This window comes from Gossypium hirsutum, chromosome A01 (genome assembly GCF_007990345.1).
Source record: "Gossypium hirsutum isolate 1008001.06 chromosome A01, Gossypium_hirsutum_v2.1, whole genome shotgun sequence".
Lineage (NCBI taxonomy): Eukaryota > Viridiplantae > Streptophyta > Magnoliopsida > Malvales > Malvaceae > Gossypium > Gossypium hirsutum.
In genome coordinates this window covers 111,142,399-111,203,346 of record NC_053424.1, presented here as the reverse complement: position 1 = coordinate 111,203,346, position 60,948 = coordinate 111,142,399, and the positions used below count along the sequence as shown (strand labels likewise).

The 60,948-nt window shown below is 34.2% G+C and overlaps 2 protein-coding genes across 2 annotated transcripts; one reads left to right on the top strand and one right to left on the bottom strand.

Moving 5' to 3' along the window:
- Nucleotides 1–6,924: 6,924 nt before the first annotated feature.
- Nucleotides 6,925–28,156, bottom strand: LOC107925443 (DExH-box ATP-dependent RNA helicase DExH7, chloroplastic). The gene is made up of 35 exons (XM_016856126.2): nt 27,662–28,156; nt 27,434–27,539; nt 27,137–27,327; nt 26,937–26,990; nt 26,448–26,598; nt 25,943–26,361; nt 25,457–25,675; nt 24,425–24,536; nt 23,977–24,174; nt 23,475–23,554; nt 22,456–22,578; nt 22,181–22,267; nt 21,480–21,580; nt 20,746–20,803; nt 20,086–20,151; nt 19,605–19,687; nt 19,279–19,462; nt 18,972–19,118; nt 18,785–18,886; nt 18,537–18,689; nt 18,338–18,442; nt 17,510–17,650; nt 17,320–17,409; nt 17,180–17,236; nt 15,984–16,067; nt 11,291–11,389; nt 11,054–11,194; nt 10,718–10,788; nt 10,019–10,088; nt 9,848–9,940; nt 8,961–9,167; nt 8,184–8,276; nt 7,840–7,962; nt 7,399–7,489; nt 6,925–7,285 (listed from the first exon to the last, which is right to left on the bottom strand). Exons 1-34 carry the CDS (start codon nt 27,986–27,988, stop codon nt 7,412–7,414), a joined length of 4,413 nt encoding a protein of 1,470 aa, XP_016711615.2. The 5' UTR covers nt 27,989–28,156; the 3' UTR covers nt 6,925–7,285; nt 7,399–7,411.
- Nucleotides 28,157–59,455: 31,299 nt separating this feature from the next.
- On the top strand, nt 59,456–60,479 carry LOC107925339 (WEB family protein At3g51220). The gene has a single exon (XM_016855993.2). The coding sequence runs from the start codon at nt 59,536–59,538 to the stop codon at nt 60,235–60,237; it is 702 nt and encodes a 233-aa protein (XP_016711482.2). The 5' UTR covers nt 59,456–59,535; the 3' UTR covers nt 60,238–60,479.
- Nucleotides 60,480–60,948: the final 469 nt, after the last annotated feature.

The following is a 60,948-nucleotide window of genomic DNA, read 5'->3' as shown; positions in this document are numbered from 1 at the left end:
ACCCTTTTTCGAGAATTTTCAAATACACACAGTTGAGGAGATTATTCTCGATGAGCCAAAAGTTTAAATAACAGGTCGTCGAGCTAACGACGTTAAAAAAACGCTTTTTGGGAGGCAACCCAAATTTATTTTCATTTATTTTTAGTTTAAGTAAATTAGGATGTAAATAAATAAATTCTTATTTAACTTAGTCAATTTGATGTTTTCAGGAATACTGTGGAAGTAATTAATTTTCAAAAAGATGACTAATAAAGGTGGCGTGGGCACGACTTGTTAATGTGATGATAGTAAAAAAAAAACCATCATCCACTAAAATTCCTACCCAAACCCATTTACCCACATACCTAAATACCTAAAACATAAAAACTAAGTTACCCACATAAACCAAAACCCAAAATCAACCCAATACCCAAATCCAAACCTATTTACCCACAAGCTAAAATAACCCAAACCCAAATACAAAACTACCCATTTCCTTTAAACCCACATAAATCTAAACCCAATACTCATACACACTCAACACCCACACAAAACCCAATACCCAAAGTTGGCCCAACCTACACCTAACCCAATTACCCTACCCAATATCCCAAATAAAAATTAAACAAAAAAATAAAAATAAATTCAAATACCCAAAATCCCTAAATTCCCAAATCCTCTCATATTCTTCCTCTTCTCCACAAACAACACATAACCCTAAACCAAGCCAAGTCGCCGACCGTCGCCGTCACTCCCTTCGTCGGTCGTCCACCACCGTCGCCGCACCTCGCCAGCCCACCCCACGCCAACGCCCCATCTCTACTTTTCTTTCTTTTCTTTTCTTTTTTTTTCCTCCCTCTTACCACCACCATCCGACGCCCTTCCCACCGCTGAACCACACCGAGCAGTGACCTCTCACCTGCGACGCACCATCATCGCCGAACGGGGCCTTCCATGCGCCGCCGTTTCGCTTCCCCCAACCCCTATTTTTCCCTTTATTTTTCTTTTCTTTGAAACACCAAAACTCTCACCCCCACATTAAACAACGCCAACATCAACACCCCACCTCCACCCTCCACAAAAACGGTCCAAAATCACCCTACCACATTCGCCGCAACCGTGCGCCGCTGTCGTCTGCCACCGCCAAGTCTGCCATCGTCGAACCACCAGAACTGACTACTCGGGACACTCGCACGGATACCATGGTCCGAACTAGAAACCAAGCGGCAGACAATACCCCAGTTTCACTTAATCAAAATCGACACCGTTTCTCCGCGCCTCCTGTCGTTGAGTTAGCCGACGACGACCCTTCTCCACCTTCTCCGAGACGAACGGCCGCTCAACTAAGAGCCCGCCTACAATGAAGTCTAACCCCGGCCGACACAAGCACTTCGGGCAGTCCAGAGGAAGTCGAAACTTCTTACGTCCATGTCGAGCCTACACCCACCGTTGTTGAACAAGTCTCTCAACGCCAAACTCGAAGTCATCGACGGTTGACACGTGAGCCATCGACGCCCCCGCACAGCAGTACTGAAGCTGTTGAACGAAATCCCCCACCTGACTCGCCTAACGAGCACGTTCGACCACCCCGAGCAAATCAATGCAACAGACTAGTCGAGCAAATGTTATTCCTACCGATAGTCGTTTGCTAGGATTTCTAGAGTTTTCGACATCGGAACAGCAAACACGATACAACGGCATCCGACAACGCTCGCTTCCGGTCTATAAGCAAATCGATTTCCCTACTCTTGAACTTCTAGATATTCATGATGCAGTGCTCCATTATTTTGATGCTATTGGTTGGACTCTATTTGCTAATATTACTTGTGATGCATATTATGAATTAGTATATGAGTTTTATACCACATTTAGCTTCAATATAAATGCATTGCAAACTGTTGAAACACAAAATATAGTGTGCTTTCGTTTGCTTGGAAAAAACTTTCGGATGTCTGTTTCAGAATTTAACATTACCATGGGTTTCATCGACGCTAATGACATTCAATTCGATGCCTATCATTCTGCTCTTTTAGATGTTCCCAATGACTTCGATGCTCAGCATTTTTATCGTGTTTTAACTAATTCTGACCAACTTTATAATCCAAAGACCACAAAAGATTTATGGGTGCATGAGCCTGCTTTAAAATACATACACCGATTTTTAGCATTTTGTTTTTCAGGTAGAAATGACGCATCAGCTGCTTTGATTAAGATTGAACTGTTCTTTTTGTGGTGCATGCATTCGGGTATTAAAGTTAATTTAGGATATTGGTTTGCACGAAATTTTCATGCCGTTTTGAGTTACAACCATCCACTTATACTTGGATCATTCATTTCAAATTTAGCCTCTCGACTTTTTGAGTCTGAAATTGATTTCACAACCTTCACATGTGCATATCGTATGAACCACCTAGATAAATATTGTTTGGATTCTATGGGATTGCTTGCCGGCACCCCTACTTCGTGTTATTTTGTTCCTCCAGGTACACGGGCTGCTCGGGAAAATAGAGTTTTTCGCAAGCACCCACACACTAATACGAGAGAGCAAGAGGAACACCCTTTGACTGTGGAGGCCCGTTTAAGTCGAATCGAAGCTAGACTTGAAACAATGGAAACAAAAGTCGCCACCATCCTCAATATCCTGCAAAGTCGCGAGTCTCAACACCAACGATGTCATTAAAATACACGGGGAGTGTTCTAAACCTTTTCATTTTAAGTTGCTGACTTTATTTTACATGCTTGAGGACAAGCATAGTTTAAGTTGGGGGGGTTGGATTGATATGTTAATTTTTGCTGCATGTCTTTTTCTTTTGCATGTGTTCAATCTTACGATGAATTCTTTCGACAATTTATTCAACATTTGAGCCTTAAAACCTCATACTTAGTCGATTTAAGCAATTGGGCAAATTTCGAACTAAATGTTTAAGTATATAGATTGCTCGACATTTAGGTTTTAAAAATTGGTATATGTAGCTAGAATTTTTTCGCATGAATTGATTGATTGAATAAAATATGTTTGCTTGTGCATAAATAAATTAATAAAGGTTCAGGCTATGAATGAAGTTTCAAAAACGTGACCGAATTGAGTAACCGGGGCAGGGTGCTTGGGTTGTCATCTTGTCTCGCGTAAAAAGGTTCGAGTGACAAGTTGATAACTTACAAACATTCCGCTAGCTGAACACCCTATAAAATAAAGAAAGAGAGAAAAAATAATACATAATAAATAAAGACTGTTTGAACTGAGTAACCAGGATAGGGTGCTTGGGTTGTCACCCTAGTTCGCGTAAAAAGGTTTGATCTTGTCTATTAATTTTCTGATGCATAGTTAATTAATAATGCTGTGCAAATTATGGGATTCAATCTCAATTTAGCGAAATTGTTTAGTTGACATATTTCAATTTTATGACACTTGTTGATTAAAATGTATATTTTGAACATTTATTTCTTTTTGCCTATGTTGTTTGCATTGATTGAGGATATGGAAAAGGGGCTCGATTTTTAATAAATTGTGGAATTAATTCTAATGTTTGAAAGAACAACATGTTTGAGGTCAAGCATGAGCTAAGTAGGGGGATTTGATAAACATGTCAAATTACATATTTTTTATGCTTAATTTGGTTTATTGATGAACTGAATACTGCTAATTAAGTGTTTTTATGATTTAATTCTTGTCAGCGATGCAATTGATCAAAAGCAAGCTGAAAAGGGGCCAAATTAGAAGAAAATTATTGTAATGGGCCAAAGCGAAAAGATGGAGCAAGCCAAGGACTAGTCATAAATTTGACTTTGTAAAAAGCCAAAAATAGGAAATTCTATTTTAAGTTTATTTTAATTTTATTTATTTTTAATTATTATTATTTTAGATTTTATATTAATTTTCTTAAGCTATTTTTAGTAAACCCTATCTATATAAATAAGGGGTTTTAGTTTTTAGGAAATCATCCATTAATCAATTGTCTTTACATTCCTATTTCATTTTGGAATTCCATTATCCACTTTGTTTTCTTTTTCTTAATTCAATTAAGCATTAAATTATTTTGTCTTCTTTTTACAAAATTTGTCTAATTCTCTTTGCAATTTTTCCTATCCATTTCCACTATCTTTTTTCATATAATTTCTATCATTTCCATAACCTTCAAGCATGATTAAATTCATGCCACACTAAACCCCTTTCAGCTTTAAGCCGGTGTTAACCCCGTCAAAAAACCCGTGAGTTACGAACCCGAGCTGTTTAACTCCCAACTTTCGATATTTATTATTTCTCCGGATTAAGAGTATGACTTCGTCAACTCACAAAGTCAAGACAACACTAAGTCAAAAAAGACGTCGTTTGAGTTAGTGTGGCTAGACGTACAGTTGGAATTCCGAAAGGATCGATTGTCTAATTGGTCTTCCGTGAACACATTGGCGTGCCAAGTGAGAATTGCTATTTGGTTCCGTCAAGGGAAGTAGTAACCAGATTAAATGTCTCAACGTTTGAGGGCATTGGTTCGAAGGCTCTTCTAAAACGCAAAGGTGCCGGAGTTCTAAATCACAAACGTTTCGTAGGTTGTTCGATCGGTAAGGGTTAGTTATAGGACGTTCCATAACTAATTTACACAAGGAAGAGTTGGTGTCCGAGGCGTCCTTGGTAGCTATAACTAGCTTATCGAAAAAGAGGAGTTCACCTAATTTCGAGGAATGGGTCAAAGACGGGAAAACCCGTGCTTAAGGCTGAGCTAAGTTTTATTGATTTTCCTTTAAATTATTTTGTTTTTTATTTTTATTTCATCTTTTTATTTTTATTTCATCTTTTACTTTTTACTTTTTACGTTTTCTTGTGTTTATTTCAGGTTTCATATTTTATTTCCCCCCTAAACGTCGCGGGCACGACAACTGCCCAGACACTAATCTGGTCAAGAAACAAACAATTTTCAGTAATTCCAATCTCTGTGGGATCGACCCTACTCCCTATACTGCTTTAATTTGCAAACTAGGTGTAGGTTTATATTGGTGGAATCGACAGCCATCAGATGGCAACCGACGTAAGGTAAACAAGGGCGACATTTCCTTTTGACCCACTTTGGTTTGATAAATTATTTTTTAAATTTGTAAAATTATAGTTAATAAAATAAAAAATTTACGATTTAATTTCAACTCTCAATATAAAAATTTTAATTTTACCGTCAAGATATAATATTTTTTTGTTCACCCTAATCTTAATGTAAATTTTAATTATATGTACTTGAACTCGTTTTATTCTAAAATTTACTTTTTCAAAAAAAAAAAAGTCCACCTAATAAGATTGAACTTGATCGATCGGGTTGGTTTTTTTTCTTCACTCTTACAGTTTGGCTTCTACTCTGGTTAAACGAAAAAGTCTTTCACTAATTTCTAATGTTGTTTGAACTTGCTCAGTTGGTAGAGCACCTCATTAGCACAAGCGCTAATGTTTTTAGGAAAGTCTAACATGTAATCAAAAGAATTGATTCTTTTGAGAAATCGATGTATTACTCCATTACTTTGCAGGAACAAAACAAGAGAACAATAATCTAACAAATGGTTCAGTCCAATTTGGGTGCAGTTTAGGCAAGATTAGAATTTAACTTATCATTGATTTAAGATATTGATAGGGTGAATACTTGATCTATTTAATGCTAGTCATAATAAGTATAATAACCTCAAAAATGCTCTTTTCATCTTATGAATTTCAAGGTGTGTGAAATTTCATATTTGATTTTGTAATCAAGAAGATAGAGACTCCATTTAACTTAGGTTTTGGTTGGATCTGAAATGGCCAAGATACCATCCTAGAAAGAGGCAAAAAGCTGGTTGACCTATGAATCGATACGGATTGATTGAACATGCTAAAAAACCAATTGAACTGACGGTTGAATCTGTTGAACAGAATTTTAAGTTTTAATAAATTTATTTGATTTGAACTAGACGAATTGATCGGACTAAAAATCGATAGCTTGACATATTCGATCGAAAACCAATAATGTAACCAATTCATCGACCATCATTCCAATTGTAAAAACATTGCTAATTCCAAGTGGTTTATGAAATCGTTTAATTGACTCCAAATACTTGGTAATGCATGAATGTTTCAACTATTGCAAAAATAGAGAAACCATCAATACAATAAATACCACATTGAAAATTTACGAAGTCTTCCAATATAGCAATACTTCTGTTCTTATTGTTGTAATTCAGGTGACGTGTACGGCCCCAGAATTGGATGATTAAGAATGGCAACATCGCCCACATCTTGATTCAATTCACTGCTCTCCCCATCTTCCTTCCTCGTTAGTGTTACATACATCATGCATGCATGCATAGCAGACGACATCAACATTTCAACCTTTGCTTTCATAGTATGTAACCATAGACAATGTCCTCTATTGTCTGCCTGATTATGATTTGCTTCGATCTCAAGCTGGTCAGTAGTAGTGTTTGCGTCTAGCATTTGCTATTACTCCAGCTTTTATATTTCCGTTATTCAGCATCTCTGTTTTTTTTTTTATTTTTTTTATTCTTGCAATCATAAAACCTAGAAGATTAAAAAGAAAAACTCAAGGTTTGCGGCTTTTAGTTCTTTGTTGACACGGAAAATCTCGTTCAAAAACCGTGATAGCATTCATTTCTACGAGGGCATACATATCTGCGATGGCGCCCACTTTCAGAAACAAGCTTCAAAGGTTCATTAGAAACTCCATGGTGTAATCAACTACTTAGATGAAAAAACCCTTTTTTTCTGGGATACTTGAATGAAACGTAAGTGGAAGAATGAATTTATAATCTTCGACCCAGTTCATTTACGAAATTTCGCTGCACTGCCAACATTTTGTTGTTCTTATTTTTCCATGGGTTCTTTTTGATAGGATGGCGACACCTTTGTGTCTACAGCTATGTTCTTAAAATTATTTTATGTCGTAATGAAACTTCCAAGTTTAGGCTTTAGACTTGTAGATTCAATACGATTTCTTTCTGGAGTAAATTAACATTATTACAATTATCAATCATTCCTCCATTTAGTCCTATCCTAGTTCCATCCCACTCTATACCGACTACCTTTTGACTAACCTTAATTGTATATTAAATAAATCTTAGTTAACTATATTTGCATGAAAATTTCAACCATTTTCATTAACTGTTCATGCCTTTGAGAGGGGAAAAATGGAAATAAATAAACAGGGGCAGCCAAAATTTGAAGTAAAAGAGAAGGCTACTTGAGAACTCGCATGCCACCAAGAGTGTGTTACTTCTTGAACTCAACCTCACTTTGCTCTGCACTTCCAAATGATACAAAACTGGAGCTGAGTCACTGTAAAAAGAAAAGATTAAAAGACTACCATGTACAATAAAATGATGCAAGTCAAAATTTAATGATGTATTCTCGAGCTGAATTATGAAACTCAAAGCGAGTACGCGACATACCTACAGTGCTGAACTATTTTGAGGGTTTGTCTTCTTCTAGCAACAAATGTATCATAGACTTGACAACCTCATTATCTACGATCGTAGCATTCTATAAGGGGAAAAAAAGATTAATAAGCAATGCTGCATTATAGGCACAGGCTTCAACAAGGAAAGAAGATACCTGAATGAGAATCTCAGCAACTTTATGTGGTTAAATAACCAAGAAACATGATTAGAAGAAACAATATCATGCATATCATGCTTGTGAGCTATTAAACAAATACTGATTAACCAAAAAAAGATAGTAAACTTGACAGAAAATACACACCGAGAACCTTAACATTACCCTTCAGTTTAGACGTTTGCACACGTTTGCACACGTTTCACGTGTACTGAGATTCAAATTCTAAGCAATTGAAAGAAGACAACTGAACTATAAATAATCACAACCAACATTACCTCTGGCTTTCTAATTAGCTCCTTCAAAATTGAATGAAGAGCAGATCTAAGTTCCTTGCACAATACAGCAGTTTGAGCAGGCGCTGTCAGCTTCAGCCATCCATCTATAGCAACCAATCCAGACTATAAAAAGAAAAAAAAGTTATTCCCCAAATAAGAAACTAAAAAACCAAAATGGACCATTAGATAAAAAAACAAAAGTTTTGAATAAGGTGGAACAGCACAATGTTAGCACATAAACCCAAAATAAGTCAAAGATGAAACGAACCATAAGACATTTCATCAAATTCACCAGCATATGAAGAAGAAATTTACTTATGAATACTAAGAAATACAGAAAATACCTGGTGTTGAATGTTTATTAAGCCACCAAACAGCAAAATAGAGAAGGGAGATATGATGGTAGTATCTCGCAGAAATACTTTGTTGGTTTCAACCTGTTATTGTCAAAATTAGATTACAATCTAAAAGCAAACTGAAGATGGAGCTTGCTCCTAACAAATTTCACCATTGAACAGGAAGTGCAACATTGCAGCTCCTTTTACATGGAACATGGAAAACTAGAATAAGCAAAAAGATAATTATTACAAGGAACATTAAACATGACATAAGAAGTAAGAACCAAAATAATGACGCCCCTTTTACATTGCAGCCCTTAATTAAGATAGGATAGTTTATTCCTATGAAAGGCTAAAATTGCACAACAAGAAGATTATGCAACATGAAGCTGTTAAATTATTAAGACTATTCAAACCTAGCTCATTAAAAAGGAAAAGAGAATTCCAATTCGGATTGAAACTAGAAAAAACTATCTAAATCCACATTATCAGCAGCATATGCCCATCAACTTTCAAGAAACTTCTTACACTTATACTTTATATTATAACAAACAACTCCAGCAAACAAATAAACAGACTTTTCAAGGAAAAAGAAGCTAATCTTTTACATTATAGCCTCTGTTAGGTTAGTTATCACTCAATAAAAAACAAACAAACATGCAATGGTTTGTCAGACCTATGTATATCATGTATGAAATAACTATCGTTCAAAAATTGGAGAAAGAAGAAAATTAGAAGACAATAGACGAATAAATTAAATCCACTAGATAGATGTCTACATACCTTTTCAAGGAAGACAAGAAAGGGATGTTGAAAGGATTTCAAGCTACTGTTGATAGAAGAAGGGTGTATATGAACCTCTCGTCTTCCATCAAACCAGAATGGATGACCCTTTGTTGCAGGATTGAGTTTAAGCCTGCTGAGAGCTACTCCAGTAATGCCCAGCTCAGTGGCAGCCACATTAGGATATAAACCAGCACATAGTATTGCCTTCAAAGATGATAATACAATTATATCCAGAATAAGATGCAGTTTTAATTTTAATCATCCGTTGCTGCAACGAACTTATAAATAAACAACACTTAACAGCACATCATAATCCTCACAAGTCAGTAGATGAATGTACAACTAAGGGTCTGGAAGAAAATAAGTAACTGTTCAAATCATGAAAGTAGGAACTTCAGATATTTCAAGATTAAATCATTGACCACAAATTAGGAGAAAGTTGGTTCTACAGATATATGTAAATTACAGGAAAATTAAGATATAGCACTCTCAAAAAACAAAAAACAAAACAGAAATTTAGTGATATAAAAAAGACTGGAACAACAAAAATAGTAATAAAAGAAGGCCCAGTTTCCAAGTGGGCAGCATATAGGATGATTCCAACATACGCTTACAGAAGATATAATTCCATTTGGGGACAAATATGTAACTGAACATCTAATAGCCTCCTCAGAAATAAAATAGGTTGTCCACAGAATAAAAATTGCTCATAAAGTTGTAAATGGACAACAAATAACCCAGACATAAGCGAGCAAAACTGCAAAGTAGCACTAAATGTGACCTCTGCCATAACATAAGCGAGCAAAAGTGCAAAGTAGCACTAAATGTGAACTAATTCAAAATCAAATAGACACAAAATGAGCAGAAATTACGTTCATAATTACCTTCACAACAGCAGAATGATGTGAATGTCTATTGAATGGTTGTGAGTAATCAGAAAACCAACCATCAAGATTTTCCTTCCTTTTACCCCCACTCTGTAAGATGAGCAAGAAAAAACATATACTGCATCAAATTCCATAAAAGTCATATCAACTGAAACAACGGATGCATACCTGATAATTCTTTGGAAGATTGATGAATCCTATATCTGCTAGCAGTGTCCCAAATTGTATTCTCATGTCTCTGAAAATTTAAGAAAACAAGTCAAAAGGCAAAAATTAGTTGCCAAATTATTTAAAAAAAAAAAAAAAGGTGAATACTTGAGTGGATGTTATCATGATTGCATAAGTTATCATTTAATGTTCATAAAAGGGACATTTTGGAAAGGCAGTTTGGTAAACATCTAACTCTACACTACTCAACCACCAAGTGGACCCCGCAGATGGGAGGGCAGGAAAGGCAGAAGCAGCTATCACACTAGCACCGACTTGGTAGCTTTGACTTCTGGATAGAGTGCCATGACAAATATGATAGGAGCAATTTAATCCTTTCACTTCTAAGTGGGATCTCCAAATGGATCATAACTGGTAAACATACGTAATAACAAATATGTATAAACAGGCATCATATTTTACCAACAGTAAATTCAAAAAGATTCCACTACCAAGGAGGCAACATATCGCTATACTATTGACAACTTAAGAACTTGCACAAGAGTCAAAACTATAATCTGCAATTTGGAGAACTCATTCCAATTCATAATATGACAACAGCTAATTAAGCATCTCAAGAATGGTGGGTTATCATCTAAATGACAGGAAAGTACCAAAATACTCCAATCAGGGGTGAGAGAGAGAGAAGTAAAAGTAAACCTTATCATGGACATAACTGAACTGCTTAAAAAGTACATCTTGCAGAAACGCTGGGCAGCTTTTACTCCTTTCTACAAGGATTGAAATTTCACATAAGTAACACGTATTAAACACAAACTAAACAGATAGAAAGAACTGCATTCGCTGAGAAAGAGAACATGATTCTCTTTCCCTCTCAATGTTGTTGAAGGATGGTTCTAAAGATCAGAGTGCAAATCAATCAGGAATCAGGGTGCCATTTACCAAACAAGACTTTTCTAGCAGAAGCAGACAACACTGATCACTTTTTCTTAGAGTTAAGGATCGCTAGAAAACATATCACAATCATTCGCATACCTCTCGGAAAATCCTCTCCCATTTCCTATATGCAGCCATCATTAGCAAGTGGTCAGACTGCCTCTCAGCATCGTTCAAATCACTAGATTCATCCAGCTTCTCGCATAATAAAGCCAATTTAGCTCTTTCAACATTTTGTTTCTGTAATGTAGAAACAAGATAACGGAAGTGATGCTACGTTTTTCTTTTCAGAAAGCAAGAACAATATAAACATATAAAAATAAAAAATAAAAGAACCTCATCCTTTGGATACAAAAATGGAGACTTATAGCTGAGACATGCGGAGATAGATAAGATGGGTGATAAGCAACCAAATATTCCACCATAGAGCAGCATCTGCAATTCAGCCAAAAACAGTTTAGTAAATTCTGGTCAATGGATGCTCTATAGAAGTTTATGCAACGAAAGATTGAATGTGTTGGAATTCCTTAAATTAAGCAGATTTTCTACCTTAGTTCTAGGAATTTCCTTGTACTATTAGCCATAATCAAATTATTATTTTAGGGATAGGCTAATTTCTAAAGATTATTTCCTTTATATTTTTCCTGCTATTCTTTAAAAGGCTATAGTCAGATTAGAAAAAATAAGAATAATTCTTCTTCCTAAACTTGTTCATGGTATCAGAGCATCAAGAATTCAGTTGATCCTACTCTTTCTTCTCTTTTCTTGTTCTGTTTTCTCTGTTAGAAACCCTACTCTCATGGGTGACACCGAAAATTCCTCTGAGACTCTTCATAAACTTCGGCTAACCAAAACTCAACTTGAGGCTCTTCATAAACTACTCAGGACTCCTACAGCCAGTGGGTCACTAGCTATTCAAGGTACTGCTTTAAATACTACACACGAACCTATCACAACTTCCTGGATACTAGACTCGGGTGCATCCGACCACATGACAGGTAATCTAAGTTTGTTTCACACCTATTTACCTTGTCATGATCACTCTCGGATTCGCATAGCTGATGGATCTTACTCGCTGGTGGCTGGAATTGGGACAGTTAGACTTACTGAAAATTTTTCCCTTGATAAAGTTTCACATGTTCCAAATCTTTCCTATAAGTTACTCTCAATTAGCAAGCTTACCAAGGATCAAAAAGTACTTGTTGAATTTTCTACTTTAGGTTGTGTGGTTCAGGAACAGGAATCGGGGAAGATGATTGGCACTGCTAAAGTTGATGATGGCTTATATGTTTGGAACAAAAACAGTTCACAAGAAGGGATGGCCTTATCTACATCAAAAGAAGATTCTATCATGCTATGGCACCGTAGACTAGGACGCCCAAATTTCATGTACTTGAAGAAATTGTTTCCTCTACTATTTCTAAATAAGAAAATAAGTTCATTGAACTGTGAAGTTTGCCAACTGTCTAAACACACTCGTGTCCCTTATCCTTTGAAACCTTATGTTCAATCTCAACCTTTCTCTTTAATCCACAGTGATCTATGGGGAGCCAGTCGAGTAAAAAATATCACAGGGGCTAGGTGGTTCATAACTTTCATTGATGACCGCACTAGAGTTTGTTGGATCTATCTCCTTAAAGAAAAATCCGAAGTCTTTAGAGTCTTCAAAAATTTTCATTCAATGATTCGAACCCAGTTCAATTCAAATATTCACACCCTTAGAACTGATAATGGGAGAGAGTACTTTAATTCTATCCTAAGTCCTTATCTTTCTGAGCAAGGAATCATACATCAAAGTTCTTGTCCTGACACCCCTCAACAAAACGGGGTTTTCGAGAGGAAAAATAGACACCTTGTAGCCGTGGCTCGTGCTCTTATGTTTACTATGGGTGTACCAAAGTATTTATGGGGAGAAGCTGTCCTCACTGCTTGTTATCTTATAAACCGACTCCCATCTAAGGTATTAAACTTTCAAACACCTTTACATACTCTTCAAAAAAATTTTCCCTTGTTTCGTGTTCCTAATCTCCCAACCAAAACATTTGGTTGCAAAGCATTTGTCCACAACCATCAACCTAACCGATCTAAACTTGATCCTAGAGCCCACACTTGTGTCTTTATTGGTTACTCACCTACACAAAAAGGGTACAAGTGCTACTCTCCAACCTTACACTGGATGTTTGTGTCCCTTGATGTTACTTTCTTCGAAAACGAGCCATATTTTTCAGCCTCTCATCTTCAGGGGGAGATACTCAGTGAAGATGAGACCTTGAGCAATCTTCTCATTATACCTCAAGACTCTATCAGCCCTACCACCACTACAAAACCTGCTGAAAATCCTACAGCCACTGTTTTTCCTGTTTTGGAACCTGTTTTTCCTATCTCCACTGTTCAACAACAAGAAACAAGGGTGATTAACCATACTAATGAAGAAAAACAGCCCACTCATTCTGAAAAACAACAAGAAAAAACTCAGGGGCTTCGTGTATACTCTCGGAGACATCAGCTGCCTGAAACAGAAACAGCAGTGCCAATGCCATCTTTACCCGAGGACTGTCTTGAGGAAGAAGTTTCACCTCCTTCATCTTCCATCTATCTTCCAATTGCAGTAAGAAAGGGCACTAGGAGCTGCACTCAACATCCCATTTCTCGGTTTGTATCCTATGGAAACTTGTCTAAATCCTACAATGCCTTTGTTTCTAATGTTGACTCTATAGAAACTCCAAAAAACATAGAAGAGGCTCTTAAGTCAACCAAATGGAGGCAATCTGTGTTGGAAGAAATAAAGGCTCTTGAAGACAATGGAACTTGGGAAATATCTAAACTACCTACTGGAAAGAAGACCGTGGGTTGTAAGTGGATTTTCACCACAAAATTTAAACCAGATGGGAGCATTGATCGATACAAGGCTAGACTTGTGGCCAGGGGTTTCACTCAAACATATGGGTTGGACTATGAGGAAACATTTGCACCGGTGGCCAAATTGAATACTATTCGAGTGCTCTCAATTGCTGTCAACTTAGAATGGCCTTTGATCCAATTGGATGTAAAGAACGTTTTTCTCAATGGAGAATTAAACGAAGAAGTCTACATGGATTTTCCGCCTGGATTCGAAGGAAGCAAGGGCCAAGTATGCAAGTTGAAGAAGTCCTTGTATGGACTAAAGCAATCCCCTAGGGCTTGGTTTAATCGTTTTGCCAAAGCCATGACTAGTAGACATTATACTCAAGGTCAAGCTGATCACACCTTATTCTACAAACACTCGGATAATGGGAAGTGTTGTATTCTCATTGTCTATGTAGATGACATAATATTGACAGGGGATGATTCTATTGAAATTGAAAGACTAAAAGAGTTCTTAAGTCTTGAGTTTCAACTTAAAGATTTGGGGAATCTTCGATATTTTCTAGGAATGGAGATAGCAAGGTCAAAGGCAGGTATTTCAATCTCTCAAAGAAAGTATGTTCTTGATCTACTTTCTGAAGTCGGACTGTTGGGTTGCAAACCAGCCGAGACTCCTATGGAACCAAACCTTAAATTAGGAACTGATAAGGATGGAGAAGAGGTAGACAGGGGGAGATATCAACGGTTAGTGGGAAAACTTATCTATCTTTCTCACACTCGTCCGGACATAGCTTTTGGAGTAAGTGTTATAAGTCAATTTATGCATGCTCCTAGGGAGAAACATTTGGAAGCTGCCTACAGGATATTGAGATACTTAAAAGGACTCCTCGTAAGGGGTTGCATTTCAAGAAAGATGTAAATCGAAGCATAGAAGTCTACACTGATGCAGACTGGGCAGGGGCAGTTAATGACAGGCGCTCCACAAGCGGTTACTGCAGCTATGTTTGGGGTAATCTCGTGACATGGAGGAGTAAAAAGCAATCTGTTGTGGCACGCAGCAGTGCTGAATCTGAATATCGAGCTTTGTCCCACGGTATATGTGAAGGAATGTGGTTACAACGGCTAATGGGAGAACTAAAATTATCCTATACAAAACCTATAACATTATACTGTGACAACCAGGCAGCAGTTAGCATAGCTCATAACCCTGTACACCATGACCGTACCAAGCATGTGGAAATTGATCGCCACTTTATTACGGAGAAAATTAACAAAGGGGAAGTTTGTGTTTCATATCTACCTACAAGACAACAAGTAGCAGACGTGTTAACCAAAAGCTTGAGCAGAAAAATGTTCGAAGAAATTATGGGCAAGCTGGGTTTGATTAACATCTACACTCCAGCTTGAGGGGAGTGTTGGAATTCCTTAAATTAAGCAGATTTTCTACCTTAGTTCTAGGAATTTCCTTGTACTATTAGCCATAATCAAATTACTAATTTTTAGGAATAGGCTAATTTCTAGAGATTATTTCCTTTTTACTTTTCCTGCTATTCTTTAAAAGGCTATAGTCAGATTAGAAAAAATAAGAATAATTCTTCTTCCTAAACTTGTTCAGAATGATATGAGAATCCATTTCATAGAGAGAAGAAGGAAACTATTCAATCCTCATCATGTAAGAACATCAGGCAAAAAAAAGGCAGCAGTCTTTAACAAGAATAAACTAAAGGCTGGAGATCAAAATACAGGAAGTATAACTTGACTCATAGTCTATGTAAAATCTTCAGATTTGGCACTTCCTCTAGGTATTTTGACAAAGAAACCCTAATTCAAATTCTAGGTTCAATTTATTATGTTTTTACTATTTTAAAATGTGTTCTGTGCCTAGTTCCCGCAAGCATTCCTTTTATCAGAGGGCAGATCAGCAGATTAAATTAATTTCTAGCAAGACCTACTTTACAAATGTATAGCATGCATACCAGCACAGACACGAATTTAAGTAAAAAGAAATTACATTTTTTTTTTCAAAATTGATTACAATGAGCTTAACACAATTAGTAAAAAGAGACAAAAAATATCATTAAAACATTTACTACCCATAATTTTCTTTTAAATAAAGTGCAAGGCGTAACATTTATAGTCAAAAGAATTTTGTGGGGGGGGGGGGTATTAAATATATTAAGTGCACCTTTCCGATCAAAACATCAACAGGAAGCTTTGCCAAATGGTGCCCAAGAGGTGTCAACTCTTCATCTCCCTCAACAGCACCAACCTGAAAATAATCTCTCAATTACCAAAATTCACAGGCCATCATCATTTGCCAACTAAAAATATCAACTAAAGCAAGGTCCAATGACGCAAGAGAATCTACTAAGTTACTCAACTATGGTCCAAATTGAAGGAAATGGAGCTAAGAATATTTTGAGCTTTAAAAGATTAATGGGTCACAATATGAATATCCAACTTTGGGGTTGAAGATGGGAATGCTTTTGTAGGAGAAGTAAATGCTGGTCAAGAATAAATCTGGAATTCTTGCATCAAGTGAAATTAAAGTTTGTGTTGATTCACATGTTCAAAAATTATGAACCATAGATGGACGGAAAGATCTGGAAGTCTATTTTCTAATGCATCAAACAGTGTCTTTCGGAGTCTTTTACACATACTTATGGCCATTTTAATGAAGGTTGTTCAGGGGGATGAACCTGGACACATTAAAAAATGCAATCTTTTTATTCAATGCTTTGTGATATATTAGGAAGTAATTCATGTATGGGGATTTAATTCTTGGGGATTCAATTGTATTGGGAATTTGTTTATGGATTTAATATTTGAAGTTACCTATGCTTGGGGGGATGTCCCAAGTTAGTCTGGATAGCACTATCAATGTGAAGGGCAAATGAGAATTTGAATCAAAACTTGCTTGTTAGCAATTTATCCTTTGTTTTCTTGTTCTTGGTGGATGCTAACAACTAAACACTTACCCTTCGTGTGAGGCATTTAAGAGTGGTGATATTTAGTACCTCTTAATTCCCTAACGCTTGTGTTAGTGTCGACCTTATCACTTTAGGTTTGGAAGGTTCCATAAAGTGTGGCGGTTTATAAAAAATCGTCCCCAATCAAACCATGCTAATTGAGTCATTTATTCGTTTCTCTTAGCATCCAGATTCGATTCCTTATCATCCAAGTACTCAAAAATACCAGTTGTGTGGGATGATAGGAAGACCAAACAAAAATGCTCATAGACATGAAATATCTTAATCTAATAAAGACAGCAGGAAATCATGACAAAAAGAATACAAAATTAAGAACTTCTTCCTTGAAGCCCAAAATCTTATCACCATATTACTGTATGTAACAATTGTTGGTTAAAAGAATGAAACTTACCTCATATAACAATGAAATGGCAGAATTCATAGCTTCTTCCTTTGGCGGTTCCAAAGCCTAGAATCAAAAGCTATGCCATTAGAACACTATGGAAGAGAATAAATATGACAACTTATAGATACTGTAAAATATATTTGTACCTTGGATAAGAAAGGCTTTATCTGACCAAGGCTAAGTAGCTTAATTTGTAAACAGAGCTCTACTAAAGGCATCCGAAGCATCTCAGGAACCTAGATGATAATTAAGAAAAAAACTGATAAGATTTCGGACAAGAGAATTTTAGCCTAGTTATTAGCACATTAATGAATATGTTAATAAAGAGGAAATTACCTGATATGGGCGCATGAGCTTTTCAAATCTATGTCGTGTATACAAGCAGAAGCAAATTCCAGGCTTAACACGACCAGCTCTTCCTCTACGCTGCTTAGCATTCGCTCGAGATATCCAATCTTCAACCATGCTTGATAATTTCTACATCAACATATAAAATAAATAAACAAAAATTAAGCACATAACCAAAGACTTAATAGAAGGAATCCATGCATAACATCTAAAGACTTTTTTTTCTTTGGTAACCACTAATGGAGCTGCAACTATACAGGAAACAATTCACTTATTACTGAGGCAAAATGCTTAAGCATTCCCTTCCAAAGTTTCTGCTCAAATTTGATATACTATTCCAATATAAACAACCATTACCAACTACACCCATCTTTCCCATTTTGTATTGACTTCTCAAGTCCAAAGTGAAAGCCCAAAGCAGAAATCAGCATTTTCCATCCTTGGGCCTAGCAACTAATTATGTTTACCCCTGTTAGAACACTTTTTCTTTTAACACTCATCTAGAATTAAATTATTAAAAACCTATACAAGTTCTTAACCACTGACGATGCCCAAGGTGACATCTGATGCAATTATAAATATACTCCATAGACAAGATATTGGAAATAGATATAAATTGGTTGTCAAAGTAAAACGAGAAATTACAATAGAGCTAAACAACAGTTAGATTAACTTAAGATTCTTTCAGCAAAACCCTTTTTCGAGCATTTCCTTGAGAACATAGAATGGGCATGACTCAAACCCTTTGTACTCCAAGCAACATAAACATCAACAACAATGGAGGTTACTAAACTATAAGAAAATATGAATGCAAACCTTTTGAGGATTATAACGATTCTCCTTATGCTTTCCACAGTCAATCACATAGACTACGTCATCAATTGTTATGCTAGTCTCAGCTATGTTTGTTGCTATAATAACCTGAAATTGAAATGCATTTGAAGTAGGAGTTAAATCAATTTTAGAGAAAGTTCACATAACAAATAAAAATCTCAAACATGAGTGAAGAACCTACCTTACGGATGCCATCAGGAGGATTTAGGAAAACCTTTTTCTGCTCATCTGCTGCGATTGATGAATGTAGAGGCAAGAGCCAGTCAGAAGATGGTCCAGCAAATCGATAAGAAGCAGCTAGCCTATCAAGTAGTGTATGAATCTCAACAACTCCCTGTTAAACCATGGAATATGTATCAAACTAATATCAAAACAAGAAAACTCAAAGTATAAGGTATATCAACATCAAAAGAACTTAGGATAGCTTACTGGCAAAAAGATGAGTATAGCACCCTTATCACACGTTTCATCTACATGACAGACCAAATCTTCAAGCAAGTCATAATCAATGACATCTTCATTCAGTCTTTTCTGTGTTAAAAATTTGTAAGTCATTATTCATCCTCTCACCGAGGAAAATAGAATAAACCATGTCGCTTGTGCTGAAAGAGTTTACCAAATTTTGTTGAGTTTGCTCACTATATGATTGATAACTACTTGAATCGTAATGTGGATTTACATACTCCTCAGACAGAAGGGAATCATCACCCCATGCAGACAAGACAAGATTTTTCTTTCCTCTACGATTGTTCACAGGACCCCTCTGCAGCAGAATGAAGAGTTCATAACTTGCATGACAGAAACAAAGATAACCCTTCGTATTTCATAACCTACTCATTAATACTCTACCATTTTCCAGCTCCAAATTTCAGAAGCAGTTAGCTAACACCCAGTAAGAATAATATAAAAAATAAATTAATTACCATGTCCCTTGTGGATGTTTCACATCTTAGAGAAGCAGGAGAATCTGAAGCAAGGTGATAACTGATACGTTCACATATATCCTCAAGAAAGCAAGTTGTCACTGGATGAGTCCGGCCTTGTGCAGTAATCACCGGGCAAAGCCCAAAATATCTTGAGAATAAATCAGAATCAACTGTTGCAGACCTAATCATTTAGATCATGATTCAGAAACCAGGATACGAATAAGGTAAGGCCAGGATGGAGATCAAAACAAGCTTACACAACTATGATTGATAAGAAACACAAAAAAAAATAAAAAATAAAAAATAAAAATACATATACATACATAAGAATAACTTTCAGTTTGGGTGTGTTAGAGACAGATTGCTTCTCAATAAGATTCTTCAAAACAATGAGTAGAAAATCACCCTGTTAAGGAAAAAGAAACAAATCAGTCCATTTCAGATATCTGGACTAACATTTCAGCATTGCCTGAAATTCAGAATTGAAAAACTATTTCCCTTATGGGCTGATTGTTTTCCCCCCCACAAATTCTTTACGAGTAGCTTAGCTATGGAGTTATTTTTTATGGCAATATGAATGATCTCAACAATTTCCAGACAAATAGTTTTTTTAGTCATTCTAGAGCCAAAAGCTCAAAACCAAATAAAAGTCTTGCATGAAGTGCTGCAAATTAATTCATTTAAGAAAACTCAACTGCTATGAATGTTAAATCATTGAAGGACATTATAAACCAAAAGAACTCATAAATTTTGAAAACGTCCACCTGAAATAGCCACAGTTGAACTTCAAATTCATCCACTTACCAAAAGAGACCGTTCATGTACTTCATCTACTATGATGTGAGTAACACCAGTCAAGTTTTTATCCCCCTGTGAAAATTGAAAGGAGAAACCATAAAAGGGAAGTTAAGGGGGAAGTAAATTAAACAGCAACCATAATGTAGTTTCATATAGGAGTGGCCTAGATGCTAATTTTACAAAACACATATTGTAAAACCTCTTTGAATCAAAACATTCCTGATATAACCACTCAAGAGTTCCATCTTTCTTCACATAAAATATACGACCACAATGTACAAGTTCTGAGCTAAATCAGCATCCATATAAACATATTCTAGCATGAATTAAAGTTTCTGCATATTTATAAAGCATCCACATGTAATATTCAAGTTAAAATCAAGGAAGGTGAAACCCAAAGACAGCAGCAACTAGTGAAAATGTCAACAACTAGCAAGCAGTGTCTAGATTTACTTTACTGTTCCAAAATCCCATTTCAGCATCCTGAAAAAGTACAGTTGGAACAAATAAAACAGTATATGATGCACCACAACTACAAATGAAGGCTGGAGAAAATGACTTCAAAGCAAAAATCAAAAGCACCCGAAATAAAAAGACTTCCGATATAAGCTATGATAGATTCAAAGAAGCCAATAACTAAAATAATTGTGGCTGACTAGGGCTTACCGCAAGTTTCCTCAGAAGAATACCAGTTGTACAAAAGAGAAGCTTTGTCTTTTCATTCCTAGAAAATGCAACATAACCAAGAAGGAGAAATTAGTTATTCAATAAAAAAATTAAAAAAAGAGACCACATTAGTCTTTTCAATGAAAGAAATAAAAATAGGACTCTATAAGTGAATAGCAACTACAAAATTCTACCAAAACAAACTGAACACATACAATATGTAACGAATGTAAAGCTTTAAAAAAAGGTAACAGCAACAATATTTGCTACCTTATGGAGAGATCAAGCAATTCAAAAGACAATGAAACATAACCATAAATATGAAATGTCAGCACCACCAAGCACTAAAGGTATTTAAGGGCCATGTGAAAAATTATTATTTTCAAGCTCCTTAAGCAACTATCTTAAGCCAACCTAATCAATCATCAGTAAACTGTTATGCAGTTTGCAAAATCAGTAAATGCCATAGAATATCTGTATATACAGTATTCATCCTTTGTGCCCTGAATTTTGAGCTTAGAAAACTTGACCAAACCACAATGCACAATCGAATCTGACACCAGATAGATTTCATTAAGAAATAATAAAAAGAAAAAATTTAGGGGTATAGACAGGATTCATCATTGCTGCTGCATTTCTGACAGCAAAATCACTAACATGTCAACTTTCTACACGGAGGAAATGCAATCGGAATTAGCAAATTATTGTAACTTATAAGATCAGGACATAAACACCTGGCATTATCTAGACGAACTTGATAACCAACCAAAGACCCAATAGAACCAGGAGATGGTTCACAACGCTCATCAGCAACTCGCTCTGCAACAGAAATTGCCTGCAATGATATAGATACCCCACACAATACTTTTACTAAATCTTAAAAAACAAATATAAATATATAAAAACATAAATGAAATTTGCAATAAAGCACTAATATGGCAGACAGAGACTTGATAAACTAAAAGAACAAACTCTACTGAAACCAAATATTACTTCTGATTTTCTAGTAGGAATGTCAGACTTGGTGCATTTATGAGTCAACTTTATCAGTGGTAATATGCTACCCAAATTCTTCCCTCTAGTTCCCAGTTGAACAGACATTTGAAAACTACTGCATATCCGCAATAAAAGAATTCAAATAGATGAAGCATATATTCGTAACTTAATGTGCATTAAAGGCAACAATTGGCCATTTATGAGTTTCCTTTGTGAAAATATTGCCAAGCTTCTTCTGCTCTAATCATGTCTACCTAATCATTTAAATTGTCCACAACCATCTTAGAACATCAGAGAGAAGACAAGGAAGAAGATAAAGAAGAAAGGTTGACAGAATTAACTTTTGATTGGTTTCTAAAAGAAACAAGTGAGAGTTATTAATGAGAAAAGGTGCAAGAAAAATTAGTGTTAAGCATGTATCAACATATTATTCACCCACCGCTATTCTCCTTGGTTGTGTGCATATAATACTACAATGTCCACCATGTCCAGATTCAATCATATCATCCAATATAAATTGAGGAACCTATATTCAGGGAACAAAAGTAGAAGTTAATTTCAAAGGGAAAAGCAAAGAAATTAGTAATGCAAAAAGCTACCAAATCATGAAACTCAAGTTAACTGGGTCTATATTTGGGGGGGGGGTTAACTGGGTCAAGGAGGATCATGAAAGATAAGGGCTTGCACAAAAATAAGGGAAATATAAGTTTAAACCTGAGTAGTTTTTCCAGATCCTGTTTCACCACAAACAACAAGAACATTATTTTCCTTTAGCAATTGCAAAATGTCATTTTTCAACCCAGCAACAGGAAGAGCGGCTCTAGTTTTCAACATCTCCTGGAAACAAAAATAAAATAAAATAAAATAAATATAGAACTTTTAACAGCAAAAGCCAAATGCATAATGCATGTGTTGCATGCTAAGGAGCATCATTACAATTTACAAGAACAGGCATGATGTTACCATAAGCAACATAAAATGCTCAACATGAATGGGAACATTAATCAAGAGTGAGATTACCATGATCATTAGCAAGAGATGGTAAATTATATCGCTCTTTAAGCATCAAGTTTGAAATAGCATACTCAAGACATCAAAACTAGTTTCAAGAATTTTACTAGATAGTTTCAAGAATTTTACTAGTTCAGCTATAAAAACTACAGCAAAAATATGTGTGGAAGGTTGATAATCTACTGTGACAAACATCATATATTCATAGTCTCTTGGTATACATGCATCAGTAGATTCTGACATCAGATTCTAGATTAGGAGATTGGCACCACAGGATTCAGAATCTCTTCATGTATTTCATGCAACAGAAGCAAATTTATCATTCATAAAACACAGAACCCCTCCCCTAACATACATGCGCTTTCTCTCCAACTAAATCAGAGCTAAACTAAATTATAACAAGTTATATTTCAGCAAGTGTTAACATTTTCACACATAGGAGGAACAACAAAGCTTCCAACACAATTTAGGTGCTCTTCACTGCAAGTTGTGCACAAGTAAGCTAGTAAACTTCACACTAATCATTAGCAAATAGTAAGTTCAAATGACTTCAATGCGATAAAATTAAAGTTTCAGATCCCCCAAGCAAATTAAACTGATATCCAATTAGAAAGCAACAACAATAGCAGAATCAATTGAAAACAAATACTTGTATAGTTATAACAAAAGCTTATAAATCCAATTACTATTTTCCTGAGACACAGCAATAAGAATACACCAACCTTGTATCTCTGAGTATGCTTTCTCTTTTCTTCTTCCTGTCTCAAATACACACTTTCCATTTCTTTTGCATGGCTTTTCCCTGCAATAAGAAATTTGTCAGATCGAAGAGATTATTAGTTTATCACCCAGCCATAGTAAAAATATCATTATTAATCTAAACCTCAAACTAGACCTTTACACTCTTTTCTATGATCCTCATAGCAATGTGCCCAGTCTTCCCTCATTTGATTATGTGAGCACATTCTGAGTTCCCCAAACAATATCTAAAATTTTCATGAATGAAAAATCCATTGCAATTCCAGTTCAGTTCTAACTATTATGTGTGGATTTTTTCATGGATGGATTAAAAAGAGCACTTCCTTAGGAGGGAAGAAAAGAAAAATTGAGAAAACAGGACATAAAAAACAATGGGGTTAAACTAACCATTTCACATTCCATATCAGTGGCAAACTTAGAAAAATAATTTAGTATAAATGCATCAAATACAATAATATAACATACTTTCATATACTGGATCAGCTACAGAAGAACATGGGATTTTATTATCTTCAATGTAGGTCTTTTGGAACTCATCTAAAGCAGATTCATTAGTATCATGACCAGGAGCCTTTGATCTGGAATCCTCATCTCTCAATAACCGATCAACAAAACCAGCCCTTCGATCTTCCTCATTGTCTCCTATTTTGGTTAATGATTCCCCTGAAAGTGTTCAAATACTTTAAGAAACATTAAAAGCAGTGGTCACTTGCTTTTAGAAATCTGATAAATATCTTTCTTATTCCTTATGTTGAATTGATAGAAAACATCAAGACTGACAAACTGAACCAGAAAATGAAAGAGGATCCAGCATAATATTAGAAGAGATGCCATAACACCATTAGCATAAATAAGACAAAACTTCAAAAAGTTATTTTGCATCTATAAATACAATAGATGTTTAAATCATCACCTCCTTTCCACTGAAAAATGAGAGAAGAGTAAGGCTCGGTAACTATCAGTTGAGTCGGAAGATCAGGGAACAACTGACAAAGAGCAAATGCGGCAACTCTGTTCTGTGCATCCTGTAAAAGCAATCAAGGAGTAGGTAAATTGCCATTTTTATATATTTTATCTGTAAAAATTGTATATTAACTGTAGAAAGAAGGAACAAGCTCACATTCAGTCATATACCCATTATGTGAGAACTAACATAATACAACAGCCTTGACAGAACACGCCATAGATTGAAGAACTCTATTGAGTATGATCCACATGAGGGTATAATCTAACAGGGACACAAGGAAGCATGAAAAAGGTTGTTCAAAAGGAAGACAGGATATATCCTAAAATCATGTTTGTAATTGTCAAATTAAATTCCAAGCACACTGTTAGATTATACCCTTCTGTGCATCATACTCAATCAAGCCATTTCATGCATTAATAATAAATATTAAAAAAGAAAGAAAAAAAGGTGGTGGGAGCCGGTATTATAAAATTAGCATGTTTAACGAGCATCTGAGACTATTTATTCATAAAAATCTTTTTCAAAGGATGCAATAAAACTAATTTTCAGTACCTACCCTATATCCAATAAAAAACAACAATGCTGTCATTCCTTAGATAATCTAGAAAAGAATATTTGTAGTTAAGCGCTACTACTCCAGAAGACATAAACCAAAATTTGTGGTTGATCGACCTGAGGACCAGACACCACCAAACAGAGTAAAAAAAGTCTTAATATACCACCCAAGGCATCAACTTGAAGACAAACATATTTATTTGTCATATTCACATGCAACATAAGTATGTAAACGAGCATATGGCTAATCAGGCATTCAAGTTTCTGGGATCTAGAAAGCGAACATAGGAACTAAGTACTTTCCTCCAAAGTTCTCCAAGAATGTTCATCTTCTAATTGTTTTGACACCAGTAGCATTGCACTGTACGTTCTTAATCAGAGTATCTCATATTATCAGCATGAAGCATAAGGACAAACAAGTACCTCAGCAGATTCAAAAGCTTCTTGCTCATTAGGTAGCTGAAGGGTGGTTAGCCCCCCAGCTTTTCTGCTCTTGCCCCTCCCGCTAGCTTTACGCAACACACTAACAGAATAAGCAAAAATTTTACCTTTGGCAGGCATTTTATCAAATTTTGGAGCCTCCCACCCTGATCTTTGACATAATTGGTGAAGAACAGCCTTCGGAATCTTTTTCGATTCTCCCTGTCATTATTTAGATCATATTCCAAAGAAGTCATAATGAATTAAGTAGAACAAGGCCAAAACCAAACATTTAAAACTTGGAAGGTGATTATTATGGCACTAAATGAAATTGAAAATAAAAAAATCAGGAATCATACTTAGCAGCTTCCTAAATCCATTGCATTGCAAGTTCACGATCAATATTATATAAAGCTATGTATAAGAAATGCCTTATCACCAACCATTAGTAATATTAACCTCACAAGATCATTGCATTCTGGGAATTACCTTCTTCCAGATTCCATCCAATTTCTCCAAATTTTTCTCACTGTATAGTTCTTTCATCTTTTCTTGCTTCTGCAATTTTAGTACTTCAGAAGCAAGAGCATCGTTAATTGAAGAATCTTCTAAGAAGAAATCCCCAATCTCCAAATCTTCCAACATATTTTCTGAGTGACCTTTTTCTTGAGTAGGTAACAAAGAAGGAATATATTTGGTAGACAACTCTTTAGAGGTCTCTGTATCATTTACCCTGCCTGTTGCTACACCTGAAGTTATCACACAGGCTGCTGAATTCCATTCAGCATCACCCAGAGATATCATCTCAGGCGGCTCTTCAGGCATGGAACTAGTCACTGTGCCCTCAGACACAGAAGCAGATGCTCGTTCATGCAACAAATCTGATGCTAAAACAGCATCTGATAATCCTGCTCACCAAAATTAAACAACTCATTACAAAGTGATCAAGTGATAAATCTTTCAACATAAATCACTAAAAACAACTAAAATTGACCTAAAGCAGACAACTCCTGCTTGAGTTTGCGAATTCTACTGCCTGCCTTTTCCTGGCCATTTTTATCCTTTTTTTCCTTAGCTTTTGTAGCTTCTAATCGTGCTGCATGGTATTCTTTTGCAATAACATCATAAGGCCTAGGTCCAGAAACCTATTAACCAAGAAAAAAGCATAAGAATGAAATTATACCTTGTCATAGTAACTAAACTTAAACCTGAGTATTTAGCATTAAGGGGGGGGGGAATAAAAAGGAGAAAGGCCATTTCCATTTCCAAGTCTATACTTAGAAATACGTAGCTATTTCTCCATTCTTACATAAAAGGGTAGGATTTTTATGACAAAGACAACAAAACTAGTGCAAAATACATTCTAGAACAAGATAATTATAAATGACTGAAATGTTATTCATCAATTGGAAGTCCCTTAGATTCTTTTATATTATATTAGAAGATAGAGAAAGAACAAGAATCAAAAAGAAGTTTACAATACCTCTTCGGCTGAACCCTCATCACTTGCTTCATCCTCCCAAGTTTTGGATTCATCCTAACAGACATAAACTATTTGCTAAAAATCCGTTTTAAACAAATTCCAACGAAGGTAGAAAACATTCAAATGAATAAACCCTAAAGTAAAACAGCAGAGACAGCAACAGAATACAAGATCAGTAACAGTTCATTTTATTTCCTTACCTCCTCCTGTTGCTCCATATATTGCCGAATCCAATCTGCTTGTGATGGTTGGCACATATTGAGAGAATTCTCATCTTCACTGCTCTTGGTTCTAACAGAAAGTCCATGTAAGTTTTCCTTAATCCTTGTTGATGCGTCCACCGAAGGAGTCCAGTCTTCCTTTTCAACTGATATAACACTGATAGACCCTCCTAACACATTAGATCACATAATTTAAGCATCAGTGCCAGGACACACTAGGCATTGAAATTGATCATTATATTTTTTAGATAGAAATTCACACACACATATACACACCTCCATCTGAATGCAAAGAGATTCCACTTGAAAACTTCAAAGGAAGCTCGTTTCGAGGTAAGTTCAAGCATAACCAATCGAGAGCAGTCTCAAAAGTAGCACCATCCTACTCAATGTAAACACATACACTGGTCAATCAATATAGTCAGGAGATACGATAACAAAATTGAAAAGAAAATGAAATTTCGTTTGTAAGAAAAATGTATGGAAAAAAATAAATGATAAAACCTTGAGAGAAGAGAGTGCTAGTTCAATTTGATCATTAGAGAAACCTTCGCAAGAAAGCTTCTCGTACAGGGCTTTAAGCTTCTTTGCCTTTTGAGCTTTGGATAGAGAATCTTGAGGAGGATTGAGATCGGATTGGGATTGGGATTGGGATTGGGTAGAGTGGCTGGAGTTGAGTAAAAGCCGACGAAGCCGGTTTTCGTTCTCGGCTGATATCTGAAGTCGAGGGGCAGACGATGTCGCTTGATTGGCTTTAGATGATGAAGAAGAAGACGAAGCGGAAGTTGCTTTTCGGTTGCTTTGCTTCTGAGGCTTCTTTTTCGGAGCCATATTTTCCCTTCAAATTTGGGACAGTGTTTAACGCAGTGAATGATTGGACTGAATCGATAATTAGACCTAACTGGAACTGGAAGACGAAATTTCTGGCGCCAGGATCCAAACCCTACCGGAAAAAGCCGCCTTTATCGCTCCATTTTAAAGATGCAAAATATTGTAACCGTTAAACGGCAACTTTTTTTTTTATCGGAATTTTCTATTAATTTCTTTTTGATATTTTTTTTTGGGAAAAGTTCACTAGCGGTAACTAAATTTTAAAAAATGACAAATCAATCACTAAAGTTCATTTTTAGTTATAGACCTAACGAGACAACTAACGTGGCTTGTTAGGGGGTCACGTTGGACATGACCAAATTTTCATTTAATAGATAATTAATTTGTACAGTATGATCCGAAAAAAATTAATTTAATTTGTCAAAAAAATCAATTAAAATATGAGAATAAACTAAAGAGGCAAAAACAATTTGGTTAAAGAAAACAAAATTTCGTTAATGAGAAAGTGAAAACAATTGAATTTTTTAAAGAATCGTTAGAGAAGGGATTGAAAATATTCGAAATTGTGGAATTATTGTGCAAAATTTCAACATTGTTGAAATAGTTAATAGAAGACAACCAGTCCAAGGTGTTCCATCGATTGTAACGGTTAAGTTTATTTTGAATTTGAGTTATTTTTGAGTTTAAGGACATGGTTTAGGTTTGGTATAAGGTTTAATAATGTTTCTAATTTGGGTTCATTATTTTTCGATTTTAAGGAGATTTGGGTTTATGATTTTTTGGATTTGTTAGTTAAATATGTTGCATTCGCCCGAGCTTGACATGGAGTTATGCTTTTATGCTATCAATTTTTTAAATTTCTGGGAACTGCCATGGGTTTATGTTTTTTTTTGTGTAAGCTATTGGAATTGGAATTTATTTTAAAAATTATTTAGAGTTGTAAACTATTCAAATTTAATGGGAGTGAAATATGTTGTCTTGATGTCCTTTGTTTTGTGTGATGAAACAAGTTGTGGATGCATGCAAATTTTAGATAGTGCAATGTGTATGTTTGTGTTGTATAGTTTGCACATGTGTTGCTTGGTTATTGACTGGCACGTGCATGACAGAACTGAATATGATTGTATTAAATTGTCTGGCATGTGGACGTAGGTTGTGGATGCTTGCCAAATATAAGATAGTGACTAAATATTGTTTGTCATTAGTGTGTATGAAAAAGCCAAAGACCTCAATGCGTTTATTGTGACTTTTGATGTTAAATTTGTTTGGCAAGTTTAGTTAATGATTTTAATGAGAGTGAGAGTAAATAAGAACTAAGTGATTTTGATGGATCTGATTGTGCAATAGGTGATGATTTGTTTAATAATGTTGGAATGAATGTATGTGATAGGGTCAGGGTTAATTTAGATGGCTTAAACATGAACGATGTACAATTACGGGACCTGTCTGATAGTGACAAATCTGAAACATTAAATAGTGCACATGAATCTAACTCAGATGACAAAACTTGGCTCAAGTTCAACATAGAAGCTAACATGAATAATCCAAAACTTGATAGTGGATATTTATTTCCTAAAAAGGACAGTCTAAAAGAAGTTGCCAGACAGTATGGTAGGGTGAATAATCACTATGTGAAGTTCCCAAAAATGATCACAAGAGGTTAAAGACAATTTGCAAGCCACACTATTCATGATACATATGGGCTTCTAGAATTAACCCACTTGACCATATTTGACAAATTAGGAGTTTAAACCCTAACCATACTTGCTCTAATGTCTTTAAAAATAGGAACATAAACTCAATTAGGGTAGCTCAACATTATAAAGAAAATATCATTGTTGAATCTAATTATTCTTTGACATCATCACAACAAGATGTCAAAACTAATTTTCTGTGCCTTGTCTCATTAACCAAATGTAGGAGGGCTAACCTTAGGGTACTAGAATTAATTCACATAGGATATAAAACACAATATGAGAAGATTTTTTAGTATTTGTTGGAGCTTAGGACCCAAAATGTTGGAACAACAACAATCTGTTATTTGGATAACATATTGTTTTAAAAGATGTATGTTTGTCTGCAGGCATGCAAAGATAAGTATAAAGTTGGTTGTAAAAGAATAATAGGTTTAGATAGATGTTTCTTGAAAGGATACTTTGGTGATTACCTACTGAAACTGTTGGGATAGATGCAAATAATGGCATTTATCCTATTGCATATACTGCAGTTTAAAGTGAAAACCAAGCATTATGGTGCTGGTTCTTAGAGTTGCTCTCATTGGACTTAGAAATTGTGAGCTTATATAATATATCTTTCATGTCTGACAAACAGAAGGTAAAACACAATTTGTTTGCTTTTTCTGTTTCTGTTTTTGCCAAGATGTCAAAAAATTAAATTGTATGTAGGGGCTTGTAGAAACAATATGTTTGATGTTCCCTAATACAGAAATAAGAAACTGTGTTGACACCTACATCAACATTTTAAGAAAGTTTCTTTAAAAAAAAAAGCTTTGAAAGACTTGGTTTGGAAAGCTGCCAAATCAAACACTCCAAGGGATTTTGAGGATGCCATGGTTGAACTGAAGAATACCAATTTTGAGCTTATTGTGTAATTTTGCCTATTATTGCTATTGGTTTCTAAACTTAGGTAGATAATTACTTTTTTTTATTTTTTTTGTAAATTTGCCTACAATTCACTTGAGTTCAATTGTACAAATTTGTAAGAAGATTTTGAAATAGTTTGGCCTTCTAAGCATATGTAGTTACAAGTCAAATAGGATGATATTATTTTTCTAAACAAATTGGCCTTAATTAATGAATGAATTACAATGTTTTGCAACATTTTATGCTTTTGTTTCATCTGTACAAAATATCTTTGTTGTTTTTAATCCATTCCATAAAGCAAAATCAAAGATTCCATAAATTAAACTTTCCAACATCCATTACATAAACCAAATTATAGATAACATACTTTTAACTTACATCCTAAACCCCTTCTTACATTTAACACTACCTCCACCAATGTCTTTGAACAATATCAATGCCCTTCAAACCATTAATCCAAAAAAAAAAAATCATAAGCTGGTTTTTCATTTCAACAACCACAACAAAATTACAAATAACAACACATCAACCATATTTTTCTCTCCCTCATTCTTTCATTCTCCATTGTCCTAACATTTTTCAAAACATCCAACAACAAAATTCGTGAACAAGGCGTCAATGGTAGATCAAACTAAGCAAAAAAATGACATGCATTTTAAAGCCTACTACCATACTTCTTGCACCAAAAAACCTCTTACCCGGGTTGTCATTGGACCAAGAAGTCCTTAAATTGTTTGGGTTTCTACACTAGCACACCGGAATCACAGTGGGTATCTCCATTTCTTCTTATTCTTCCTCTTTCGGCTAGGGTTTTTTTATTTAATTGATAATCCTTATAAACTGATAAAAGGATATGATATGGGCATTTGATTATGTCCAATGTGGCACCCTAACAGGTCACGTCATCTATTTGTTACGTTTGTAACAGAAAATGGGCTCGGGTGACTGATTTGTCACGTTTCGTAAACGTTAACAACTGATTTGTCACTTTTGAAAGATTAGTGATTGAAATAATCAAAGTTTAGTGATTGTTGGTGTACTTTTCTCTATTTTTTATCTACCTTTAGGTTCGTGGTTGTCCCTCCTAATTTCTTAAAAAAGAGTACACTTAAACAACAATTACAAATAACTATAAGGGTAAACTACACCCAACTTTTATAAATTTTCATAAAAAGAAAACAAGTGATTAAAATAAAAATGTATTAAATTTGAATGACTAAAACTAATGTATATAATGACAAATTAATAGCGAGTGACTAAAATGATCAAAGTATGTAATAACAATACTCATATTGCAAACATCTTTATTTCCAGTGCCCAAAATAAAAATTTTACAAATTGGGCATTGTTATTAATAGTCGTTATCATTTTAGCTACTTTACTTTTATAAATTTTGATTTTGGTCACCCTCGTTAATTCAATATTATTGTACACTCATTTTAGTCATCCAACTTTAATAAGTTTTCATTTTAGTCACTCGTTTACTTTTTTTAAAAAAACTTTATTTTATTTAAAAAAACTTCAGTTTTTACAGGAAATTGAGTTATCCAACTATGAAGATGAAACCCAAATTTTCCCCTTTCATTGATAAAAACTAAAATTAATTTTAAACAATGAAAAAAATAAAGGAAACTTAAAAATAAAATAAGTTATTCTCTATAAAAAAACAAATAATTCAATGTAAAATCAAATGTTTTTCCTTTTATTGGAAAATATAAAATTAATTCCAAAATAGAAAAAATAAAAAAGATAAAATAGTTTTTTTTTAAATCCAAGGTTCCTATAAAACCTTACGTTTTTCTAGTAAAAATATAATAATTCTAAAAAAATAAAATTAATTTTTAAAAAGATAAAATGAGTTATCAAAATGAAAGCTTATTAAAGTTGGGTGACTAAAATGAAAATGATTGTTAACAACAATGCCCAGTTTACAAAATTTTTAGTTTTGATGCCCAAAATGAAAACTTATGAAAGTTGAGTGACCAATTGAGTAATTTCCACTAATCAATAATACAATAAACTATCACTAGATTGTAGTACACCTATGATGTAGGTAAAATTTTTATGTAACAAATTTATAAAAAAAAATTGACATAAAGACCAAATGTGACTTTGGTTGAAATGGTAAAATTGAGATGATAAAGGTTTTGATGTTTTGGGTAAAAATAATGGGGTTTTGATAATTTTACAACTAAATTGAAGCTCGATTGATGGTTGACACAAACTCAATTAAAGTTTTAAATAATACTATAGATACTAATAACTAAAATATATTTATACACGATCATTAATAAGTTAACATAAATTTAAAAAGAACCCACACATAATAAAACTTCAACCTAAAACCTCAAAATTACTAAGTTCTCCTCTTTACCATTAAGCCAACTTCATCAACCTTTTCTTTTTTAGAAAATTAAATGATCATCATGTATATTTTTCTTAAAATTAAAAATTCCACAACCTTTGGAAAAAAATAATATTGGCAGATTGTGCTAATAGATACTATTGCAGTAAACAAATTGGCCTTGAAGGCTTTGAGCTCCTTCAAGATGAAAATGAATTAGTGAATGTCGAAGCTTTTGTTCTACTATACTTCCACAGTGGTGGATGTTAGTAGAGACTATGTACACTTAAAATGATAAATTTTTAATTTAAGTTTTTTATAATTTTTGAAAATTTAAATTAATAATGGTAAAATTATATTTTTATTTTTAAAAATGACAAAAATTTAAATTAATCCTTTAAAAATTATAAAATTACATTTTTATTATTATAAAATTAGATAATTTAATTTTGACTCTCCAAAAAATTTTTCTAACTTCGGCTAAGCTCTTCACTGCTTAAATCAATAGAGTTATAGCCAAAGTAAAGAAGTAGAACAAATTGTATAGGTAATTGAATTGAAAGTATAGAGATAACTATATTTAGTTTCTAGGCTATCGAAGGGGTTGTCCGATGTCTATTAATTAGTCTCCAATTTAGTTATATCAGTCAAGTTCATTGCAATATTATCTCGTTATCCTGAAATGATAAAACTGTAAATTTTACACAAATTGTTCAAAACATATTATGAAACTTAACATCTATGTATGTTGAAATACTCTTAAAAAGAAGTGTTCAATAAAATAAGTTTCCTACGAACTTAGTACAATAAATAATATTGGACTATAGACTTTGTCCAAGTTAATCAAAATGTATCATAAAACTTAACATATGTGTAATTCGAAATATTCTTAAAAATCCTATTCAAGAAAATAAATTTCCTATGAACTTAATAAAATAAATAATATAAAACTCCCTATTATCAAAGTCAGAAAAAACTTAGAAACAGAAAAAGAGCGATGAAATAAAGGAAGGAGAAAAAAATAGAGAAAACGTATCTTTTATTTAATACTTTTTTATACTATACGAATTTTTATGTATCTATAAATTATTTTAAAATTTTCTTGATATATTTACATAATTATTGGATTGATATTATTTTTCCTTTTGTTTTATGTTTAATTATCTTCTCAAATTCTTTTAAGGGTATTATATAAGTTTATCCCATTTTGTTTACTAGAAATATTAAAATAAAAATATTTTAATAACTAATTTACATTTCGTATGATACACGGACGAAGTGTACAATATATATATTTAGAAATATACTTACTATACATAACACAACAATATAAAATTAATATCCTATTTTTCTAAAAATATAGTTTAGAATTTATATTTAATATTTACATTTTTATTCATTTTTAAATATGAATATTAACTACTAATTTAATATATATGATAATTTTTTACAATTTATAATTTTAACTTTAATTCAATTTTTTGGGTGCACTTAACTTGAATTCCATTAATGGAGAAGAAAAATAAGTTAAGAAGTAATTATTGAGTGCTAAAATTAATTTTATATTCATAGTTTTAATTTAAATAGTTATAAAAATTAAGTTCAATGTAATCTTGAATAGTTATAATGATGCAACTTATTTGTTAACCTCAAAATATGTAACGACTCAAAATTTAGTGGTATTGAAAAATACAGTTTTAGAATTTCATTTTCGTAAAATAAATCTGTAAATATAAAATAAAAACATTTACAAAGTTATTATAAAAACATATTAAAATTCAGTTAAGTAATTTAGCTGAAAAAGTAGTTAATTAACGCTCAGGGACTAAATTGTAAAAGTCAAATCACTACAGATTTTTAATTAGGAAAAGACTCGGGGACTTAGAAAGTAAATATTCAAAGAACTAAAATGATTAATAAACCAATTTTGAATAGATTTTAGTGGATTTTGATGAAGATTTTAATTAATAAATAAATTATGAATAAATTAATTTTTTAAGCATAAAGCATGATTAAATTAAACTAATTACGTATTAATCTATCTATAAACTACAAAATTAGTGGAAGATGACAAAAGATCATCTTCTTCCCTAAAAGCTCACCGTCCATTGAAGGTGAAAAAGAAAGAAAAGCTTGAAATTCTTTAGACTTTGAGCCAAAAATTCAAGTAAGTCCCTAAGTAAGTTTTCTTTGATTTTTATAGATTTATGATCATGAGAGCTTGATTTAGATTTCCCATGTACTAATTTAATAAACTATTAAAGTTTTAAAAAGTTGTCATTATTAATTAGTTGATAAAATAGGCTTGAAATGGATAGATTTTAAGCTTAGATTATGAAAAGGACTATATTATGAAGTTAATTTAGCTTGTTTGTTAACATTGTTACATTAGGGAACAAATCAAATAAATATAAAATGTCATAAAATTATGTTTGAAATAGAAATATAAGGTCCCTATGAGAATATGTGAAATCAAATTTAATCCGAAGCTAGGAATTAAGAGTTATGCTTGTCCCGGTTTAGGGACTAAATTGAATAAAATGTAAAATATGCTTGACTTTATGTTTGGATGGGAATTGATATTGTTTATTTGTTGTATGATTTTACGTAGCTAAAAACGACACTGAGCTGTCGAGAGGGAGGAAAAACGAGAGTTGTTGACGAGTGACGTGAGATTTCGGTTCTTACTTTTATGGTTTGGAATAGAAATATTTTCTTGCATATACTTGTTTATTTAATGATTAATCATCGAGGTGAGTATATAATTTTCGTATGAATTGATTTGTTGTTATTGTTATTGAATATCCTGAAAAAGGACTGAATTGAATAAAATGGAAAGTACATATGATTTTGTGGAAAATTAAGTGTATTATGAGAATGAATTGAAACATGTTATATGGTACGAGTTATTTATGAGTTAATGATTAATTGGGATGAAATTATGAAATTCAATGTGAAGATATATATATACGAATTAGTTTTAATTGAAATGAAATGGGCAAATTGTTATGTAATTGTACAACTTACAAGGTATGACAGGTAAATGTAAACAATTATAGAGTATAAATATGCGCATGTGAATAATTACAGGATGTGAAAATGCAAACGTAGCTGATAATAAGGTATAAACATGTGAAATTGATAGATTACAGGGATGGAAATGAAAATATGTATAATTTATGTTTGTGTGAACTTAGTAAAAGGTTAGGGATATGTGATTGTAGCTTATCACAGGTTTAGCTCGGACGAGTAACCTGATGTGATGTGGTAGAGGTTTAGCCCAAACGAGTAACCTAATATAATTTCAACTCGGATGAGCGACTTGGTGTGATGCAGTTTACCTATGTATCCGAGTCTGTTTTACTAGGGTTTTATCGAATGAAACATTATAAATGAAATTGGAAACTTGAAAATGTAATGAAATAGATTGATAATAGAAAGTGGTAAAGAAATGAATTACATGAAATTGAAATGAGTTTATAAATTGATAAATGTACCTGGAATTATATGCCTGCATATATGTGATTTGTGTTAAAGATAGTAAATAAAAAGGATTATGCAAAATGGTTGGAAATGAGCCCCGGGGGCCGAAACGAATTCGAATGAGTCAATAGACTCCAGAAATAGATTTGGATGGTAAGTTAAATGAGTAAATGATATGAGTTGAACATGAAACTTGGATGGCATAATGTCAATGGCATATAGGTACATGTGACTTATTCACGATTGGTATTGGATGTTATTAAGGCATGAGAATTGGTACTTGGAAATTAGTATGTATTGGCCATTTCTATTGCAAATACTAAAAGGAATGTATATAGGTATATGTGTATTCACCTATGTTTATGATAAGAAATTGTTTGGCATAATAGCATGTAACTTGGATAAGCATTGTATTTGAACTCATTATGGTTGTTTTCGAATGCTAATGTCATGCTATTTTGAATCATGAAAGTATCACTAAGCATTATCGCTCAATGTACGTTTATTTATTCCGTGCGCAGGTTTATGTATTTCTTAAAGCCCCGAAAGGTGAACTTAACATCCAGATCGTAGCTACCAACTCAATGAAGTTTGTAAAGTTCTTTTCATTTTGTCAAATAACATGACCTAGGATAGATTTAGTTATAAGTAAAAAATGTTCAATTTTGTGTATTAAGTTATGAACATATGAAAATGATTATGGTTCATACATGGTAATGGTTTTAATGATTTAGGAATGACATGTTAAACATGTTTTATAAATGGTGGATGGTCATTTGTGGTCTTAAGATCAAATATTGTTGTCGCATGTTAGGTTGAAACAAATGGGAATCAGAAGTATAGTATTCTACTAAGGAAGTCGTGACTCCACTCGTTAGATGTTGCGACACTAGCCCTTTTATCGTGACGTCCCTTGTTTAAGGTCGCGGCATTAACTCTGTATTGTTTTCAAAACTTTTCAATTTTGTAATAGCCCAAATTTCAGCGATATCGGAAATAGTGATTCGAGACCATCAAATTCGACAAATGAACTTGTAGATTATATTATTGAATATTTATGAGCCAAAGCTTTTAAAAGATTTTTGAAATAGTAAATTGTGTTTTATAAAGATTTATTTGGTTAAGAAATTGAGAAAAAAAGTATCGAGAACTCGGTGTTATAAACCGAGCCATAAATATTTTTATAAATATTTATGGAGTGTCAATAAGGTAGTATTAAAATTTCGTTAGAAAATTTTAACGTTTGGGTGATTAATTAAATAAAAAGGACTAAATTGAAAAATATGTAAAAGTTGCTAGTAGGATTAAATAGCTGAATTGTCAAATGAGGAAGGACCTAAAGTGAAAATAAGCCCAAAGGAGATATTTTGGGCGCTGAGAAAAATAAGGAAATGGGTGAAATAATGACAAAATTGGAAAATTGCCAAAATTGGCAAAATAAAAATGGGACCAAATTGGAATATCTAGAATTCTCTTCATTTTCTCTTCATTTTCATCAGCTGAAAAATAGCCATGGAAGAGGGTTCAAGCTGGTTTTCATACTCTAGCTTCATGTAAGTTTAATTCTTGCTTTCTCCTCGAAATTTCTAAGATTTTGGACTTTTACAATTGGGTCCAACTTACTATGTCATTAGTTTTTGATTCCATGACTAATTTTTAAAGTTTCTATGGATGAGTTCTGGAAGCATATGATGAATAAATATAGAATTGAAGTTTTAATTTTGATATATGATGATTTTATCAAGTAAAATTGATGGAAATTAATTTTAGGACCTAATTATAAAATAGTTTGGAATTAAGGTCTAGCGCTGAAGTTCTGATTTTCAGGGGTTATAAAGTAGTTTAAAATGATAGACTAAAGTATTAATTGAGAAAAATTAGCTCAATTGAACAATGACTGAATTGTATGAAAAAAATAGAAATCAATATTTTGCATTAAAACTGTTTTGGACAGCAGTAGTAGTCTAACTTTTAAAAATCACCAAAATTTTTAGAAATCGAATTAGAGGATGAATAAAACATGAAATTAAAGCTTATTGAGTCTAGTTTCTTATAGAAGAAACTATGTAAGCAATGGAATTGTAAATCATGAGATATAATAAATTTTGTGAGACAAGGTCAGAATGATTTCAGGTTCCCCTATTTTAACTTTGAAAAATATTAAAAAATTGAAAAAAAATAATTAGGGGTTTAAATTTATACGTTTAGGATCCTGAATAAGTCTATTTTCAAGAGAAATAAACGGGAACATTATTCAAATCTCGTATGAGGAGATAATTAATTTTTAGTGAAGAAGGGTCAGAATTGTCAGACAACAGAATATGGGTGACTTTAAAGAATAAACTGTACTTATTGGCTAAACCAAAAAAATTCTAAAAATTGTATGGTAAGAAGATATATAAGTCTAGTTTCAGGAAAAATTAGCGGATTTTAATTTGGAGTTCCATAGCTCAAGTCAAAAATAATTTAGTGACTATGATACGGATGGACAACTTTAGAATATAAATATAAGCAAATAGTGAAATTATAAATAATGTTACTTATAAGCATGTTATATACATTAAGGATGTGGAATGGAGAGGAGGAGGAGGAAAATATGTGAGTGACTTATGTATAAGTTGATCACATGCTCGATTATATTTGGTAAATGTTATACTTTGTTAAAATGAAAAATGTTATAAATTCATGTTTGAATTAAATGTTATATATGTTAAAGAATAATTTGAATATTTGGTATTGCCTAATAAATGAATATCCGATATTGCTTAGAAAATGTCAAGCCAAATATAAAAAAAATGTTATAAGTGGAACATGTGTGAAAGAATGTGGAACATGTGTGAAAGAATGTGGTAAGTATTTTCATGGTTATTATTGAGCTCATTCACATGAATCTGTCATTTGAAATTATGATAGACAGGAATAAATAGTGAATGGCATGCTTATATATGGTTATATGTATTTATCTGAAACACAAGAAAATGATGGTTATATATTTGATATATGGAGACATGAGACTATGATATATGAACATAGATTATATTTTATAAATATGTTCGTTCATAATTATAGAATTGTGCAACACAAGTGTACTATTTGTATAAAGATAGTATTTTAAATTATTTGATGAGAAAAGCTCAAATGTGAGATAGTCTAAAGTCAAGACAAATTGTTATGAGAGCGTATCTAAAATACATAGATATGATTGTTATAAGTTATGTGAATAAGTGATGTAGCGACGTAAAAAAAATTTCTCTTTTGGTTGGTCGCTAATTAGGGCGATTTATTAAACATTTGAAAACCAACTTTTGATTTTATTAACAAAGGGAGTCGCCACCGATCCTTTTTTGTAGGTGTGATCAGACACCTAATAAAATTATTTTAAAACAAAAAGAAGGCCAAATTTAGGTCTACGTGAAAGTCCAGAGAAAAATTGGGGTTCGGGAGTCAGTTACGCGCGAGGAAGGTATTAGCACCCTCGCGACGCCCAAAATTGGTATCTCATAAACATGTGTTGACTTGATTTTCAAAAATACGAATTCAATTTGACATTTACTCGTGATCCAATTGAAAAATGAGAATTTTTAGTTTTCGATTTTTTTATTAGAAAGGGTGTCCCGTTTTTTAACACAAGCCGACAAATTTCACCCAACATAGCGATGAAATCGATGGCTTAATATTAAATCGGTACATTATCTTATTTTTGAAATTAATTAAAACATGAGAAAAAATATTCCTAAAGTGAGAAATTAAAAATAGATAAAGGACGCAAAAAAATGATATCATTAATGAAAAATATTAACATGGAATACTAGAATATTAGAATAACAATAATAATGATATTTACAAAATAAAAACAAATCATGTACTAATAATAAATAGGAAAAATGATATATTTTGTTATAATAATATAAAATAATAATATGTACATAAAAATACATATATATATATATGCATATAATAAAAGTATGTAATAATAATAATAATATCTACAATAAACGAAAATATTAGGAAACGTACATAAAAAATATATACATAAAAAATTTACAACAATAATATAAAATAATGATATGTACAAATATATATATATGTACAAAAAATATGCACTAATATAATAATAGTTATAATAATACTAGCAACAGTAATAATTTGTAATAATAATATATACACAATATGGTATTTAAAAAATATATATGTATATATAATAGTATTTAAGAATATATACATAAGAAATATATAACTAATGTCATTAAAAATATATACATAATATATATAAAATACATAAAAAAATTATTAACACACTACATAAGTAAATGAAATATAATAATAATACTAAATAATTAATTTAAATAGTAAAGTAACTAAAAAGAATTAAATTGAACTAAAAACAAAATATTTGGGGCAAAATTGAAATAAAATAAAAGGAAAGGACTATATTGAACATGCATAAAACTGTGGGGGACCAAAAACACAATTAATCCTCCCCTCAAAACATAACATAGCAAGAGGGACTAAATCGCAAAGCGCTACATACTTTAAGGCCAGTTTTTGACAAAAAATTATTTTGAAGAGAGAAAGAAAAAAAAAAGGGAGAAAGAAGAGAGAAGGGAGGGGGGAAAGGAAATCCGGCCAAGGGGGGCCGGTCACCGGTCGATCGTCTGGCGGCGGCCGGAAAAGGTAAAATTTTTTTTCTTAACAATATATGTATATATAAAGAAAGAAAAAAACAACACAAAAAAAGAAAAAAAAAGATTTGAAAGAAGAGGAAAAAAAGATGCAACCTTTTTATTGATGTTTCTTTTGTGTTCAAAATTTGAAAGGATTTTTGTGTTTGTCTCCTTTTTCAATCTTTGTAAAAATTTCCCCCTTTACATGATTTTTGAATGGCTTTTTGTAGCCATCTTTTACATGATTTTCTATTATTTGTTTTTCTATTTTGTAGGTGATGGTGGTAGACAATGGATATCAAAAATGAGAGGAAAAATGGGGCAAGTGGGAAAGTGGCTAGGTGGCTAGGGTTTTTTGGTTTTTTTTGGGGTTAGGTTTTTTTTGGGGGGGTTAATGGACTTTTGAATTGGGTTTAATATTTGGGTTTTGTAATGGGTTTGGGTAGATGTAAATGGGTCATGGGTTAAGGATTTTAGTGGGTTTAGAGGTTTGGTTGGGTTTTGATGTAATCGGGCCTGGGCAATTTGGGCTTCTACAGCTGCCCCTCTTTGCTCATTGTCGTGCAACGAGAATAGAGTAAAGACTTTCAAAGAAGACCAAATTTGCCCGGTCTTGCTAGGTCTTGACTTGCTTTGGAACTCTTCTTGTTTAGTTAGTCCCTTTTTAGTCCACCGCATCTTGTAGCTTTGGTTCACTCCACTGCATCTTATGATATACGCCTTGTAGCTTCAATCTATTCCAATGTAACTTCAAGGATATGAAATTTATGGCTTCGATCTACTTCACTGTAACTTCAGAAAGGTGAGATCTACAACTTCAATCTGCTCTTCTATCGCTTCAGTGAGATAAGGTTTGTGGTCTTTTCTTCTGCAACTTCAGAAAGGCAAGATCTGATGCCCTCGATCAACTCTACTGCAACTTTAAGGAGACAGAATCTAACCTCTTCAATCAGCTTCAATCTTTATTCTCTACTCGGCATGTGATCCTGAGCTCAACTCATTTTTCGCAATATGAATTGACTCTCTAAAAATAGACATTAAAAACAGAAATTGAAAATAGCTCAGCGTGTGAGCCAAGGCTCAACTCACCTCTCGTAATATGAGTTGATTTTTGAAACTTATCTTGAAAAGCAGATTTTGAAAATATCTCGACATGTGACTCGAGGCTCAACTCACCTCTTGCAGAAATTAAAAATCTCAACTCACCTTTCGCAATATAAATTGAAAAAAATACTACAGTGTGTGATCTGAAGCTCAACTCACCTCTCGCAATATGAGTTGATTTTTTTGAAAGACAGAAATTGAAAATACCTCAGCATGTGAACCGAGGCTCAACTCACCTCTCGCAATATAAGTCGATTTTTTTGAAAACAGAAATTGAAAATACCTCAACGTGTCTTGAGGCTTAACTTATTTCTCGCAATATGAGTTGAATTTTGAAAACAGAAATTGAAATTACCTTAGCGTGTCCCGAGGCTTAACTCATTTCTAGTAATATGAGTTGATTTTTTTTGACAACAGAAATTGAAATTACCTCAGCGTGTCCTGAGTCTCAACTCACCTCTCGCAATATGAGTTGAATTTTTTTGAAAAATATAAATTTAAAAGCAGAAATTGAAATTACCTCAACGTGCCTTGAGGCTCAACTCACCTCTCGCAATATGAGTTGATTTTTGACAAGCAGAAATTGAAATTACCTCAGCGTGTCCTGAGGCTCAACTCATTTCTCGCAATATGAGTTAATTTTTTAAGAACAGAAATAAAACATCAGAATACCAAAACATGTCATCTGGTGGAACTCATGTGTCTTTTCAGCTATCATCACATCCTCTTGCTCTACTAGAGTACCTGTATATGTCATGTATGATGTTATCATGATATGCACATGTTTGTCTTGAATGATTTTATGCCTACATGATTATGCTATGAGCTTTAGGCATGTTTATCGTATGTCCTTCTTTGTCATGATTTTTGCGATGACCTGTATTCAATACTTCGGCTCTTGACTTTCTCTTTAGGCCCTGTACCCGTCCTCAGGCTTCACTAACAATCTGCGTTTCTCAATTATCGTTCTCTTGCCCCTGGTTGAACTTTGTCCTTGCTATGCGGCTCTTGTACTTATCGAGTTCTTATCCAGGTAATGCTTAACATTTCTTTTGTTTAGAGTATGTCATTTCACTATTTATCATGAAAATAAACGACATAATGAGATGCATGAAAATGGTCAGGTAGGTGCAAAGGGATACCTCACATTTATTTATTTCAAACGTGGCAAACAAAGAAAATTAACCAATGATAATGAGAAAGTGTCATAAAGAGAAAAGGGATCGCATTCAATGGATAAAGATGCTCTAGATATTCAACACACGAACTCTTCCACTTTTCTTATCAAGAATCTTTTCGAGCATGGCTTCTTATGTAGAAGATTTTGAGCTACTGAAAAATACTTCAAATGCTGTAGTCTCGCTGTTTAACCCACCGTTCAACCGCCTTGCTCTTTAAGCCCGGGTTTGCTTCATTAGAATGCCCTTTCGGGTTTTCATCCTAATCTTTTGTGTTAATCAAGACGCCCTTTTCGGGTTTTCACCTTGATCCCCCCCTTTTTTTTAGGTATAATATTTCTTCACAGCATCTGAATTCATTGGATTAGGTAACTCTTTCCCATCCATCTCGGTGAGAATCAAAGCTCCGCCCGAGAATGCCTTCTTTACGACGTATGGACCTTTCCAATTTGGCGCCCATTTTCCTCGGAAGTCTTTTTGTATTGGGAGAATCTTTCTCAGCACGAGTTCTCCTTCGTGGAATTCTCTTGGCCGTACCTTCTTGTCATGGGCCGCGATCATTCTCTTCTGGTACATCTGTCCATGACAAATTGCCTTTAGACGTTTTTCTTCATGAGGTTTAACTGGTCATATCGAGCTCGAACCCATTCTACTTCCTCTAATTTTGACTCCATTAAAACTCGTAGAGAGGGGATCTCAACTTCGATAGGTAGCACAGCTTCCATTCCATAGACCAGAGAGAAAGGAGTTGCCCCCGTAGATGTCCGTACAGATGTGCGATATGCATACAAAGCAAATGGTAGCTTCTCGTGCCAATCTTTATATCAGTCATTTTCCCAATAATTTTCTTAATATTCTTGTTGGCCGCTTCAACAGCCCCATTCATCTTTGGGCGATAGGGCGAGGAGTTATGATGCTTTATTTGGAATTGCTCACACACTTCTTTCATCATCTTGTTGTTAAAATTCAAGGCGTTATCGGAAATGATTCTTTCTGGCAAACCATATCGACAAATGATTTCCTTTTTCAAAAACCTGCAAACCGCAGTCCTCGCCACATTGGCAAATGATGCGGCTTCTATCCATTTCGTGAAGTAATCAATAACCACAAAAATGAATCGGTGTCCATTAGAAGCTTTTGGAGAAGTTGGCCCTATAACATCCATGCCCCACATAGAAAAAGGCCACGGAGAAGTCATGACGTGAAGGGGCAAAGGGGCTATATGAATTTTATCACCGTAAATTTGACATTTGTGGCATTTTCGTGTGAAATTAATGTAGTCGCTTTCCATCGTCAGCCAGTAATATCCGAGTCTCATAATCTTCCTGGCCATAGTGAAACCATTGGCATGTGTCCCGCAAATTCTCTCGTGGACATTTTTAATTATTTTTCTAGCTTCAACAGCATCTACGCATCTCAAGAGCACCTGATCTTTTCTTCTTTTGTACAGGATGTCCCCATCAAGAACGAATCCCGCTGCCATTCTTCTGATTGTTCTTTTGTCATTCTCGTTCGCTTGTTTGGGATACTTTTGATTCTTGATATATTCTAAGACATCATGGAACCATGGCCGTCCATCTATCTCTTTTTCAATGCTGAAACAATGTGCAGGGACTTCATGTATGCTCATTTGAAGAGGTATTATTTCTGTTTCTCTGTTTGCTTTGAACATTGAAGCCAAAGTGGCCAGGGCATCAGCCAATTGGTTTTCTTCTCATGGGAGGTAATTAAAAGTTATTTCTTCGAATTCTTTAATCAACTCTGCCACTAAATCTCTGTATTTAACCAATTTCGAGTCTCTCACTTCCCAATCTCCACGGATTTGGTAAATCACCAAGGCTGAGTCTTCGTATACCTCTAAAGCTTTGATGTTTCGTTCAATAGCCGTACGGAGTCCCATGATACATGCCTCATATTCCGCTATGTTATTGGTACAGAAGAAATTCAGCCTGGCAGTGAGTGGGTAATGATTCCCTTTTGGCGATATTAAGACTGCTCCAATCCCATGCCCCAATGCGTTCGATGCACCATCAAAGCTCATCTTCCATGACTTCTCTTTTGGTGACTTGCATTCTTTTTCCGTAATGCACATCAAGTCTTCATCTGGGAAATCAAATCTCAATGACTCGTAATCCTCCGTTGTTTGAGTTGCTAAGAAGTCAGCTATTGCGCTTCCTTTTATTGACTTTTGACTCACATAGACGATGTCGTATTCTGATAGTAAAATCTGCCATTGTGCCATTCTTCCTAAGAGTGCAGGTGATTCTATCATGTATTTTATTGGGTCCAGCTTTGAAATTAACCATGTTGTATGATACAACATATATTGCCTGAGTCTCCAAGCTATCCAAACCAGAGCGCAACAGTATTTTTCAATGGATGAAAACTTTTCCTCATATTCAGTAAACTTTTTACTGAGGTAGTAGATCGCCTTTTCTTTCTTTCCTGACTCGTCGTGTTGCCCCAGTACGCAACCCATTGAATTTTCGAACACAGTTAAATACAATATCAATGGTTTTCCCAGAGTTCGCAGTACTAGCACTGGAGGACTAGACAAATATTGTTTTATCTTATCAAAGGCCACCTGGCATTCCTCATTCCATTCTCCCGGGTTATGTTTTCGAAGAAGCCGAAAAATTGGGTCGCATTGGTTGGTAAGTTGAGCGATGAATCGGGCGATGTAGTTTAATCTCCCTAAAAATCCTCTGACTTCCTTTTGTGTGCGCGGAGGTGGTAACTCTTGAATGGCTTTTATTTTATCCGAATCAACCTCGATACCTCTTTCACTGACAATGAAGCCCAACAATCTTCCCGAGGTAGCCCCAAATGTACATTTGGCCGGATTGAGCTTTAGCTGGAACTTTCTCAATCTGTTAAACAATTTCTTCAGGTTCACTACATGCTCTTCTTCCCTTCGGGATTTAGCAGTCACATCGTCGACGTAGACCTCTATTTCTTTATGCATCATGTCATGGAATAACGTCACCATAGCCCTCTGATATGTTGCTCCAGCATTCTTTAACCCAAATGGCATCACCTTGCGGCAGAATTTTCCCCACATTGTTATGAAGGTAGTTTTCTCCATATCCTCAGGGGCCATCTTGATCTGATTATACCCCGAGAATCCGTCTATAAAAGAAAATAATGAATGTTTTGCTGTGTTATCCACCAACGTATCAATGTGTGGTAAGGGAAAATTATCTTTAGGACTTGCTCGATTCAGGTCACGATAATCCACACACATTCGTACTTTGCCATCTTTCTTTGGTACCGGGACTATGTTAGCCACCCATTTTGGATATTTGGAGGCTTGTAGGAAGCCAGCATCCAATTGCTTCTTGACTTCCTCTTTTATCTTCAACAATATCTCAGGCCTCATCCATCTTAGCTTTTGTTGAATGGGCTTGCATTCTGGCTTTAATGGGAGCTTATGGACCACTACATCTTCATCCAATCCTGGCATGTCCTGATATGACCATGTGAATACATCTTTGTACTCGCGGAGCAAAGCTATCAAATTATGCCTGGTGCCCTCTGAAATAGAAGTCCCAATCTTCACTTCTTGCTTCCTTTCTTCAGTTCCCAGATTTATTGTTTCAACAGATTCTTGATGAGGCAAAATCTGTTTATCCTCTTGTTCCACCATTCTTAGCAAGTCAGGAGACGAGACATAGTCTTCAGCATTTTCTTCGGCTTCGAATTCTCCTAAACAAACAACCTTCTCAAAATCGATTTCAAGACTCGTAACGGATTTGTTCATGCTGTTGACATCTGAGCACCTGAAAGTTGAATGGAAAAGGAAACTATAGAGGGGCATCCAAGTATTGGAACCAACAAACGAAATGTTATGGCATGGTATGAGGCAAATGTACAGATAGGCTATGAAATGAGATGATTATGAAATTAGTGATAATGCGAAAGATCGTGATAAAATGCATCTTCATTGATATTCATTTAAATGATAAAGAGCGAATGCAAGCTTTTACAAAAGAATTTTATTATATCTAAGGACACAATAGAGGGTTAATGTTTGAGCATTACTCTGAAGACTTATAAACTATAAGAAGGTCCTCGGCAGTCTAATTGTTCAACATGAAACCCGGAAGACAATGGCTTATCGTTGAAACATCTTTAATAGCCTCACTTCCTTTGTCAATGACATTTATACTGATATTCTGAAGACCCCTTTCAATTAATAACAACGTGCTTTGTATATTATCCTGTCCGGGGTATATCATTCCCGCAGATGTAAATGTTTTTAATAAAGGAGGGTATGTTATGGGCTCCCATTCTACTTCTCGGCCCAAAGTTCTCGCAATCCTTCTCTCCTGATCTTTTTTCCACTATTTTCTTCTTTGACGCATGTCCGACTGGAACCCCAAACCGTATCGGGCCTTGTGGTGCGCTGGCTTTAGAGCCCTGACTATTCCTTGCAAATATCTCCCTAAACCTTTTCTCGCTCGAGCTCCCCTTCCTACAGTCAGTTTGACACCCATCCTGGTATTTCTTGACAATTTTGGTGTGGGAATTCTGTTTCCCTCAGCGACGAATGTGGTATTGACGAATTCAAGGGATCGGAAGGAACATTCTATTGCATCTTTGCTTACTTCAAGGTATGGCGCATCAGCAGAGATAGATGCGACAATGTCTTCTTCTCCCTCGACAGTGACCAAACAACCATCCATGATAAATTTCACCTTTTGATGGAGGGATGATGGGACTGCTCCAGGGTCTTCCCAAGAGACAATTATATGATGGTGTGATGTCCATGACTTGAAACTCAACATCGTATATGTAGGGACCCACTTCTAGAGGGATCTTGATTTTTCCCATAACTTCTCGTCTTGTTCCATCGAATGCCCTTACTGTAGAATGACAGGGCCTTAGATAGGACAAATCTATCGGAATCCTGGAAAGTGTGGCCAAAGGCATGACATTGAGTGCCGATCCATTGTCGATGAGCACGTTCGGTATTATATAGCCCTTACAACGGGTTGTGATATGCAATGCTTTCACTGAGCCTCTACCATTGGGCAGTATTTCATCATCACTAAAAAAAATAAAATTATCCGCATTCAAGTTATTCATCCATCTATCCAGTTTTTGAATGGATACATTGTTTGCTACATAAGCTTGATTTAACACTTTCAGCAGAGCGTTTCAGTGTGGTTCTGAATTCAACAGCAGAGATAATACCGAGATTCGCACTGGCTGCTTACTCAATTGTTCTACCACATTGTACTCACTGTGCTTGATAAATTTTAAGAATTCCTGTGCTTCCTCCTCGTCTACAGGCTTTTTAGCTTCTTGTTCAAGCACAGTTTCATGCTCCTTTTCAGTCACGTGCATCGGTGCTTTTCCTTTTTGTTTCAAGTCACTGTTCTTCTTCACCTCCTTCGAATAACATCTTCCACTACGAGTGAAATGACCTACTTCCCCGACGCTTCCAGTCATGGCTTTGGGTTTTTCATCTTCAGGTGTGACGATATTGACATCATATTTCCATGGTACTGCTTTATTGTCCTTGTAGGGGAAAGGAGATGGTACTTCGATTATCAATTTTTGTTTCACCGGCTCCTTCTTCGCATCGTAATAAATTATTAACGGTCGGTCGGCACTATACGAAAAACCTGACGATTATGGTCAGAGGCGTATATTTCTCCTCCATCGGCCTCTTCACCTTTATAAAAGATCTCGATCTCTTTATTATCCATCATGTTTTGAATTACCCTTTTAAATTCCTCACATGACTGAATGTTGTGCCCTATGATTCCATGGAAACCGCAAAAACCTTGACCCTTTTTATTTCTTCCTTCGAATATTCTGTTAAGATGACAGAGCAACCCCTTTTTAGCTAGTACCTCCCAGATTTTCTGCAGAGGTGTTCTTATTTGAAAAACTCATATTCTACTTTGTCGTTTGTCCTCCTCTCCCACTGCGCTCACATTCTCTTCAGCGTGGTTTGGGAATGGGTTCCCGGATGTACCGCCAGTGCCATCAAATCGCAGAATACCCGCATCGATGAGCCCTTGAACTCTCTTTTTGAAGGCCAGACAGTTTTTCTTAAAGTGCCCCTGGTTCCTGGCATGGTATGCACAACTAGCATTTGGGTCGTACCATTTCGGGTATGGAGGTTTAAGGGGTGCCATGTAATGGGGAGATATTAACTGCTTCTCCAGGAGTTTTGGATACAGCTCCCCATACGACACAGGAACAGGGGTGGATTGCTGTTTCTCGAGATTGGGCCTTGTTGGTCTTGGTTCATTTTTGGGTTGGCTTTGAGCGGGTAGAGTGTTTTGTGGGAATGTAGTGACGGGCCTTTGGTTGTTCATGGCGTATACGGGGTAGGAAGGAGGTGGTACTTGGTAGTAAGGGGTCTGAGGAGGAGGAGGAGGAGGATAATTTTGAGGTCGGGGTTGGTTTGGATATGGGTTAGGGGCATAACGGCTTCTCATTCCCACCATGTGGGCTTCTGGTTCTTTCTTCTTCATGGGCGCTACCCTTCTTGAACTTTCTTGACCTTCCATTCTACCGCTCTTGACGGCATTCTCTATAAGCTCACTGGATATTACAATATCCGCAAAGTCTTTCGTGGCACTTCCCACTAGTTTGTCATAAAACGGTGCTTTCAAAGTGTTGATGAAAAGAACGGTTATCTCCGTTTTTGTTAATGGGGGTTCCACTTGGGCTGAGACATCCCTCCATCTCTGTGCATACTGTCTAAAAGTTTCTGACGGCTTTTTCTCCATCATTTGCAAAGTCATCCAGTCTGGCACTATATCCGATACATGCTTGTATTGCTCACAGAATGCTGATGCCAAGTCCTTCCAAGATCGGATCATTTCCCTACTAAGCTGGTTGTACCACCGAAGAGCCGATCCTACTAGACTATCCTGAAAACAATGTATGAGTAGCTGGTCTTCATTCACGTAACCAGTTATTTTTTTGCAAAACATGACAAGATGCGCCTTTAGACATCTCGTGCCATCGTATTTTTCGAAATCAGGCACCTTGATCTTCGGAGGCAGAACTAGATCGGGCACCAAACTGAGTTCTTTGGCACTTAGTGCAGAGAAGGCTTCAGTACCCTCTATTGCTTTGAGTCTTTCCTCTAAGTTCCTATACTTCTCTTGAGCCTCATGATCGTCCGTTCTCAACCTGGCTATTTCCGTTGGATCGTCCAAATCTGGAACAATTGGATTGGCAGGATTAGCCCCAGAATTTGATATGAATATTCCTTGCCCTAAATGAGTACGTGGCACCGGCCGTTGCTCTAGGTCTGTGAGTTCTCCTTGGGTGTACCCTCTTTGTGTTGCGCGGGCGTGTAGTGGAGTGAATCCGGGGGGATAGAGTGGGTCTTGATTGTGATTAACTCTTGACCGAGATTCCTCGATGTTGGGGCTCTGCATGGGTCCCTTTCCTTTAACTAAAGCTGACATCATCTCTATCATCTTGGCCATTTGATCCTTCTGTTCGAGCGATTCTTCTCGTGATCTCACCATTAAGTCTCTCGTCTCTTGCTGTGACCTAGCCAACTGCTCTTTTAATTCCTTTTGGATTCTTTCCATTCTTTCAATCCTTTCATTGAATTCAGCCTCCATTGTTCTAGTTTGCCGACGCGTTTTATACGAGTGGCGTGGTTCCAGATTTGAAGTATTGCAACTGTGAGTTGTACGTTTTAACCTCAGCAAAAGAGTATGGGATATGCAATGAATGAATGGATGCATGAATGAATGCATGAATGTCAAATGAATGTCAGTCATGAATGAATATACAAAAATTTGGTGTTAATTTCAAGATAGCCCCTATTTAGGCATTTCCTTAATCAAAGGAGTCTATTACACAATGTTTCGGTCACTCGTATAATTGACTCCTCCATTAGAAACCCATTTTTAGCGACCAATCTCTAATCAACACCTTCCTAACAAGATGCCTTCGATGCATGATGAAAAATAGAAATACAGACAAACGACCTTGGTTAGCGCAACACATATAAACAGAGAAAAACTGTGGAAAATCTAACAAATTAAGCTACTTGGTCCAGTGGACTTGATTCCCTTGCTTAGAAAGCACAAATGTAAAAGAAATAGAGGTAATGTGCTTTTTCCGTGTACTTATTTTGGTGACTACTAATCGAACGGAGGTTTGGCACGGCTCTAGTTGGATGGCTCGTATGGTTCACTATATGCGGTTTTGGTTCTAGATGGGTATTCGAATCGTCTGCACTGTCATCTACTAAGATTAGTACAGAGCCTCGGTCATGGCCCATCATAGGCTTACGAGATCAATTCGAGGGATTACATTTACTTATGCCTATGCAGAGGGACAAGTTAACTCACGAAAGCATAAGTCATATGTAACCCGAAAGTATTCACTAGCCTGTACGGAGGAACGAGTTAACTCACGAAGGCGTAGCGTTTACTTTCACTTAACAGGGACGGAGCCCGGGTATAGAGCTCATGTTATGCAACAAAAATGCACGTGCACGGTGTGTAGGGAGAAACTTGCAAACCTTTACGTTTTATTTAAAAAAAACTAAACCAAAACTAAAATCACAAAAATTTAAAGCTGAAAAACAACCGGATAAAACAAGTTAGAATATATACAACACGATGCAAATGCATGATTTTTTGAAAACAAAAAATTTGAGGATCATGACTAAATGTTAATTTGAACAAGGAACTTTGAAAATTTTGACAACGCGAGTTTAATTCGACTCGACTCTCAAAAAGGGTCCCCAGTGGAGTCGCCAGCTGTAGCGACGTAAAAAAAATTTCTCTTTCGGTTGGTCGCTAATTGGGGCGATTTATTAAACATTTGAAAACCAACTTTCGATTTTATTAACAAAGGGAGTCGCCACCGATCCTTTTTTGTAGGTGTGATCGGACACCTAATAAAATTATTTTAAAACAAAAAGAAGGCCAAATTTAGGTCTACGTGAAAGTCCAGAGAAAAATTGGGGTTCGGGAGTCAGTTACGCGCGAGGAAGGTATTAGCACCCTCGCGACGCCCAAAATTGGTATCTCATAAACATGTGTTGACTTGATTTTCAAAAATACGAATTCAATTTGACATTTACTCGTGGTCCAATTGAAAAATGGGAATTTTTAGTTTTCGATTTTTTTTATTAGAAAGGGTGTCCCGTTTTTTAACACAAGCCGACAAATTTCACCCAACATAGCGATGAAATCGATGGCTTAATATTAAATCGGTACATTGTCTTATTTTTGAAATTAATTAAAACATGAGAAAAAATATTCCTGAAGTGAGAAATTAAAAATAGATAAAGGACGCAAAAAAATGATATCATTAATGAAAAATATTAACATGGAATACTAGAATATTAGAATAACAATAATAATGATATTTACAAAATAAAAACAAATCATGTACTAATAATAAAATAGGAAAAATGATATATTTGGTAATAATAATATAAAATAATAATATGTACATAAAAGTACATATATATATGCATATAATAAAAGTATGTAATAATAATATCTACAATAAAAGAAAATATTAAGAAACGTACATAAAAAATATATACATAAAAAATTTACAACAATAATATAAAATAATGATATGTACAAATATATATATGTACAAAAAATATGCACTAATATAATAATAGTTATAATAATACTAGCAACAGTAATAATTTGTAATAATAATATATACACAATATGGTATTTAAAATGTATATATGTATATATAATAGTATTTAAGAATATATACATAAGAAATATATAACTAATGGCATTAAAAAATATATACATAATATATATAAAATACATAAAAAAATTATTAACACACTACATAAGTAAATGAAATATAATAATAATACTAAAATAATTAATTTAAATAGTAAAGTAACTAAAAAGAATTAAATTGAACTAAAAACAAAATATTTGGGGCAAAATTGAAATAAAAATAAAAGGAAATGACTATATTGAACATGCATAAAACTGTGGGGGACCAAAAACACAATTAATCCTCCCCTCAAAACATAACATAGCAAGAGGGACTAAATCGCAAAGCGCTACATACTTTAAGGCCAGTTTTTGACAAAAAAAATCATTTTGAAGAGAGAAAGAAAAAAAAAGGGAGAAAGAAGAGAGAAGGGAGGGGGGAAAGGAAATCTGGCCAAGGGGGGCCGGTCACCGGTCGATCGTCGGCCGCCGCCCGTCGCCGGCCACCGCCCACGGTGGTCGGAAAAGGTAAATTTTTTTTTCTTAACAATATATGTATATATAAAGAAAGAAAAAAACAACACAAAAAAAGAAAGAAAAAAGATTTGAAAGAAGAGGAAAAAAACATGCAACCTTTTTATTGATGTTTCTTTTGTGTTCAAAATTTGAAAGGATTTTTGTGTTTGTCTCCTTTTTCAATCTTTGTAAAAATTCCCGCCCTTTACATGATTTTTGAATGGCTTTTTGTAGCCATCTTTTACATGATTTTCTATTATTTGTTTTTCTATTTTGTAGGTGATGGTGGTAGACAATGAATATTAAAAATGGGAGGAAAAATGGGGCAAGTGGAAAAGTGGCTAGGTGGCTAGGGTTTTTTGGTTTTTTTTTGGGGTTAGTTTTTTTTTGGGGGTTAATGGGCTTTTGAATTGGGTTTAATATTTGGGTTTTGTAATGGGTTTGGGTAGATGTAAATGGGTTATGGGTTAAGGGTTTTAGTGGGTTTAGAGGTTTGGTTGGGTTTTGATGTAATCGGGTCCGGGCAATTTGGGCTTCTACAAGTGATGTGTCAAAATATATGCATATAAGAAATTTAATGAAAGTTGAGCCCATACTTGTTTCTTGATATTTATATCAATTATATGACTAACAATGTGATAAGAATAGGTATTAGGGCTCATGATCAATTCGAATAATTATGCTTTGCATAATTATGTTGAATATAGAGAAGCGGTAAGTTAATTAGCTTGTTATACGAATTTATTAAATATTACATGTTTACTTTGTTTTACTTTTTCCCCTAATTAATAATGATTATATAAGCTCCGGTAATAGCTCGTACCCTGTTTCGATGACGGATACGGGTAGGGGGTGTTACAAATTTGGTCCTCAAGCTGCGAAGCTTACTTACTGTCTTCAAGTTCGTGACAGCAAACCATGAGAGTCGTGACATTAGCCCAAAAAGTTTTAAAACTTTACAGTTTAGTCATTGTTAGATCCTGGGATAGTAATGAGCTTTTGTAAGCTCGTATAAGACTCGAAAATGATTGTATATCATATCATACACATGTATTATTCGTATTTAAATGTTTAGTGATTGAAATTGTATATAAATTATCATAATTACTTTGACAATGAATGTGACATCCCATAGCTTGAACCTGATGATCGGGTCGGGTATGAGGTGTTACAAAACACCCTTATATAGTATGAATGTTGAAAATAAATTTGCTTTGATTTGTAACTTTTAAATAATTAATTTATTAACATTAAATTTAAAATCAAATTAAAAGTAATAAATTTTAAAATTGATTACAATTTATGTTTCCAAAATTAAGAAAAAAGGAAATTATGGAATGTAATAATGATAAGGAGATGTATTTGATCTCTAATACCAAATATATAAAATACGTTAAAAAAAAGAATGAACATAAATAAAAAGTGACAAATGCAAAAAAAAATGAAATATAGAAAGACCTGATTAGAAAGTACATTACTCAAGTTTATATTTTTACAGTGAAATTTAATTCAGAAAAAAAATGTAAATTTGACGTCAAATGAAAATTATTATTTAATATCATAATATTATTACAAAATATCAAAAAATAAAAAATACAAAAAAATGGGAAAATTACAAAATTTACAAAAAAAACCCTTCCAATTTCTACAAACATTACAATTTGACCCTTTAAGTTTCTAACTGTGGGATTTGTTGCTTGATCCCTACACCATTCATTACATCCTATTATTGCCATTACTCTTGACTGATTCCACCACGATACCCTCACTAGTTGCACTATTGGCAAGGTACCCACCTACTAGTTAGTCTATCATAACTGACTACAACTCTCATCACTATCCTTATACCTCTCCTTTTTGGCATACCATTGAAAAGAAGATAAAAAACATGAAGGCGGAAGAGGGGATGCTCCTGGAATTGCTCCCCAAACACATACATTCTCTCGGTTCTCTCATCCTTACCAGTAAACACCATTACCTTCCATCTCTCTCGTAAGTACGATCCTCCATTCACCAAGTGTTCATCAAAATCCATCTGCCAATTTTCTCAATTATCATCACCACACCAAAACCAACCCTCGCAAACCCATTCAAGACCTGCGAATCCATCAACTAAACCAATAATCAAAATTAGAGTTTCATTTTGAAAGAAATAGAAAAATTAAATAAAAGAAGAGTGAAAACTCAAGGTTTTAGATTCCATATCTTGAAGGGTTTCAGGTTTGATTTAGAAGATTTGTACGGTGAGAAGTTGATTGTTAATGAAGAGAAGCCCATACTTTAAAATGGTGTTAATCCAACAGTGGACGGCACTGTAACAACTAGGTACAATGGTGTCAAAAAGTATAGTTTCGGGTTTCGTTTTAGTGAACCAAGTCTGAAAATAATTAATAAAAATATTTACAAATTTATGTTATAAATAAATTGAATCAATGATAAGTAATTTAGTTGATTTGAGTATTTAATCTAGTCCAATGATTAAATTAGGAAGTTAGATCACTATAAATTTTAATTTGAAAATAGTTACAGGGACTCAAATTACTAATAGTACAAAAGTCTAAGATGGCAATGAAACATGCCAAATATGTGACTAAAAAATGTGGGTTGTTATATTACAATTATTATTTATTATAAAAAAAATAAAGGTTTAAATGAGTTAAGTGGAAGGAGAAAGAAGATTGTCTTCACCATCCTTCCACGCACGAAAGAAAGAAAAGAAACAAAGCAAAAAAAAAAAATTACTTAGGGTTTTCAAGTTTTAATTCACAAATTGGTTAGTGTAATTTAATACTTTTCTTATAAATTTTATGTTTTTGAGATAGGGGAATCTTAATTTAGTTAACTTGTGTATTAATTTGTAAAACTATTAAGGTTTTAGGAAGTTACCATTAATAATTTATCCATGTTTTCTATGTTAAATTGATAGATTTTTAGTGTATACATGGAAAATGACTAGATTTTGAAGTTAGATTTTAGATTTTTCACTTGGAAAATTAAAGTGGATATCAGGTAGAGTGGTTATGAGATTTTGTAAGAAATCAATAATAGGGGGTCTAAAATAGAAGGGAATAAATTCGGATTATAAATCGACGCTTAGAATGAATAGTTATGTTTGTTTCAATTTTAAGAACTAAATTAAATGAAATGTAAAATTTGTTTCAAATAATAATTGATTGTGAATTATGTTGATTATTTATGGTGTTATTTGTTTATGTTAATTTGTAGTTATCGATGACCTGGTTTCCTCAAGAGTGAAGGAAAAAGCTAAAGTCACCAACAAATAGTTTGAAATTCCCTGTAAGTATTACTAAAACTCAACTTATTATTTATTTTCCCTTTTATTTTCATTGTTAGGTAAGTTGGCAAAACGAAGAAAGTTTCACATGAGTGACTGATTAGAAATACAATATTGAGATTGATTATTGTGATAGAGAGTTAAATTGTATAAAATTTGAAATAGTATAATTTAGTAAAGCTGTGCATTTGGCTTGAACATGAGACGAATCATGCTATGTTTTATATGAAATAACATTCAACGAAAGCGTTGTTGTTGTTGTTGAGATAGAATGAAAACTGCACTGTGAATGAAATTAAACTATGGATTGCTGTAGTAATTGTTGGACAAAGTTTTGAGAATAATTAATGAGTTATAAAATCGAGTAAAAAAATTACTTCGATTATAAGTCTATGAGCGCTAGGCACATTTTTCTTAAAACGTCCCAACCGTGGCTTTCACAATTACTACTTCGGCTAAGTCGATGAGCGCTGGGTGCGAATTGTTTATGTCGAATATACCGATATAGAATTACTTTGACTATTGGTCAATGAGCGTTGGGTGCATTAACCATCGGACCTACTGACAAGCGTTGGACACAATTATTGCTTCGGATGAACCGATGAACGTTGGGCACAATTTGTTTAGTTTAGGACATATCGATGAGGCACTGAGTGCCGAATTATAGTATTTGTAGGATCTGTAAATTAGTTCGAATCCGAGTTATGTATTAGCAAACATAAATGTTGAATAGGAAGAGTGGTTTGATTCAAATTGGTAATGTAATATGATATGACGAAATGAGACAAAATCAAATAAGGTTACATACTTTGTTAGCATAAAGTGTTAATAAGTTCGTTAAAATAGATTGGTTAGTTAAAATATCAAATTTGGTTTATTTGGGATACATGTGTATATTAATGTATTGGATAAACTTTGATATGAAACATACTTGAATTGGTCTAAGAAATAAACAAATCAACTAAGACCAATCATCTAAATTTCATGCTATATTGAGTGAGTTATAATAATATCATTGGAATTATTCATTGTAAGGTTTTGTTTTCATATACAGGCTAGGTGTATTTTGAGATCTTGTACTTAGAGTCGTTAGCATCCAACTTACAAATATTGGACTCAATAAAGTTCGTATATTTTGTTTTGTTTCAAGTTTGCATGTACTTAGTTTTTAGTAAAGTAATTTGGCTATAGTTATGTATGTGTGACATGAAAAATTTAACTTTTGGTTGCAATAACTATTAATATTATTAGTCAATTAAATGGTTTTAATGTGATATGCTTAGTCTGTGGTATATTTCGGAATATCAAAGTGCTGAGAATTAATTTGAGAGATGATTTGAATATGGATATATTGTGAAATCTAAATTTTGCAGAAGGTTTTTACGTAAAATAAATAGAAATACTATTGATATTTTTAAAAAAAATTACCACTACGTTACGATTTCAATAAAGTGAGATAAAAAAGTAGGTCACTTTGACAACTTAACATGACATTTTTTATTCGAATCCTTTAACTGAGTCGAATTTAATGTATCACATGCACAAATCGAGGTTGTGAACTTTGAGCCGTTGCTTTAAAATTGAATAAAATTGAATCTGAGGTTTTATGAAGTGTTGAATCACTTTTTCAACACTTATGATAGTTTCCATGCAGGAATAAAATTGACTATGATAGAACATTTATAAACCTAATTTGCTATTAGGTAAAATATTTGAACTTAGTGCGTTCAATAGCAAAATATTTTTTATCCAATAATAAATATATAATTATTTAAAAAAAACAAAATACGTATCTTAAAATATTAAAATATAATTGTTGTTATGGTATAAAAATAACTTTTGTAAACTTATATAAAAAGTAATTATTATACTTAAATCATGTATATTTATATGAAAAGTTATAAAATAATTAGTAATTATTTGTAATTATATAAAAATAGAGAGTGAAACAATGCTTCAATTATACTCAATTCAATTAGACTCATCAATTATAATAATTACTGAATCATATCACAATTAAGTAATTACAAGAAGAAACCCTATTTATTCATAGGGTTGATCGATAATTATCAAAGTTAAAAACTAATTCTACAAAACCTAATTAATTAAGCCGCCAAAAAAGGCTCACAAGTTTCACCATCGTAAGAGGCTCTCCAAATACCTAAACGATACCACACTTGTGTACAATTGGCAACAGTAAACCATGTTTTTGTACACAATTGAACTCTATGAACTACACCAGAATTTAGTGGGTACTTGATCAATCTAGTTGTTCTCAAACAAACAACAATGAATCGCACTTTTGTACTATTAAACCTTTGATTTTCGGGTTGCAGTGTCCTGTTCGAGTTTTGTCATTACAGTACAAGCACCTAAAATTAAGCAGTTGTCTGATGGAGGAAAGATCTCTAAAGCTAATCATGTCTCCCTGATATCCCGCACGTACGCCATTCAACCCTACCCCAGTAGTTGACCAGTCCATTTCCCGCACCTCCAAGGCTTAACCTTCAAAAAACAATCACTACTACGCTCTCTGTGATCTTTTGTAGTAAAAGCAAAGAAATCTCGAACCAACTCATTATCAAATATATCCCCTCTTTTCCACCATAGTCTACACGCAAAGCACACATACGCACGCACGCTTTTTCATTTGATCTCCAGCTTTTCCATGGAAACCCAAGTCCCAATTCCGTCGTCAAAGCCACCCAAAGATTATCGCTCCAACGTCGACACTTCCCGTCCTTTCCGCTCCGTCAAAGAAGCCGTTGCTGTCTTCGGTGAGCGGCTTCTCGTTGGAGAGATATATACTCCAAAGCCTTACACTTACAGTCGCCCTCCTAGCCAAGAGATCACATGGTTTTCACCTAGTCCCCTAAGCCGTAAAGAAGATGACCCGGAGAATATCCATCATCAAGGGGTTCTTGATACCTTAAAGAAGCTCGAGACTGAGCTGGAGGAAACAAAGGCCGAGTTGAAGTTGCTGAAGGAGAGAGAATCCGAAACCGAAGTTGCATTGGCTTCACTTAATGCTGAACTTCACAAGAACATGTCAAAGTTGGCTAGAGCTGAGGCGGCGGCAGCTAAAATGGCGGCGGAGACAACTACACCCAGAACTGTGAGTATGGAGATGGGAAATAGATCAGAAGATACAGCGAGAGAAGAGGAGAGAAGAAAGGAGTTGATGAAAAGAATGGAGAATAACCCAACCTTGTCTCAGATACTGAGTATAGGTGAGAAAGAAGGGTATTTCGGAGGGAAAAGAGAAAGGAAGTTGATGAAGAAGAAACCCATTGTTCCTCTAGTTGGAGATTGGCTTTTCAAGAAGAAAGGCTCCCCCACTACTCTTCACAATCCTCTTTATGCCTCCTGAAATGCATGTTAATTAAACAAGAAAAAAGATCTCCATCCATCTCATAAAAATGTCTGTTTTACTTGGATTTTTTTTTCTCATTTAATGTATTATTATCTTCGTAATTTGTTCGTATGAAGTGAAACCATTTTGTTTCTAAGTATAAAAGGTAAAATTATGGGAGTTCATGTGTAACATATGGAGAGAGGGTGTCTGTATTTGTCCAATGTAATTAAAGAAATTTATCGGTGTTTCGTTGTTCAGATTTTCTGTCCTACCAATCATTACTAGCTACTATTGAATTTTCCCTTAGTGGTTGTTTATATTGATATGTGGAGAGTCGCAAATAAAAGTTATGAGAATTTGAAAAAGTTATGGTGGAGCTTAGATGAAATTGTAACAGGGAAGAACTTGGACATCTTGATGCAAGTGTTATGGGTTATACTTTCAGTCACGCTTCAAATACGATTCTCGTAAAAGTGAAAATTTTTGTAATATTTTTCTAAGGTATTAAAAAAAATATGTCTGAAAGTAATTCGAAATGAAAAAAAGAATAAGAGAACTAAAAAATCACAAGAAATTATTCTTAATTCAAGAATAACCGCATACAATAAGAAGATTATAAATGAATGGAGAGACATCTATTTATAGTTGAGCTCCCCAAAACTAGCGACATAGATTGTGTTGTATCGACAGTCAAGATTAGAGTCTATTTACCATTAAGAGTATTAA

Excerpts from the sequence above, each read along its gene's own strand:
- LOC107925443 (XM_016856126.2), bottom strand. The coding sequence starts at position 27,988 with ATGGCTCCGAAAAAGAAGCCTCAGAAGCAAAGCAACCGAAAAGCAACT. Across the intron at positions 22,579-23,474 it reads AGCATACTCAGAGATACAAG|GAGATGTTGAAAACTAGAGC; the intron begins GTTGGTGTATTC and ends TTTTGTTTCCAG. Across the intron at positions 9,168-9,847 it reads ATCATTCTGCTGTTGTGAAG|GCAATACTATGTGCTGGTTT; the intron begins GTAATTATGAAC and ends TCATCTTTGAAG.
- LOC107925339 (XM_016855993.2), top strand. The coding sequence starts at position 59,536 with ATGGAAACCCAAGTCCCAATTCCGTCGTCAAAGCCACCCAAAGATTAT.